This window comes from Triticum urartu, chromosome 2A (genome assembly GCF_056163025.1).
Source record: "Triticum urartu cultivar PI428250 chromosome 2A, HENAU_Tu73, whole genome shotgun sequence".
Classification (NCBI taxonomy): Eukaryota; Viridiplantae; Streptophyta; class Magnoliopsida; order Poales; family Poaceae; genus Triticum; species Triticum urartu.
In genome coordinates this window covers 162,657,966-162,730,054 of record NC_141874.1, presented here as the reverse complement: position 1 = coordinate 162,730,054, position 72,089 = coordinate 162,657,966, and the positions used below count along the sequence as shown (strand labels likewise).

General features: G+C 46.9%; 1 protein-coding gene and 1 pseudogene across 1 annotated transcript; one reads left to right on the top strand and one right to left on the bottom strand.

Moving 5' to 3' along the window:
* Positions 1–30,879: 30,879 nt before the first annotated feature.
* LOC147984394 (uncharacterized) lies at positions 30,880–38,535 on the bottom strand (annotated as a pseudogene).
* Positions 38,536–68,295: 29,760 nt separating this feature from the next.
* On the top strand, positions 68,296–69,724 carry LOC125541316 (homeobox-leucine zipper protein HOX14). The gene is made up of 3 exons (XM_048704760.2): positions 68,296–68,609; positions 68,740–69,101; positions 69,203–69,724. Exons 1-3 carry the CDS (start codon positions 68,549–68,551, stop codon positions 69,494–69,496), a joined length of 717 nt encoding a protein of 238 aa, XP_048560717.1. The 5' UTR covers positions 68,296–68,548; the 3' UTR covers positions 69,497–69,724.
* The last annotated feature ends 2,365 nt before the right edge of the window (positions 69,725–72,089 follow it).

Genomic DNA, 72,089 nt, shown 5'->3' with positions numbered 1-72,089 from the left:
CATAGGTCAGTAAGCGTCTCACGCACATGTGTGTCCATAATCCCTCTAAGTGCAACCGGGAGTAACAGCGTCATCATCACATGACAGTCATGAGACTTCATCCTATTGAACCTTTTTTTCTTATTATCCAAATATCTGCTTATCTTCCCACACTGGAACTATCTTTGATTCCGGCAAGGCATTTGAACAATTGATCGACCTCCTTCGGATCTAAGGTGAAGCAAGAGGGGGGGCGCAATATTGTTCTTTCTTCTTGTTTTCTTTTTTGCCCCTATCTTCCGTCTCCATCTCCATCTCGGTCTCCTCTGATGACTTTTTACCGGGCATTTGGAGACCTTTCCTAATATTCAAAAAATCCATGTCTTTTCTTGCCTTCGGCCCATCCTTGGTCCTCTCCGGCATGTTCATCAATGTTCCAAGCAAACTCTCAAGGATATTTTTTGTGATATGCATTTGATCAAGGCTATGAGGCATGTCGAGTTTGTGCCAGTATTCCAAGTCCTAGAAAACAGATCTCGTCTTCCATACCTTCAGCAGGGGCTCCGATGCCTTTTTCTTTGTCTTTCCCGACGAGGGGCACTCTTCCCAGTTCTTCAATAACTCATATATTTCTGCACCGCTACGCTTACGTGGAAGACCTCGATGCTCAGGCTTACCGTTGAATAGATCTCCACGCTTTCTCCACGGGTCATCCCTCTTGAGCCATCTTCGATGCCCCATGTACACAATTTCCGAAGACCCGCCATTTTTCGATAGCTGCTGAGAAGTTGTTTCATCCATGCACCTCGTGCATCCGTAATATCCGTAGCACACCTGGCAGGAGAGGTAGCCGTAACCGAGATAGTCCTGCACCGTCATGATCAGCACGGCTCTCATGTAGAAATACTCTCCTTTGCTTCCATCCCATGTCTTGGCCGGCGTTGTCCATAAGGTCTGTAGCTCCTCTTTCAGTAACCCGAGATACATATTTGTATCATTTCCTGGTTGTGTCGGCCCTTGAATAAGCATAGCCATGTGTATGTATTTTTCATTCATGCAGAACCAGGCGGGAGGTTGTACATCCATACAAACACAGGCTGTGTGCTATGATTGGTGTTCTGGTTGCCAAACGGATTCATGCCATCACTACTAGCGCCAAGCACGATGTTCCTTGGATCATTTGTGAAAAAAAATTCAAATTCAGCAGTTAATGCTCTCCACTGGCTAGCATCTGCGAGGTGTCTCAGCTTCGGATCATCTCCGTCATCTGGCTTCACCCTCTCCGCGTGCCAGCGCATAAGCTTTGCTTCCTTAGGATCTACGAAATACCGCCGTAGACGTGGAGTGGCCAGAAAGTACCATACAACTTTCTATGGAGCTTTCTTTCTAGCCTTTTTATATCGTGAAGCATTGCACTTTGGACAGATGGTTTTTTCCGCGTGCTCATTCTGATATATGATGCAATCATTGATGCATGTGTGATATCTCATGTGTGGCAGATCAAGAGGGCACACGATTTTCTTTGCCTCCTCGACACTAGTAGGACACAGGCTTCCCGCGGGAAGAACCTTCTTTAGATACTTCAGAAGCTCATCTAGGCTTGCATCTGTCCATTTGTTTTTTGCCTTCGTCTTTAGAAGTTCTAGTGTGAAACTCAAGCGGGTCACCTCAGGATTGCAACCATCATACAAAGGAGTCAACGAGTCTACCTCCAGTTGCGCCAGTTTGGGCTCCTCTCTAGAAGCAGCTCTGTCCCTAGTCGTCTTCTTGCGAAGCAGGTCTCAAACATGCGGGTCCCGCATGGCCAAACTTAGTAGTGACAAAGACGACGGCGTGTCCGATTCTTCTCCGCCTTGAACTACCTCTTCGCCATCGACATTTCCGAGGCCGTCTTACTCTTCGGGCACATAATTGGCCATCTCTTCATCTGGTGGCCCCATGTCGTTATTTCCTGCCCCGTCGACGTCCTCCTCCTCCTCCTCCTCCTCATCATCATCATCATCGTCTTCACTTATCCACCGAGTATGGCCATCCATGAAACCATTCATGAGCAGGTAAGCCTTGAATGTACCACCCTTAAAAGTGTCGAGCCTGACTATTCCTTTTGCATTTTTGACACGGACTAACAACATCCTTCAGTCTTTTTTCATACATGTCATCCACAGCGGATTGCTTGTATCTTTCCACCATCCTTCCATTGACCTTCATGATCACCTGCACACGAAGCAAATATTATAACCACGTATGCATGCATGGATCAAATTCATACAAAATTTCAGCATGACCTTCCCTAAACATAGGACATATTGAGTTTGCCTGAAATTCGCTGAAACGGAATTGAATCAACATTTTGGCAAAACATAGGAAACTCATGTCACCGACATTATTTCATCAAATACACAATGTAGGCAACTCAAATTATGCCACACACAATTTGGTATATTCTCATATCGCCCATATATATATAGTTTCGGTCCTATCCACACAAACACTTTTTTGCTCACCTATGTGTCGAGAGGGATATCGAGCACCTTTCTTCTCAATTACCTAGTAGCTCTAGATATATAGCTATAACTAGCTAGCTAGCTAGAGAGGGAGAGAGAGAGCTAGGGAGAGAGTGGGAGGGGAGGTAGAGGAGAGGGAAGGCTTTAATGGAAGGGGTGGAGGAGGGCAAAGAAGAGAGGGTGGTGGAGGGCAAAGAAGAGGGGGAGGGAGGGCTCTAATGAAGGGGTGGTGGAGGGGGAGCATTGAAAGGAACAAGCAAGGTGCAAGGAAAGGGGGAGAAAGGAAGGGGAGGAAGAAGGGGAAAGGTGGTAGGTGGCTGGCGGCCACAGCAGTAGCGCGGGTCACCTATGCATGCTACTGCTATGGGTGCCTGCAAAATATCTAAGGCTAGTGTTGCACTACCAGTAGTGCGGGTCACCTATACACGCTACTGGTAAAATGTTATACATAGAAGAAATAGCAGTAGCATGTTTCTCTGAACAGGCGCTATGGATCCTAAACTAGCAGTAGCGCCGGTTGGACAACCAGCGCTACTAACATTTATTGATCAGGGGGTGTGGTGTGTTACACTTAGCAGTAGCGTGGGGCTAGAGAACAAGCGCTGCTGCTAACTGATACCAGTAGCGCTCTTTCTAGACAACACTACTAATAACTACTCGTAGCGTGGGATCATAAACAAATGCTACTGGTAAACTTCTATCTGTAAGCATTTTCCTAGTAGTGATGGTTAACAGAACGCACACGATTTGAATTATACAAACGTTTGGGATATTAAAGTGGCAGCTATTTTTCCAAAATGCCTTTGTTGGCTGTTATCCGAGTGCGCCTTCTCTCAAAATGGACACGAAAAATACCACAGCATGTCGGGTGCCAATCCATGATAGCATGCCAAATTTCATGAATTTCAGACGAGTTTTGGATTTACTAGAATTTAAAAATAAAGTATCTCAACGTTTTTTCCGACAATCAACAGTGCCCTCGTGATTGAAATTCATTCCCATTTCTTGCATGGGACCGAAGCATGCACCCAAGGACACAGATTTGTTTTTTCAACCAATTTATATGCACTGAAGCATGTGCATGTAGTTCAAATTTGAATTATGCACATAAAAGCATTAAAACTCACTTAATGTATAAAAATTTCAAAACGAACCCCGAAAAATTCCAAAATTTAACACAACACTCCTGTTGTTCTATGTTGACACTAAAGAAAAAATTTAAATCAAGAAGAGGCAACAAATATCGTTCCGTCCCCAAAGGTGAAACGTTCCTACCGAAAACATCAGGCTTGTTGTGAGAAGCTCTGGTTTGTGAGAAGCTTATTCCCAAACCTTCCCCAAATGAGACAAAATTATTACCACGGCATGTTGATGTCGCTCCATGATAGCATGCTAAGTTCATGAATTTCAGACGAGCTTTGGATTTACTAGAATTTAAAAACCAGGTATCTTAATGTTTGCAGCCGAGTGACAGTGGCAGGGTGTTTGAAATTCATTCCCATTTCTTGCATGGGACCTATGCATGCACCCAAGGACACATATTTCATTTTTCAACCAATTTATATGCACTAGAGCATGTGCATGTAGTTAAAATTTGAATTATGCACATAAAAGCAGTGAAAACTCAATTAATGTATAAAAATGTCGAAACGAAGCCCGAAAAATTCCAAAATTTAACACAACACTCCTGTTATTCTATGTTGACACTAGAGAAAAAATTAAATCAAGTAGAGGCAATAGATATCGTTTCGTCCCCAAAGGTGAAACATTCCCTACCAAAAACATTAGGCTTGTTGTGAGAAACTCTGGTTAGTGAGAAGCTTATGCCCAAACCTGCCCCAAATTGGACAAAAATTTTACCACAACATGTTGATGCCGCTCCATGATAGCCTGCCAAGTTTCATGAATTTCTGACAAGTTTTGAATTTAGTAGATTTTAAAAATCAGGTATCTCAATGTTTTCGGCAGAGTGACGGTGGCAGGGTGTTTGAAATTCATTCCCATTTCTTGCATGGGACCTAAGTATGCACCCAGGGACACAAATTTGATTTTTCAACCAATTTATATGCACTGGAGCATGTGCATGTAGTTCAAATTTGAAATATGCCCATAAAAGCGTTGAAAACTCAATTAATGTAAAAAATGTCCACACGAACCCTGAAAATTCCAAAATTTAACACAACACTCATGTTGTTCTATGTTGACACTAGAGAAGAAATTGAAAACAAGAAGAGGCAACGGATATCATTTCATCCCCAAAGGTGAAACGTTCCTACCGAAAACATCAGGCTTGTTGTGAGAAGCTCCGGTTTATGAGAAGCTTATGCCCAAACCTGGCCCAAATGGGAATTTTTTACCACGGCATGTTGATGCCGCTCCATGATAGCATGCCAAGTTTCATGAATTTCAGATGAGTTTTGGATTTACTAGAATTTAAAAACTAGGTATCTCAATGTTTGCGGCCGAGTGACGGTGGCAGGGTGTTTGAAATTCATTCCCATTTCTTGCATGGGACCTAAGCATGCACCCAAGGACACATATTTGATTTTTCTACCAATATATATGCACGGGAGCATGTGCATGTAGTTAAAATTTGAATTATGCACATAAAATGCCTAGAAACCCCAGTTAATGTATAAAATGTCCAAATGAACCCCAAAAAATTCCAAAATTTAACACAACACTCCTGTTTGTTCTATGTTGACACTAGAATTTTTTGAAAGCAATAAGAGGCAACGGATATCGTTTCGTCCCCAAAGGTGGCACGTTCCCTACCGAAACCATCAGGCATGTTGTGAGAAGCTCTGGTTTGTGAGAAGCTTATACCCAAACCTGCCCCAAATGGGACAAAAAAATTACCACGGCATTTTGATGCCGCTCCATGATAGCATGCCAAGTTTCATTAATTTCAGACGAGTTTTGGATTTACTAGAATTACAAATGCAAGTACCTCAACATTTGCCGGAGAGCCACGGTGTCATGGTGTTGAAAATTCATCCCCATTTCTTGCATGGGACATAAGCATAAACCAATGGACACATATACGATTTTACAACCCGTGTTGGTGCACCGGAGCATGTGCATGTAGTTTAATTTTGAATTGTGCACCTGAAATGGCTAGAAAACCAATTTAATGTATAAAATGTCCAAACAAACCCTGAATAATTCTAATTTTTTTATAACACACATGTAGTTGCATGTTCACTGCAGATAAAAGTTCTAGCAATTCAAACACTGTACAGTGCCGCTATGACCCCATTATGTAATTCAAATCAAGAGAAAAAATCAAGTAGATCCCACACAGTTTATTATCACCAACCGTGTGAGATGCAATACAAAACATCCTAGAGCACCATCGGTGTATAGTATGCCTATGGCTTACGCGAGAAGGTGCGTCGGCTACAGTCCACAGTCGGCATGTCAAGCACACTAGCTCGATCCCCAAATATCATTTCACTGTTCAATCGTCGCCGGTGAAATATGGGGACGTGGACCCGCGTTGTGAGGGCAATTTTGGCGGCCCACTCCGGCAAGAGCATGGCCGCAACTGCCATGCGCGTGCTAACAAAGTGCATGAGCGTGGCTGCAGTCTGCGACCGGGCGGACAGGGCTGCCCAAACGGCCGCTATTGCTGCTCAAGTGGCGGCATAAACATCTGCCTCGGGGATAGCAACTGGCTAGAGGGGCACAGCAGATGTCCGTTCGGCAGCGGTGGCCTTAGCCCTGATGGAGGCTGCCCACGCCCAGCTTGTGGCAGTCACCGCACAAATTGAACGAAGCTTCTCCGACAACAGTCGGCAACCCACGTCCGAAGAGTTGGCAATCGCCGAGAGCGTTCGAGCAACCGCCCGTTCCTCCGCCGCATACCTTGCCACGACGGAGCCCGTCCAAACCCAGATCACGGCCGCCCATGCCCAGCTCATGGCGGCCTTCTCCAAAGAGATGGCGGACGCGAATGGCGAGATGCTTGCTGAGTATGGAGCGATGGATGCAATGGAGCCCCTTTCCCAGGAGACCGCCGGGCGCGAGCTGGAAATGGAAGCGACGGTAGAGATCGACGAGCACCAACCATAGTAGTAACGTTTGTTTTGTTTAATTAAGAGCGTCGGTCTTTAATTTTTTAGAGTAATATTTAGGTCAGATAGCTCTATCTAAATGCTAAACTTGCTTGATTTAGAAGTGTGGGTGTGCTGCAGTCTCCTTTGTGTACCCAAATTATGCAATGACGTGGATGACCACTGTAATCAGGGAAATTCAAACTCATCACACACTGTTTAAGCTATCTGAATTGTTTTTGATGTTCACATATCGTACATAGTTCTGAATAAGGGACCGCATCTGATGACACTTTGCGCGCTAGTTTTTTCGCTGAAGCGATTCAAAAATTTTGGCTTCCGCGGAAATATCTGCCTCCCTGCCCCCTCCCCCTTGCCAAAAGCCACATTTCCCCTATTTTTGCCTTCCTTTCCAAGTTGAAACCTTCACTCCTTGCTTGCAGCGCCGCTTCCTCGCCGGCGACCCTCCTTCCCGCTGCTCGGCCTCGTCTATCCAGGCAGGTAATCCACACCCGACCCCATCCTCCTCCTCCTTCCACATCCCGCACACCCCGACCATCGGCATGACTCCTTCCACCCAAATCACTGACCCCTCCACCAAATAAGCGTCGCCCTAAGAAATGGTGCACGCAGTATAGCCAGGAGCTCAAGGAGCATTTGGCAGCGAAGAAGCAAATTTCGGTTGCACGTGCGGTTGAGGTCGCGTTGGCTGCCATTTGTGCCGACCCCCAGATCTTGGAGGAGCACCTTGCCATTTTCTAGCTATGCTGGTTAAGCATGCTCGGTTTACCCGTTGTGTGTGCTGCTCCTGCCTTTCCTTAAAAAATTCTAGTGAATTGTGCTATCTAATTTTACCATGCAATCTATTGCTCTAGTGTATATGTTCTATATGTCATGCATTGTTCTATTAGGAGTATGTTATATTGTGCAATGTGGTGCTCAGTTAACATTGGGTTCATTTGTTATGGTGTTTAGTTAGTTGCTTGGTTGAATTCTACAATGCAATGTTCAATTGTTGTGGGTGCATTCTGTTATTGTATACCATGTGAGGAATAAATTGAATTTGCTTGAACTAAATACATGAGAAACAAATACAATTGCTATATTTCCAAGTTGTTAAGCATGCTTGGTTTGGTTAACTATCTGATCTTCTATTAGGAGTATGTTATATTATGCAATGTGATGCTCAGTTAATGTTTGGTTCATTTGTTGTGGTGTTTAGTTAACTGGTTGGTTCAATTGTGCAATGCGATGTCCAATTGTCGTGGGTATAATTTTGTATTGTTGTGCATGTGAGGAATAAATCGAATTTGGTTGCACTTAATACATGAGAAACATACACAAGTGCTATATTTCCTAGTTCTTAATCATGATTGGTTTGGATAAATGGATTTTCCATGTGGCTTGAATTAATATGATGAATCTGCAATGTGCTTATTTTTCATCAACATATTCTACTGAAAGCATGCAGACCCTTACTTAACCTGATGACTAACCACCTTATATGTGTTGCAGGGAAACAATGGGAAGCACTGAGGTTTACAATCGAGGTTAGCACGTGCATGGTCCGTTGTCTAATAGCATATTATTGTGCAATTGCTGGAACCATTCTAATATTCAGGTTTTTAACAATTTGGTCTTACACATGTAGGTCCTGCTGTCAGAGGTTTTGACCCACTGTTTGACCCTTTTTGCATATGGGGAAATGAGTTGTCCATGAATATCAATCAAGTCAAGAAACTCAGAAAGATTGTTAGGATAAAGAAATTAGCGACAAAAAACAACAAGATCTTTGTCTACACAATGAAGAAGACATTAGTTAACTACAAGATGGTACTAACTATTATACCTTGCCTGTTTTATCCTTTGCCCCATTTCCAATATAGAGAAGATATTTATCTACATCCTTGTTTTCAGGCCTCTCCAAAGCAGTTCACTGATGATTACCTCTCAAACCACCTCTATGGTCAGGAGGCGAGGAAGGTTTTCATACAACACCCACGGTTTAATATTGAAGTGTTCCTGAAGAGGATGAAGGATGGATGGTCAATCATCCACAGGCACTGGCCTAAAGTTGCAAAGACCTTCAACATCAATGAAGGCTCAATATTCGCCTTCCGCTTCAGTAGTTTTCCAGACGAGATGTATCTGTCTATGTACCGTCTATGATGCTAATTTTGAAAGGTTCTAGATGTTGCATGTCAAACTTGGTGCTGGTGCAGTTGTGTAATGGGGTAGCTGAGTGCTGAAGCTATATCGTGTTGTACTCTGATGTATTTCAATTATGAAATCTTGCTTCCTTAATATGGAAAAGAAATATATTATGTGCTTAATATGAAAGTCAATTATATTAATAAATGGATTATTAATAATAGGGCAATTAGCCCGGTAATTGGGTTTCTCTGTTGCAAACGGTTATTGAGAAAACACCATGGGCGATGACCTCAGGCAACGCACACAATTTCTAGGAATAAACCATGTTGGATCAATGAACAATCACACATGACATTCTCTTGAAAACTGTTTGCGTTAGGCCACCTTGCGCAAATGTTTACCACATAAAACTGTGGGTTATGGACAACCTTTGCTACACAGTTTCTTCTATGCACCATGTGTGATGCATTCAATAACGCAAATGATAAAATTGTTAATATCGTGTGCAATGGCAACGCTATCACAAACGATTTAACGGGGAAAATTGTGTGTGATGTACTTGTGAACGGAAACGTTTTCCTTGGAGCGACTGTGTGGGATGTATATACGAACAGAAACGTTTAGCGGGGACTGACTGTGTGGGATGTACTTACGACCAAAAATGATTTTGCCTGTATAATTGTATTTTTAGCACTACTGTACGTATAACCATATTTGATCGCTCGCTGGTCGCATATGGCCACATTTTGCCGAGCGTGTGTGCCAGGAGGGCATATCCCCGACGGTTTCTGGGTCGCGTGGGAAGGACCCCCTATCACCAACACTCACTTGGTGACGGTTCCAAATGCCATCGCAGAAAAGGGTTAAAAACCGTTTGTATAGCACCTCAATGTACTAGTGTATTGAACTAGAACTAAAGAGATGCGCGGACGTAGCTAGTACTACTTAATTACCTTGGGTTGCACCCATGCCAGCTCGTGTTTCCATGGGCCTTGAACCTGTTTGATGAACTTTTGCCAAGCCCTGCCCACCGGCAAAGAAAATGAATAAAGGAGTTATTAATTAGTTGATATCAGGAAATGAACTAAAGAGGCCGACATAGTGCGATAATGATTGAAATTACATGTCGAGCATCCCCTTCACGATTGAGTATTATTTAGTTTCTTTAAGTAGTGAGTCCAGTACTTTAAATTTTCCTTCGTCAACTTCAATGATTAGCAGGATCCAGTGGGAAACTGCATGCACACACGTTTGTATAATTAAGCAGGCATGTGCATAACTCATCGACTACACTTATTAACATCTAGTGAGCAAAATAGAATTTGTAGTTCAAGACAGTAACACTCACCCGAAGTTGTAAGGAAGTAGTATTTCTGGTTGGGTATTTAGTCGCTTCAAAAAATCTAGCAAGCTTCTCTCTGTGTCTTTTTTCCCACGTGACCATGTCTCTCTTCATTAACGGTATTTAGGTCAATGAAAATGCCATAGTGCCCTTCTCTTTTCATTTCATACATCTTCATTCTGCATAATACCATAGAAAATAATATAGTGAGGATAATTACAGGTAATGAACGATCACAACTAGAGACTTAAATTATAGAAAGAAATCACTTACAGACAATAGCAACCGACAAGAGATTTGTCGAGTGAGTCTTGATTCAATAACTAAAACATTTCTTCAAACTCAACCCACAAATCTTTTTCATGGAAGTAATGTTGTGGCTTGACTTTCACCACGAGGGCCTCTCGCCCGTTCTTTATTTCTCTCAGGTACCACTCATGCAAACTGTGCATTCTCGTTGATAGAAGCGGGATCTCCTCAGGCTTGACAAGAGTTTGGCCGGGGACATATTTCCATGCTACTTCATCATCTTGAATCCTGGGATAGGATCGATCTCTATGAGTTAATAAACAGTGACACCCGCCTCCTCAGCCATCCTTCTATGATCGTCGGTTATTAGCAGCTGATCGGCGGTACTCACACGTGGTTGTACAATGAGCGATGGGATCGATTGCACTGCATGTTCTCCCAGCTGGGGAACAGTTTTCTTGCATGTTTACCTGCTTGGCTCGAGCTCGAGCTCGACTCCTTCTCTTTTTGTGAACAATATAACTTCTTAATAGAGCGCTCATAGTCTGAGTCCCTTCCCTTCACAGTCGGTTGAGCATTATCAATAAAGTGTTGTACGACTTCCTCAGGTATTTTCTCCTTTGGTGGCGGGGGCGGTTTCAGTGCAAAAAAGGCCTTCACTTGGGCAGACACTTCGGCGTTGTTTTCCTCGATGGTCATGTCATAAGCCAACTTCTTCTTGGCAGGAGGAGAGGGTTTCTTGCTTGGTGCTCTCTTTCGCTTTGGAGAAGACTGATGCGCCCGAGATTGATATGGCGGACTTACGCTAATGGGCTCCGTCTCGAGGTGGAGCAGTGCAGTCAGTTGACGTGGTGGCGGACTAGCGCCGCGCTCCGTCTCGGGGTTGGGCAGTGGAGTCGGCTGGCGCGGTGGCGAACTTGGAGGAGGAGTAGGTTGACGTGGTGGCGGACTTGGAGGAGCAGGAATCAGTTGACGCAGTGGTGGACTTGGAAAAGGAGCCGACTGACGCAACGGACTTGGAGGAGGAGTCGGTGGCCTTGAAAGATGATGCAATCCTTTCTCCATAGAATGATATGACGTATGGCCTCTCCCAGTGTGCGCTCCTCGTCACCTCCATGAATGTCGAGCTCTAGCTCAATATATCCCAGCATCACTTCATCCACCCCGACATGAGCATACCAGCTGGAATCGAATTGCAATGGAAGGTTGCTTCAGGGGGGGTTTGTTAAAGCATAGCCGTCCGCCACCTTCATTGATATGTTCTTCACCTTAATGTGTAGCTCACAAGTTGTCGCATGTTTGATATCATCCACAGGGTATCTAGCCAGCAGTGCATCATCGGCCGAGGTGGAACCCACACTGCTTCTCGGCATAGATGGGATAGTGCTATCAATGCTCGATCTTCTTGCCGCTGCCACTTGTCGGGACCCCGATTCTAAGTCACACCGATCTAGCATGTAACACCTCATATCACTTTGCGGCCTCATGCACAGTATCCCCACGGGTGTCGCCTTACCATGGCTGGGACCGTTTGCGTCTTTTGGCTCACGTATATGATAGTGTCGCTAGCATCCATATGACAGAGAACCTGGGCCGACATGGCTAGTCGTGAACCCAAAGAAGCACTAACCTATGGGAACAGGCATACATGATTCACATCGAGCGTGTCGGTCAGCAGCGTGTGAATCCGGGCTGTAGCACTGGGCTAACAGGACTCCGGGGAACCCGAGCTGTAGCAGGCTAGGCAGGACTCCGGTTGTCACCGCGTGACATTTCCCCGAAGGGACAGACACAGGAACGAAGTGAAACACATGCCGGCCAGTCAAGTGTCCTGAGCAGTAGTGCTGGGCTAGCAGGACTCCGGTGAATCGGGCTGTAGCGGACTACTATGGCTCAAGGAAGCACTAGACTACATTTCCCCATAAGAGAGACTGCCAAGGATAAACAACTAGATTGTCGAATCCCACACATAGCAATACACGTCACACGTACGCATAACATGCAAGTATGTGTTGTACAACATGGCATCACAACATAACGCAAACTCATATAGATAAAGGCTCAGAAGAGACACATAGCATAAATACAAACAGGGGTCACATCACCCATCATTCAGAGCATACAAGCAACGGAAGCATTACATGTCTGAGTACAGACAACTACAAAAGAAAAGGGCTGAGAAGCCTGACTATCTACAAGTCCCTCCCAAGGGACCAAGATCATAGCTGAGGTAACAAGCTACTCATCAAAGTCCAAGCGGTACTACTAGTGAAACAGATGTCTCACCTGCAAAACATAAATAAAGCAAACGTGAGTACAAAGGTACTCAGCAAGACTTACATCAGATCCTATCATATATGCATTTGTATCAAGAAGGTAAGGTGGGGTTTAGTTGCAGCAAGCCAGCTTTGACTCAGTGGCTATCATGTTCTATGACAACGAGAAACTTCTTTGAGATGAGGCAGCGCACACGAGTCCACTAACCACCACATTAATACACCACTATGGATTCATCCTCGTCTCCCTACGGGAAGGCCATCCATAGCACTCACACTTATCTTGAGCATTTTAGAGTATCCACTTTAAGTTGTCTATGTACCACGTAAGCATCCAAGAAGTCCATAACCGAGGACACAACTATTCGAATAGATCATGATAACCCTGCAGGGGTGTACTTCATCACACACGCTCTCACCACTTATCACCATATACCCGTCATGTATCTCGGCAACCTTCAAGCGGAAGCCTGGCGAGGGTGTCGGCCACGACCTAACTAACCACGCAAGACTCTAGTCCAGGTTTATCACCTATTTGGGTTCCATCCGGAAGGAGATCCGGCCGGGGTGTCGCTCACGGCCCCAAACGATGTGAGCAGGGTTCTCAAGCCCACCATCCGGGTGCCACTTGGTACATCGTGCCACCTGTGCCTAGTCTGTCCCGAGCCCACCCTGCCAGGTGCCACTCGGTAGAAAAATAGCACTACCTAGAAACACCAGAAACTATTTGCAACTCCTGGACAGAGATCAAGGCGGTTAATAAGCCGAGAGAGCTTGGAGTGCCCGGAGCCCAATGTGTGGTAGTAGCTAGTCATTGGACAACTTACACAGAACTCAGTTCTTAAGGACGGTCCCAATGAGACAACCCACCATGTACTCCTACATGGCCTCTCACCGCTACCTTTACCAAAACGTGTTCAGACGCTTAACTCTCATTACCAGAACATATCATAACATTCCAATTCATTCCCGATGAATCAGACCTGACACAACTCTAAGCAATAGCAGGCATGGCATGGCAAGAACACAACATGGCTCAATCAACTCCTACACATGCTAGTAGGTTTTAACTATTTACTATGGCAATGACAGGTCATGCAGAGGAATGGGTTCAACTACCGCAGCATAAAGTAGCAGTTGAATCGTTGTTGTCCTAATGCAATAACTGAGAGCAGGAGCGAGAGAGTAGGATTGTATCGGAATGAACAAAGGGGGGGTGTTGCTTGCCGGGTAGATCAACAAGTAAAGCACTGCTCCTCAGACAGGTACTCTGGAACGGTCTCCGAAGCAGTACCTATCGAGCAGGAACGGTGTCGACAATCAATACCCAGGCATATGCAACAATATGATGCATGAACATTCATGCAGATGTGATGTTGTTTGAGCTAATGCAACTAGCATTCATTTGGTTAAAGTCCATTTGAACTAAAGATTCAAATGCAACTCCAAAATAAGCTCTTAAATATGCCATAAGTGTGTTTTCACATATACAGCATGTATAGGTTGGTTTGTCATGCATGAAAATGGTATAGATGGACAGATTGAATTTTTTTGATAATTTTTCATATATAAATTATTTCAATCTGAGCTACGGTTGAATTGATATGAATTTTTGAAGTTTTGAATATTTTCTAGAATTTCCTGTTTAAAAATAATTCCAGAAAATGAATAATTGCGTCAGCATGACGTCGGCACTGCGTCAGCGGTCAACGGCGCTGACCAGGTCAAACTTGACGTGTGGGGTCCACACGTTAGTGACATAGTGTTAAGCAGGGGGGGTTATTTCTAATCTAATTCAGGTTAGTGGCGCTGGGCCCATTGTCAGTGTCACAGAGTGGGGTAATTAACGCCTAACTGCAAGCCACGTCAGCCCGCCGGAGTTTGGCCGGCGGCGACCAATACCGCGGCGGCAACTCGCCGGACTTGCGCTACGAGCGGCGGATGGACGCGCGGAGACCATCGGGGCGTAGCCCGTCGTCGTCCGCATCCAGTAGAGCTGGTGGGAGGCTACGGGGGCGCCGGAGCTCGCCGGAGCGGAGCTCACGGCGGCGGCCGGAGCTCGGGCTCAAGCGGCTGCGGGCTACAGAGCACGGGGAGGCAGGGGAGAAGGGGGAATCGATGCAGGGGCTCACGGCGAACTCGATGGCGTCGACGACGAGCTCGGGGATAGCCGGACGGCGACGTGCGGGCGGTGGAGATCTGCAGCGGCCGGCGATGAAGAAGACGACAGTGGCGACGATGGAGGCCGTCCGGAGGTGCGTGGCTCGACGAGGAGGGAGAGGGGATCACGGAGGAGCTGTGGAGCACGTCGGGAGGCGAGGCCGTGGCTGTGGGCGCGGCGGAAGTGGCCGGTGGCGGCGGTGGCGCTCGGCCGTGAGAGAGAGAGCGAGGGAGAGGAGAGGAGAGGACTGGGGAAAGTGAGAGGGTTACGGGGCGGCGCGTGGCGATGTCCGGGCGTTCCAGGGCGACGAGGAGGACGCCAGGCAGGCAGCTGCATGCCGGCGCGCACGGCGTCGGCCACAGCTTCCCCTCTGCCTACTGGCAAGAGGAGGAAGACGGCCATGCCCCTGGTGGGCTTGGCCAGAACAGAGATGGGCCGGCTAGAGGCGCCAGGTAAGAAGCCCAGGTAAGGTTTTTTTCTATTTTTGTTCTGTTTTCTATTTATCTCACATTTGTTCTGATTTAGTAATAATACTAAATCAATTTATTTTCTTATGAAAATTAATGTAGGAACTTAATTGGATTATTCCAAAGCCCCACAGTAAAAATCAGAATTATTGGACAATATTTCATATATAATAAAATATTTCCCCAACGCAAATAATTACTGGATTAACTCAAATGGCCAAAAATAAATACTTCTGAGCTCCCAAAAATAGTGGTTGGGATTTTACCTCTGGCCAATATTTTTAGAGAAAATCAGGAACATTTTCTTGGCCCAAATTGAAACAATTTTTATCTGGGTCATTTCCAGAAATGATTTCTGAGGGTTTCACAAATCCCCATTTAAAATTTAAATGGAATTTAAACATGATGCACAACTGACTAGCTGGTCTAGGTCATACCAGAACTAGGGATGTGACAACTCGCCCCCACTCGAAGAAATCTCGTCCCGAGATTCAGGGGTTGGCGGAAAGAAAGCGGGGTACTCCAGTTGAAGACGATCTTCACGCTCCCAAGTAGCTTCTCTCTCGGAGTGATGAGACCACTGAACCTTGAGGAACTTGATGTTATGACGTCGGGTGACACGCTCTGCTTGATCAAGGATGCGAACAGGGTACTCTCGATATGTGAGGTTATCTTGGAGATCAAGCGTTTCGTGGTCCACTCCGCGGATGGGATCCGAGAAGCAACGCCTGAGTTGAGAGACGTGGAAGACATCATGAACTCGAGAAAGATGTGGTGGTAGTTCCAACTGGTAGGCAACCTCTCCTCGTTTAGCGAGAATGAGAAAGGGACCAATGTAACGAGGAGCCAACTTGCCCTTGATACCGAATCGATGGGTACCCCTCAAAGGGGTAACCCGAAGGTAAGCTTTGTCGCCAATTTCATAAGCCACTTCCTTATGACTACGGTCATACTGGCTCTTTTGACGGTATTGGGCTGTTTTCAAATTCTCACGAATGATGCGAACTTGCTCTTCTGCCTCCTAGATCATATCCGGTCCAAAGAATTGTCTTTCACCGGTTTCTGACCAGTTCAAAGGTGTTCGACATCTTCGTCCATACAGAACCTCAAAAGGAGATTTCTTGAGGCTGGATTGATAGCTATTGTTATAAGCAAACTCGGCGAAGGGAAGACACTTCTCCCAATCCATACCGAATGAGATAACACAAGCTCTAAGCATGTCTTCAAGAATTTGGTTGACCCTTTCCACCTGACCACTTGATTGAGGGTGGAAAGCGGTACTGAAAGAAAGATGGGTGCCCATGGCAGTTTGGAAACTCTCCCAGAAATGAGAAGTGAAAAGACTACCACGGTCCGAATTGATCTCTAGTGGAACACCATGAAGTGACACTATTCGAGAGATATATAAGTCAGCGAGCTGACTAGCAGTGATATTCTCTCAAACAGGTAGGAAGTGAGCCACTTTGGAAAGACGATCAATGACTACGAAGATAGCGTTATTCCCTTTCTTGGTCCTGGGAAAACCGGTGATGAAGTCCATACCAACTTTATCCCATTTCCACTCAGGAATAGCTAAAGGTTGAAGGGTGCCAGCAGGTCTCTGATGCTCTGCCTTCACGCGACGACAAACATCACAGTTAGCAATAAACTGAGCGATTTCTTTGTTCATCCTAGTCCACCAGAACCTCTTGCGTAGGTCCTGATACATCTTAGTACTACCGGGATGAATCGTGAGAGGAGATTCATGCGCCTCCTTAAGGATTAATTGTCGAAGATGTTGATTCTTGGGAACCACCAAGCGACTCTCAAATAAAATAACACCACGATCATCTATAGAGAAACTACCACCAACTCCCTTGTTAATGTTTCTCTTGATCCGGGAAATTCCTGTATCCTGCTTCTGAGCAGAGATGATCTGATCCACAAAGTAGGTTTCGCCACCAAGGTAGAAAGGAATCCGTGAGGAGCAATGTGAAGGTTAAGCTTCCAGAATTCCTCATGAAGAAGTGGTTGGCCCTGCTGCAACATGAGATTGTTGCAATAGGACTTACGACTTAGCGCATCAGCCATGACATTCCCCTTGCCTGGGGTGTAGGTAATCCCTAAGTCGTAATCTGAGATCAACTCCAGCCAGCGTCTTTGCCTAAGATTCAAATCTGGTTGGGTGAAGATATATTTGAGACTCTGGTGATCGGTGTAAATCTCGCAACGTTTACCAAGAAGGTAATGTCTCCATGTCTTAAGTGCATAGACTACGGCTGCAAGCTCTAGATCATGTGTAGGATAATTCTCCTCATGTGGATGCAACTGTCGAGATGCATAGGCAATCACATGGCGATCTTGCATAAGAATGCAACCTAGTCCCTGTCGTGAGGCATCACAATAGATAACAAAGTCCTTAGTGAAATCCGGTGGCACAAGTATGGGAGCAGAAGTCAGGCGTCTTTTCAATTCCTGAAAACTGTGCTCACACTGTGGGGACCACTCAAACTTTTTATCTTTCTTGAGAAGTTCTGTGAGAGGTTTGGCCACTTTGGAGAAGTTCTCAACGAAGCGGCGACAATAACTGGCTAGACCAAGGAAACTCCTAACTTGCTTAACTGTTTCAGGCGGAGTCCAATCAAGAACGGCCTGATCTCTTTCGGGATTGACAGCAATGCCCTTAAAGAGATTACGTGGCCGAGATAGGTCACTTCTGGCAACCAAAATTCGCACTTGGAGAACTTGGCATAAAGGCGGTGCTCTCTGAGTTTTTCTAGCACAAGTCAAAGATGTTCGGCATGATCTTCCTCGTTCTTCGAGTAAATAAGGATATCATCGAGATAAACCACAACGAACTTATCTAAGTACTCCATGAAGATCGAGTTCATCAAGCAGGAGAAAGTAGCTGGAGCGTTGGTTAGACCAAAGGACATGACGGTGTACTCGTACTGACCATAACGAGTGACAAAAGCCGTCTTAGGAATGTCCCCATTTCTGATCTTGATTTGGTGGTAGCCTAACCTCAAATCCATCTTGGAAAAGACTGAGGATCCAGTGAGCTGATCATACATGTCGTTGATCCTGGGGAGCGGATACTTGTTCTTTATCGTGACCAAATTAACGAGACGATAATCTACAACCATTCGGTCCGTACCATCCTTCTTCTTGACGAAGAGAACGGGGCAAGCCCAGGGAGAAGAACTAGGACGGATGAAACCCTTTTGCAAGGATTCATCGAGTTGTTTCTTAAGCTCAGCTAGTTCTAAGGGTGCCATCTTGTAAGGTCTCCTAGAGATTGGAGCGGTTCCTGGGATAAGATCTATGACAAATTCTACATCTCTGTCAGGTGGAATACCTGGCAGTTCCTCTGGAAAGACATCCGGAAAGTCACGGACTACCGGGATATCTTCAAGGTCAGGAAGAGGGTTGGCATTAAGAGAATAGAGCTGACGCTTTGCAACTCTGGTGGAGACAGTGACTATCTTGCCAGATGGGTGTGTAAGTTGAACAGACCTAGTGTAACAATCAATCTTGGCATAATGAGCTTTCATCCAGTCCATACCCAAGATGACATTAATATCCGTAGAATTGAGGGCTATAAGTGACGCAAGGAATACAAGTCTGTCAACAAGGATTTCATTACCATGGCTTACACTAGAAGTTTGCCATTTGGATCCAGGGGTTTGAATTACTAGTGGAGAGGGCATATCACAGAAGGATATGTTGGGCAAGCTGGCATAACTTTCGGAAATGAAGGAATGAGATGCTCTGGTATCAAACAGAACCGAAGCTGGATGACAGTTGACAAGGAGTGTACCAAGAACGACATCCGGATCATCATGAGTGTCTTTAGCTGAGACATGATGCACACATCCATGTTCAGTGGGAGCTGACTTGACACTAATCATATTGCGTGATGGCTTACCACGGCAAACAGACTTCTCAGGCTGGGGTGGAGCATAGCTGGTTTGAGAGCAGTCACGTGCATAGTGTCCTGGCTCTCCGCATGTGAAACAAGTCCCTGAAGTAGGACGTGGACCCGCATTGACAAGCGGTCTACCAATAGGCCTGGGTGGAGCATACTGCTGAACTGGGTGAGGTGCCACACAAGATGGCCTCGGTGAATATCCGGGTGGAAGAGCGGAGTTCGGAACCCAAATCCGGCGCTTCTGTGAAGTAGAACCGGAAGAAGAACCCAGATCTCTGGTGTGCTTACGAGACTCCTCGTAAGTGAGTTGAGTTGTTTCTGCGTTAATGGCCTTGTTCACAAGAGCCTGGAATGTATTGCAATGATGCAAGTGGAGATCACGACGCAACTTGGGGTTGAGACCCTTCCTGAACCTAGCCTGCTTCTTGGCGTCCGTGGACACTTCTTCGGTAGCATAGCGGGCAAGGTTCTCAAACTCTCTACTGTAAGCATCAACAGCCATCTTACTCTGGGTGAAACTACAAAACTCTTCTCTCTTGCGATCAATGAGAGCCTGAGGAATGTGATGCTCATGAAAAGCCTCAGTGAAATCTCTCCAGGTGGTTTTCTGGCCAGCTGGAAGCATAGCCTCATAGTTCTGCCACCAAATACTAGTAGGACCTTCCAGGTGATATGCGGCATAGGTGACCTTGTCACTTTCAGCTACGTTCGCAGAATGCAGCTTGTGTGTGATACTACGGAGCCAGTCATCTGCATCGAGTGGTTCAATGGAATGATGGAAGGTAGGTGGTTCCAGACCAATGAAATCATAGATGGACGCTGACTCTTTGTGCTGACGGGAGGTGTTCTCCTCAATACGTGCTAACAAGCGGTTAGACTCTCGCTTGTTCTTCTCAACCTCTAACATGAACTCTGCCAACGAAGACTGGTCGGGAGGATCCTTATCCCTACCATCTCCGTGGTTCCGGATACGAGCAACAGAACTTCGGTTAACCGGCAACATCCTGAAGAACCAACCAAGGGAACAAGGATGGATTCAGCATCATGATAAGAATGTAGATTATAGTATGAGAAAAATACTATCTCTTGAACTCCTAGGACAATTCCGGCAGCATAACGGCAGTAAAATGCTCGAAATGAGACATTCTGCAAAAGACGGGGTAGCACCATACTCAACATTATTACTCAAGGTTCTGAGATATTGCTAAATAGGTTACACCGGAGGTACTCAAACTGGGATATGACTCAGATCAACCAAACCTTAGAGACTACGGAGTAGTAACACGTGATCCTGATAGACGGAAGAGAAAGCCTAGTTCCTTAACCCTGTAGGAAAGATAGGATGACTCAGATCAGAAGGCATGAGGCATAAGGAGTAAAAAGAGCCTTACATTCCCTTCCACAATCATTCCCCTACATAACTAAAAGAATTTCTAGACTCAACTTCGACCAGGTTGGCTTGGAGATCCTACAGGCAGTCAGGCTCTGATACCAAAGCTATCGGGACCCCAATTCTAAGTCACACCGATCTAGCATGTAACACGTCATATCACTTTGCGGCCTCACGCACGGTATCCCCACGGGTGTCGCCTTACCATGGCTGGGACCGATTGCGTCTTTTGGCTCACGTATATGATAGTGTCGCTAGCATCCATATGACAGAGAACCCGGGCCGACATGGCTAGTCGTGAACCCAAAGCAGCACTAACCTATGGGAACAAGCATACATGATTCACATCGAGCGTGTCGGTCAGCAGCGTGTGAATCCGGGCTGTAGCACTGGGCTAACAGGACTCCGGGGAACCCGGGCTGTAGCAGGCTAGGCAGGACTCCGGTTGTCACCACGTGACATTTCCCCGAAGGAACAGACACATGAACGAAGTGAAACACATGCCGGCCAGTCAAGTGTCCTGAGCAGTAGTGCTGGGCTAGCAGGACTCCGGTGAACCGGGCTGTAGCGGACTACTATGGCTCAAGGAAGCACTAGACTACATTTCCCCATAAGAGAGACTGCCAAGGATAAACAACTAGATTGTCGGATCCCACACATAGCAATACACGTCACACGTACGCATAACATGCAAGTATGTGTTGTACAACATGGCATCACAACATAACACAAACTCATATAGATAAAGGCTAAGAAGAGCCACATAGCATAAAAACAAACAGGGGTCACATGACCCATCATTCAGAGCATACAAGCAACGGAAGCATTACATGTCTGAGTACAGACAACTACAAAAGAAAAGGGCTAAGAAGCCTGACTATCTACAAGTCCCTCCCAAGGGACCAAGATCGTAGCTGAGGTAACAAGCTACTCGTCGAAGTCCAAGCGGTACTACTAGTGAAATAGATGTCTCACCTGCAAAACATAAATAAAGCAAATGTGAGTACAAAGGTACTCAGCAAGACTTACATCAGATCCTATCATATATGCATTTGTATCAAGAAGGTAAGGTGGGGTTTAGTTGTAGCAAGCCAGCTTTGACTCAGTGGCTATCCTGTTCTACGACAACAAGAAACTTCTTTGAGATGAGGCAGCGCACACGAGTCCACTAATCACCACATCAATACACCACTATTGATTCATCCTCGTCTCCCTACGGGAAGGCCATCCATAGCACTCACACTTATCTTGAGCATTTTAGAGTATCCACTTTAAGTTGTCTATGTACCACGTAAGCATCCAAGAAGTCCATAACCGAGGACATGGCTATTCGAATAGATCATGATAACCCTGCAGGGGTGTACTTCATCACACACGCTCTCACCACTTATCACCATATACCCGTCATGTATCTCGGCAACCTTCAAGCGGAAGCCTGGCGAGGGTGTCGGCCACGACCTAACTAACCACGCAAGACTCTAGTCCAGGTTTATCACCTATTTGGGTTCCATCCGCAAGGAGATCCGGCCGGGGTGTCGCTCACGGCCCCAAACGATGTGAGCAGGGTTCCCAAGCCCACCATCCGGGTGCCACTTGGTACACCGTGCCACCTGTGCCTAGTCTGTCCCGAGCCCACCCTGCCGGGTGCCACTCGATAGAAAAATAGCACCTACCTACAAACACCAGAAACTATTTGCAACTCCTGGACAGAGATCAAGGCGGTTAATAAGCCGAGAGAGCTTGGAGTGCCCGGAGCCCAATGTGTGGTAGTAGCTAGTCATTGGACAACTTACACAAAACTCAGTTCTTAAGGACGGTCCCAATGAGACAACCCACCATGTACTCCTACATGGCCTCTCACCGCTACCTTTACCAAAATGTGTTCAGACGCTTAACTCTCATTACCAGAACATATCATAACATTCCAATTCATTCCCGATGAATCAGACCTGACACAACTCTAAGCAATAGCAGGCATGGCATGGCAAGAACACAACATGGCTCAATCAACTCCTACACATGCTAGTAGGTTTTAACTATTTACTGTGGCAATGACAGGTCATGCAGAGGAATGGGTTCAACTACCGCAGCATAAAGTAGCAGTTGAATCGTTGTTGTCCTAATGCAATAACTGAGAGCAGGAGCGAGAGAGTAGGATTGTATCGGAATGAACAAAGGGGGGGTTTCTTGCCTGTTAGATCAACAAGGAAAGCACTGCTCCTCAGACAGGTACTCTGGAACGGTCTCCGAAGCAGTACCTATCGAGCAGGAACGGTGTCGACAATCAATACCCAGGCATATGCAACAATATGATGCATGAACATTCATGAAGATGTGATGTTGTTTGAGCTAATGCAACTAGCATTCATTTGGTTAAAGTCCATTTGAACTAAAGATTAAATGCAACTCCAAAATAAGCTCTTAAATATGCCATAAGTGTGTTTTCACATATACAGCATGTATAGGTTGGTTTGTCATGCATGAAAATGGTACAGATGGATAGATTGAATTTTTCTGATAATTTTTCATATATAAATTATTTCAAGTTTTGATATGAATTTGAGCTACGGTTGAATTGATATGAATTTTTGAAGTTTTGAATATTTTCTGGAATTTCCTGTTTAAAAATAATTCCAGAAAATGAATAATTGCGTCAGCATGACGTCGGCACTGCGTCAGCGGTCAACGGCGCTGACCAGGTCAAACTTGACGTGTGGGGTCCACACGTCAGTGACATAGTGTTAAGCAGGGGGGGTTATTTCTAATCTAATTCAGGTTAGTGGCGCTGGGCCCATTGTCAGTGTCACAGAGGGGGTAATTAACGCCTAACTGCAAGCCACGTCAGCCCGCCGGAGTTTGGCCGGCGGTGACCAATACCGCGGTGGCAACTCGCCGGACTTGCGCTACGAGCGGCGGATGGACGCGCGGAGACCACCGGGGCGTAGCCCGTCGTCGTCCGCATCCAGCAGAGCTGGTGGGAGGCTACGGGGGCGCCGGAGCTCACCGGAGCGGAGCTCACGGCGGCGGCCGGAGCTCGGGCTCAAGCGGCTGCGAGCTACAAAGCACGGGGAGGCAGGGGAGAAGGGGGAATCGATGCAGGGGCTCACGGCGGACTTGATGGCGTCGACAGCGAGCTCGGGGACAGCCGGACGACGACGTGCGGGTGGTGGAGATCTGCTGCGGCCGGCGATGAAGAAGACGACGATGGCGACGATGGAGGCCGTCCGAAGGTGCGTGGCTCGACGAGGAGGGAGAGGGGATCGCGGAGGAGCTGTGGAGCGCGTCGGGAGGCGAGGCCGTGGCTGTGGGCGCGGCAGAAGTGGCCGGTGGCGGCGGTGGCGCTCGGCCGTGAGAGAGAGAGCGAGGGAGAGGAGAGGAGAGGACTGGGGAGAGTGAGAGGGGTACGGGGCGGCGCGTGGCGATGTCCGGGCGTTCCAGGGCGACGAGGAGGACGCCAGGCAGGCAGCTGCGTGCCGGCGCGCACGGCGTCGGGCACAGCTTCCCCTCTGCCTACTGGCAAGAGGAGGAAGACGGCCATGCCCCTGGTGGGCTGGGCCAGAACAGAGATGGGCCGGCCAGAGGCACCAGGTAAGAAGCCCAGGTAAGGTTTTTTTTTCTATTTTTGTTCTGTTTTCTATTTATCTCACATTTGTTCTGATTTAGTAATAATACTAAATCAATTTATTTTCTTCTGAAAATTAATGTAGGAACTTAATTGGATTATTCCAAAGCCCCACAGTAAAAATCAGAATTATTGGACAATATTTCATATATAATAAAATATTTCCCCAACGCAAATAATTACTGGATTAACTCAAATGGCCAAAAATAAATACTTCTGAGCTCCCAAAAATATTGGTTGGGATTTTACCTCTGGCCAATATTTTTAGAGAAAATCAGGAACATTTTCTTGGCCCAAATTGAAACAATTTTTATCTGGGTCATTTCCAGAAATGATTTCTGAGGGTTTCACAAATCCCCATTTCAAATTTAAATGGAATTTAAACATGATGCACAACTGACTAGCTGGTCTAGGTCGTACCAGAACTAGGGATGTGACACCGCTGCTGAGACTCCCTTTCCTGGCTAAGTGAGTCGATCTACTCCTGCTACGGCATGAAAGCGCGTTCCAGCTCCGCATGCTTTGATTCTAGGCCTTGAAGGTGGACTGCTTCCTCCTTCCTCTGCTCCTCCTCCAGCTTCCCCTTATTCTCCTCCGCTGCTTCTTTCTTGCAAGACTTCTGTAAGTGGCATTCCAATCCGCAAACCCCTCAAACCACGGAACAACGCCTTTGCCTCATGTTCCTCTGGGGTGTTTAGGATTCTTTAAGGCGCGCATAAGCTCGTCATTCTATCTGTTGTGCATGAACGCCCCCGTTCGAGCCTCTTCTATGGCAATAAGTAAAGCGTCGGAGGCTTCTTTAAGACTTTCCCGCTCCATAACTAGCCCTGTGTTTGGGTCCAACTCCCCCCCATGCGCATAAAACCAAGTCCTGCACTTGTTGGGCCAACTCAATATAACTGGAGTGACCCCTGCAGCAATCATCTGGTCCTCAGCTTGATCCCACTTAGGCTGGGTGACCTAGTAGCCACCTGGTCCCATAGTATGGTGCCACTACTTTTTCGCAACATTAATCTTATTTATTCTGGACTGTTCCTGAGCTACTTATGATTCCTAGAACTTTGCAAAAGAGTCCCAGTGATCTATTATCTTCTCCGGTGCTCCCTTGAATGCTGGAGTCTTCTTTCCGTCTGCTTCGTACTTGTTCCATATTCTTTTCTTGTGGTTGCAGAATGCAATCGCCATCTTCTTAAGAGCACTCTTCCTGACTATCTCCCGTTTTGCATATGTCAAATGATCTGGTAGGGTGAAATGTGACATGAGCGATTCCCAAAGCAGATCTTTTGCCCTTTCAGAGACAAAACTAGCTCCTTCATCTCCCTTAGCTGGCTTATTCCATTCTTGAACGAAGATTGGGATTTGGTCCCTGGCAATTACTCCACATTGACGAGTAAACTTGTCCGCATTCTTCTTAGGTTCAAGTGGTTCGCCATTTGGTTTGATGGCATCGATGTTGTACTTTATGCCAGCCTGCAACCTTTTGGCCGGGCCTTGTACTGCCCTACTTGTAGAAGATTTGCTCGATCCGGAGGGCTAAAAGAGGAAAGATCGATTCGTTAATATTATATATATATACAAATCAATTAATACATGTAATGATCACTAGATGCCTTATATAAATATACCTCACCGATCTTTGTTATTTGAAGAATATCTCCTTTGTTATCATTGTTGTTCCCTTCATCTATTCATTCGTCTTCATCAAATATAATACCCTCATCGGAATTATTCAGATATTGCGAGCCGTCATCTTCAGGTCCATTGTCTGGGCTCGGGGAGCGTATGATGTCGAACATGGTCTCTTCTCCGTCTCTGCCGGTATCGTCCATATCTTAACTAATCTAGAAGAAATATAACACAATTTAGTATTCAAATTAGAATGCAATCAATAAGGAAAAACTGAATCATAGTATATAATATGCATCTCTAATAATATCAGTAATATATACATCTCAAATAATCCAGATAATATGCATCATCGAATATAATCTCGAATACATCGTCTAGAATATTATTGAATAATATAATCTCGAATACATCATCTCGACTATTCGAATATAATCTCGAGTACATCTCGAGTATTATCATATATATAACATCACTAGCTAATACATATCGAATATTATCAAATAATATAGTTCACTCGCGGTTCCTGAGGCGCGGGCGTTGGACACCCAAAGAGAATGAACCATCACAGGATTATAGCTCGGGTGAGATCCCTCAAGAACCTGCCAGGTATTGGAGAACTTGTCGTCCAACGCAACCATGTAGTGACAGACGTGCTCGTCCTCCTCCCTGACACGGCGACGTACCACCTCCGGTGGGGCCAACCGCTTCCGCATCGAAAGTGGCCCATGCGAACGCCACCAAAGAAGCTTCGGGTCGACGACGGGAGCCCGGTTCCTCACCAAGTTGCTTGCCACGTAAGGTAGCACCTCCCAGTGCCAGCCCGGCGGAGCTCTGTCCCATACATGACACCTCTCAAGCAGGTCGTTCGCCACTGAGATGACGAAGTGGATGTGGACCGGGCATCATCGACGCCAGAAATGTTTCTACGCAAATATTAACATTAAAATATTGTTAATAGATGGTCAACTTTTTTCTATGCTTGGTCAAAATTCGTCAACTTTTTTCTATGCAATTTTTTTCTACACTATATATACATATGGTCAACTTTTTCCTATGCTAATTTTTATTATACTACACATGATACAACATTAAAAGTATAAAAAATTAAAAAACAGAAGAAAAAAACTAGCTAGTGAAAAAGACACAATCTATGCAAATTCCACCATTCATCTACAAACACATATGTACATACATTATATACATACATATAAAGAATTTTTTTTAAATGTATTTACTTATCTTACTCATATATATATATACACACCAAGATTTATGCAATCAATTCCACAAAGTTAACTTTGTAAACATTCAAATTACAGAAAGCAAATGCCATAACTTATTAAGCATATCACAAACATCTAGTGAAAAAATAGCCGGAGATCGAGGGGTCGGGCGACGATCTCACAGCAGGCGAGCTCGAGGTAGGCGACGGCGAGGTCAAGGCCGACGATGGCGGGGTCGAGGCCGGCGTGGGCAGTGTCAGGGAGGAGGCGCGGGCGGCGGGCGTGGAGGAGGCGCGCGGGCGGCCAACATGGAGGAGGCGCGTGCGGCCGGTGTCCGGGGCGGCGATTGATAACCCACAAGTATAGGGGATCGCAATAGTTTTTGAGGGTAGAGTATTCAACCCAAATTTATTTATTCGACACAAGGGGAGCCAAAGAATATTCTCAAGTATTAGCAGTTGAGTTGTCAATTCAACCACACCTGAAAGACTTAATATTTGCAGCAAAGTATTTAGTAGCAAAGTAGTATGGAAGTAACGGTGACGGTGGCAAAAGTAGCAGTGGCAACGGAAAAGTAACTAAGAAAAGATCAATATGTGAAAAGCTCGTAAGCAATGGATCAATGATGGATAATTATGTTGGATGTGATTCCTCATGCAACAGTTATAACATAGGTTGACACAGAACTAGCTCCAGTTCATCAATGTAATGTAGGCATGTATTGCAAATATAGTCATACGTGCTTATGGAAAAGAACTTGCATGACATCTTTTGTCCTACCCTCCCGTGGCAGCAGGGTCCTATTGCAAACTAGGGGATATTAAGGCCTCCTTTTAATAGAGTACTGGACCAAAGCATTAACACTTAGTGAATACATGACCTCCTCAAAGTACGGCCATCACAGGGAGTGGTCCCGATTTTTGTCACTTCGGGGTTGCCGGATCATAACACATAGTAGGTGACTATTGACTTGCAAGATAGGATCAAGAACTCACATATATTCATGAAAACATAATAGGTTCAGATCTGAAATCATGGCACTCGGGCCCTAGTGACAAGCACTAAGCATAGCAAAGTCCTAGCAACATCAATCTTAGAACATAATGGATACTAGGGATCAAACCCTAACAAAACTAACTCGATTACATGGTAAATCTCATCAAACCCATCACCGTCCAGCAAGCCTATGATGAGATTACTCACGCATGGCGGTGAGCATCATGAAATTGGTGATGGAGGATGGTTGATGATGATGATGGCGACGGATTCCCCTCTCCGGAGCCCCGAACGGACTCCAGATCAGCCCTCCCGAGGAAGATTAGGGCTTGGTGGCAGCTCCGTATCATAAAATGCGATGAATCCTTCTCCCTGAGTTTTTTCTCCCCAAAAGTGAATATATGAAGTTGGGGTTGAGGTCGGTGGAGTCCCAGGGGGCCCACGAGGCAGGGGGGGCATGCCCCAGGGGGGCGCCCTGCACCCTCGTGGACAGGGTGTGGGCCCCATGATGTTGATTCTTTCGCCAGTATTTTTCATTAATTCCAAAACGTGTCTCCGTGGATTTTCAAGTCATTCCAAGAACTTTTATTTATGCACAAAAATAACACCATGGCAGTTCTGCTGAAAACAGCGTCAGTCCGGGTTAGTTCCATTCAAATCATGCAAGTTAGACTCCAAAACCAGGGCAAAAGTGTTTGGAAAAGTAGATACGTTGGAGACGTATCAGCGATGGCGGGGCCGAGGCTGGTGCGGGCGGCATCAACGGGGGCTCGGCCGGGGAGGCGCGGGAGCATGACATCGTGGGGAGGAGGCGCGGGCGACGGCGGCAGTCTGACGGCGTCCTGTGGTTCGGCGTTGATGGGAATGGAGAGAGTGGGATCGAAACTTTGCAAGTGCGCGCTTATATACAAAACCCTTTAGTCCCAGTTGGTGGCTCCAACCGGGACTAAAGCCCCCCCTTTAGTCGTGATTGGAGCCACCAATCTGGACTAAAGGTGAATTTCACCGGGCCAAGCGGCGGGAAGACCGGGCATTTAGTCCCGATTGGTGGCTCCAACCGCGACTAAAGGGGGGCCTTTAGTCCCGGTTGGAGCCACCAACCGGGACTAAAGGTCTCGGGCTCGCTCAGGCGCGGTGGAGGGCAAGTTTAGTCCCACCTCGCTCGGCAAGAGGCGCCCGGACCTGTTTATAAGCCCCTCCGCGGCTGCTCCTTCGAGATCCTCTCTAAAGTAGGCACGTGGACCTACGAACGTCTCTCGCCCCTGTTGGGCCTATTGGGCCCTACGGGCCTGCATCATGGCCCATCTGGAAGTTGGGTTTCTAGTATTATGCAGGCCGTGGCGGCCTAGTAGGCGAGCATTTTTTTGAATTTATTTATTTTCTAGTCTTTTTGTATTTTGCTTTATTTATTTTCTTTTGTTTTTGAGTTTTTTTTGCTTTATTTAGAGTTTTTGAGTGAATCATTTTGCTTTAGGTCACAAAAATTATAAACTTTCTATTAATGCTAGTACTTTTCAAATATGAATAGTTTAAATTTGAATTATTTGTAATTTGTGTGAATCACTAGTTTGTGAATAACTTTACTTTAAAAATAGATTTTGAGTGATTCTTTTTTCTACTGTTTAATATTAGTGTGTTTTATCATTATATTCAATTATGTAATTCTTAGGTATTTTAAATGGGTATTTTAATCAAAAACTGATTCTGTTTAGCTAAAAAAAATCAGTAAATGCATGAAAAATAGCGAATGAAGTCAGAAAGGGTTGAAAATTGATGATGTGGCTTTGAATGGTGCATGTTAAACACACGAAAAGTCTGGAGTTGAAATAAGTTAAAAAAATGAAATGCCTTTGTAACAGATGAGTTTTCGTCCGAAACCATGATACTTCAAAAGAGATTGTCCATTTTGTACACGAAATGCATCCAGTTTTTGTCGTAACCCTCTCAACTTTTTTGCACATGCTATGTGGGTGAAATGATGGTACCATGTCAACTTTCAACTTTTTTAGAGTTCATTTGTAGTGCTTTTCAATTTCAGGGTCATTTTGCTCAAAAAATTCAGTAAATGCATGAAAAATAGCGAATGAAGTCAAAAAGGGTAGCAAATTGATGACGTGGCCTTGAATGGTGCATGTTGAATGCACAAAAATTCTATAGTTGAAATAAGTTTTAAAAAATGAAATGCCTTTGTAAGAGATGAGTTTTCGTACGAAACCTTGATACTTCAAAAGAGATTGTCTATTTTGTACACGAAGTGCATCTAGTTTTTTCCGTAACCCTCTCAACTTTTTAGCACATGTATGTGTGTGAAATGATGATACCATGCCAACTTTCAACCTTTTCAGAGTTCATTTGTAGTGCTTTTCAATTTCAGGGTCATTTAGCTAAAAAAACTCCAGTAAATGCATGGAAAATAGCAAATGAAGTCAGAAAGGGTTGAAAATTGATGACATGACTTTGAATGGTGCATACTGCACAAAAAGTCTGGCATTGAAATAAGTTAAAAAATGAAATGCCTTTGTAAGAGATGAGCTTTTGTTCGAAATCCCGATACTTCGAAAGAGGTTGTCCATTTTGTACACGAAGTGCATCCAGTTTTTGCCGTAACCCTCTCCACTTTTTAGCACATGCTTTGTGGGTGAAATGATGAAACCATGCCAACTTTCAACCTTTTCTGAGTTCATTTGTAGTGCTTTTCAATTTCAGGGTCATTTAGCTAAAAAATAGTAAATGCATGAAAAATAGCAAATGAAGTCCTACATAATGCATGAAATATTTTGTTTGGACATAATATTTCTTCGCATTTCAAATGCCAAAACACACACTATTACAAATATTCCCTTCGGTTTGTCCGATGTTGGACTTTCTAGATATATAAGTCCGCAAACTCACTAGAGAAGAAAGTGATGACGGTGAAGCCGGTCACATCCTAGAGTGGGATCTTGGGGTATAAAACTTTTTATTCACGTGTGTCCCTTTACGCCGTAACCATGGATAATCTTCATCATTTAACAGGATGCTCGGGTCAATATTCATTGTGAAGGGAGCAATTTCGTGAAACTTTTCATAATCTTCTGACATGTCTGTCTTTTCCTCCACTCCCACGATGTTTATTTTCCCTAAAAGAACTATGTGGCACTTTGGATCATCGTATGATGTATTAACTTCCTTATCTTTTCTTTTTCTTGGCTTGGTAGACATGTCCTTCACATAGAAAACCTGTGCCACATCATTGGCTAAGACGAATGGTTCGTCTGCGTATGCAAGATTGTTCAGATCCACTGTTGTCATTCCGTACTGCAGGTCTTCCTTTACCCCGCCTCCTGTCAGATTGACCCATTTGCACCAAAACAAAGGGACCTTCAAACCACGTCCATAGTCAAGTTCCCATGTCTCCTCTATGTACCCATAATATGTGTCCTTTGGCCTATTGGTGTTTGCTGCATCAAAGCGAACACCATTATTTTGGTTGGTGCTATTTTTATCTTGGGCGATCATGTAAAATGTATTCCCATTTATCTCGTACCCTTTGAAAGTCAATATAGTCGAAGATGGTAACTGGGACAGCAAGTACAGCTCATCTGCAACAGTGTCGTCATGCATGAGACGTGTCTGCAACCAACCGGCGGAAGTCCCCATTTGTTCACATGTAATCCATCCATCAGACTGCTCCGGGTGTTTGGAGCGTAGAATATTCTTGTGTTCCTTAATATATTGAGCCACCAAGGAGGAATTTTGTAGAACTGTGTAGTGTGCTTGCGCCCAAGAATGCTCGTCCTTACATATTACTTGGTCCTTTCCTAGCGTGCCTTTTCCACCTAGTCTGCCCTCATGCGGTGATTTAGGAACACCAATCGGCTTAAGGTTAGGAATAAAGTCAACAAAAAACTCAATGACCTCCTCTGTTTCGTGGCCCTTGGAGATGCTTCCTTCTGGCCTAGCACGGTTATGAACATATTTCTTTAAGACTCCCATGAACCTCTCAAAGGGCAACATATTGTGTAGAAATACAGGACCCGAAATGACAATCTCGTCGACTAGGTGAACTAGGACGTGCATCATGATATTGAAGAAGGATGGTGGGAACACCAACTCAAAACTAAAAAGACATGGCACCAAATCATTCTTTAAACTTGGTCTGATCTCTAGATCGATTACCTTCTGAGAGATTGCATTGAGGAATGCACATAGCTTCATAATGGCTAATCGAAGGTTTTCCGGTAGAAGCCCCCTCAATGCAACCGGAAGTAGTTTCATCATAATCACGTGGCAGTCATGAGACTTCAGGTTCTGGAAATTTTTCTCTGCCATATTTATTATTACATTTATATCCGACGAGAAGCCATATGGGACCTCCATACTGAGCAGGCATTCAAATAAGATTTCCTTCTCTTCTTTGCTAAGAGCATAGCAGGCATGACCATGATACTACTTTGGATGCATGCCGACTTTCCGTGCATATGTTGCTAGTCTTTCCATGCCTCTGGTGTATCTTTTGTCTTCCCATACACGCCCAAGAAGCCTAGCAGGTTCACACAAAGATTCTTCGGCACGTGCATCATGTCGATTGCAAAGCGGACCTCTAGGTCTTTCCAATAGGGTAGGTCCCAAAATATAGATTTCTTCTTCCACATGGGTGCGCGTCCGTCAGCGTCATTCAGAACAGATTGTCCGCTAGGACCCTTTCCAAAGATTACTTTTAAATCCTCGACTATATCAAGTATATCATCACCAGTACGGCGGCGAAGCTTCTTTCGGTGATCTGCCTCACCTTTGAAATGCTTGCCTTTCTTTCTTACGGTATGCTTGACCAGAATAAATCGATGATGTACCAGGTACATAGTGCTCTTACATTTATCCAAATATATATTGTCGGTATCATCTAAACAATGCGTGCATGCGTGGTATCTCCTGTTTGTCTGTCCTGTAAGGTTACTGAGAGCATGCCAATCATTGATCGTTACAAATAGCAATGCATGTAGGTCAAATTCCTCATGTTTGTGCTCATCCCACACATGTACACCTTTTCCATTCCACAACTGTAAAAGTTCTTCAACTAATGGCCTTAGGTACACATCAATGTCGTTGTCGGGTTGCTTAGGGCGTTGGATGAGCACTGGCATCATAAGGAACTTCCGCTTCATGCACAACTAAGGCGGAAGGTTATAGATACATAGAGTCACAGGCCAGGTGCTATGATTGCTGCTCTGCTCCCCAAAAGGATTAATGCCATCTACACTTAAACCAAACCATACGTTCCTTGCGTCATCTGCAAAGTTCTCTCACTTTCTTTTGATTTTTCTCCACTACGACTCGTCATCGGGTACTCTCAACTTCCTTTCTTTCTTACGGTCTTCTTTGTGCCATCGCATCAACTTGGCATGCTCTTTATTTTAGAACAAATGTTTCAACCGTAGTATTATAGGAGCATACCACATCACCTTGGCAGGAATCTTCTTCCTGGGGCGCTCGCCCTCAACATCTCCAGGGTCATCGCAGCTGATCTTATAGCGCAATGCACTGCATATCGGGCATGCATTAAAATCGCCATACTCACTGCGGTAGAGGATGCAGTAATTAGGGCATGCATGTATCTTCTGCACCTCTAATCCTAGAGGGCATATAGCCTTCTTTGTTTCGTACGTACTGTCGAGCAATTCATTGTCCTTCGGAAGCATCTTCTTTAACATTATCAGCAACTTTTGAAATCCCTTGTCATATACACCATTCTCTTTCTTCCAGTGCAGCAATTTCAGTGTGGTACCCAACTTTTTCTTGTCATCTTTTAGCTTCTCCTTTTGACTTTGCTGTTTCTCTTTGCATCGGCAATGGCCCGACCAAGATCATCAGCGGGCTCATCTGATGCCTCTTCTTCAGCTTCTTCCCCCATTGTAGTACCATCGTATTCAGGGAACCCATGGCCAGGATAGCTGTCATCATCCTCTTCTAGGTGAACCCCTCTTTCTTCGTGCTTGGTCCAACAGTTATAGCCGGACATGAACCAGATGTAAACAGGTGAACGTGAATGGTTCTTTAGTTAGAGTAATTTTGACCATTCTTATAGACAACACATAAAACCATTCGGCCGCTTGTTTGCCTCAGCCGCAAGCAGAAAAGTATGCATGCCATTAATGAACTAGGGATAGCATCGGTCATCGTACATCCATTGCCGGCTCATCTTCATTACACAACACTCAAATGATCAAATTAATACAAGTTCATACACACTTGTTCTCATAAAACAACATACAAACTCTCTAGCTAAAGCATTTAAATGCAACAACAAATGTGATCAAGATCGCAACTAAGGTAACAATTGATCCAACAGCATAATGATAGCAAGCCTCATTATCAATGGCATATTTTCTAAATCTTCAAGCGCATTGCATCCATCTTGATCTTGTGATCATCGATGACATCGGCAACATACAACTCAAGTTTCATCTTCTCTTCTTCAATTCTATTAAATTTTTCTTTCAAATAATTGTTTTTTCAACTAAATTTAACTTCTTGACAAGAGGGTCGGTTGCAATTTCGGGTTCGCATACCTCCTAGATAAAAATATCTATGTCAACTTGATGGGCATAATTGTCATAAACATGAAATGCAACAAATAGTTATAAAAGAGAATATACCACATCCGAATCATAAACCGGACAAGGGCGACGGGGACGGATTTGCCACTATGTATAACAACAATGTACGGGTGAGAAAATTATACAAGTAACTATCTAAATCACACAAACATTATTTTTTTTATAAAAAGGATAAGAACAAGAGGCTCACAAAGGTGGTGTCGGCGACGGGACAGTGCGGGCGATCGACGGTGGTTAGGACGGGGACGGGAAGGCACTAAGTAAATCACACCTATATATGCAAACTAAGAAGTTAATTTGAGCTCAAATTGCATATAAATCAAATAAACTACCACATATAATTACTCTCAAACTAAAACCCACAAATCACTATACTTATAGAGCATTACAAGAGCTAATCTAGCAATGAGAGATGAAAGGACAAAGTTGCTAACCTTTGTGAACACTTGGATGGATGGGGTGCCTTCAAATCTTGACAAATTTTGGCAAAAATGGAGGTGAGCTCGAGAAAGAGGGGAAGAAAATAGAGAGGAGGGGAAAAACAGAGAGCTTCGCCTTGGGCTGGATGAAGCACTATATATAGTGATCTCTTTAGCCCCGGTTGGTTATACAAACCGGGACTAAAGGTGCACCTCTAGAGCCAGTTTGTGACAGGAACCAGGACTAAATGTGCTCATGGGGGCCCAAGCCTAACACAAGCTTGCCACCACCCCTTTAGTCCCAGTTCGTGGCACGAACCGAGACTAGAGGCACGCCACGAACTGGGACTAATGATGCATGCCCCCTAGCCATTGGAACTTGGACTAATGATCACATTAGTACGGAGCCGTTATCAAACCGAGATTAATGGGGCTCACATAAAGTCATTTTTCTACTAGTGCTAGGAGGTGCAAATTGTGACGCCCCCGATTTGACCGTACACTAATCATACACGCAAATGTGTACGACCAAGATCAAGGACTCACGGGAAGATATCACAACACAACTCTAGACACAAATAAAATAATACAAGCTCTATATTACAAGCCAGAGGCCTCGAAGGCTCGAATACAAATGCTTGAAGACACAAGAGTCAGCGAAAGCAACAATATCTGAGTACAGACATAAGTTAAACAAGTTTGCCTTAAGAAGGCTAGCACAAAAGTAGAAATGATCGAAAAGGCAAGGCCTCCTGCCTGGGACCTCCTAACTACTCCTTGAAGTCGAACTCCACGTAGAATCAACCTCGGGCTCCTCTGGCTCCTGGGCTCCATCACCTGGTCGTAACAACCGGGTACAGAAAGGGGAAAAGGAGGGAGCAAAGCAAACGTGAGTACTCATCCAAAGTACTCGCAAGCAAGGAGCTACACTACATATGTATTGGTATCAAATGAAAGGGGTAGTATATGTGGACTGAACTGCAGAATGCCAGAATAAGAGGGGGATTACTAGTCCTATCGAAGACTACGCTTCCGGCAGTCTTCATCTTGAAGCAGGAGAAGAGAGTAGATGGTAAGTTCACCAAGTAGAAACGTATAGCATAAACCTACCCGGTGATCCTCCCCTCGTCGCCCTGTGAGAGAGTGATCGCCGGTTGTATCTGGCACTTGGAAGGGTGTGTTTTATTAAGTATCCGGTTCTAGTTGTCATAAGGTCAAGGTACAACTCCGGGTCGTCCTTTTACCGAGGGACACGGCTATTCGAATAGATCAACTTCCCTGCAGGGGTGCACCACATTTCCCAACATGCTCGATCCCCTTTGTCCAGACACACTTTTCTGGGTCATGCCCGGCCTCGGAAGATCAACACATCGAAGCCTACCTAGGCACAACAGAGAGGTCAGCACGCCGGTCTAAATCCTATGGCACAGGGGTCTGGGACCATCACCCATTGCACACCTGCATGTTGCGTACGCGGCCGCTGAGCAGACCTAGCCTCCCTTATACAAGAGCAGGCGTTCCAGTCCAACCCGGCGCGCGCCCCTCAGTCACTGACGTCACGAAGGCTTCAGCTGATACCACGATGCCGAGTGCCCATAAATGTTCCCGCGTAGTTGGTTAGTGCGTATAGGCCAGTGGCCAGACTCAGATCAAATACCAAGACCTCGTTAAACATGTTATTTTGAAGTAACCGCGAACGCCGACCAGGGCAAGGCCCACCTCTCTCTTGGGTGGTCTCAACCTGCCCTGTTGCTCCGCCACAAAGATCCACCCAGAGGGCTGACGGGACAAAGGTCCTTTCAGCCCCCAATCCGTGAATCACTCGCTGGTACTCTACGAGCCGACCCGACTTTAGTCATCACAGGTATCATACAATATGTATATAAGTATATACCCGTGATCACCTCCCGAGTGATCATGGCCCGATAGTATAGCATGACAGACGGATAAGAATGTAGGGCAAGTGACAATAAACTAGCATCCTATACTAACCATTAGGATTGCAGGTGAAGGTAACAACAGTAGTAGCAAGGACAGGCTATGCCTCAGGATAGGATTAACGGGAAGCAGTAACATGCTACACTACTCTAATGCAAGAAGTAGAGAGAAGAGTAGGCGAAATCTGGTGATCAAAGGGGGGGGCTTGCCTGGTTGCTCTAGCAAGTAGGGGTCGTCAACAACGTAGTCGAACGGGGCACCAGCAGCAGCGTCAGTCTCGTAGTCTATCGGAGAGAAGAGGGGGAAGAAACAATGAATATAATGCAAACAGATGCATAGCGATGCATGACATGACAAGTAGCGGTGCTAGGGGTGCCCTAACGCGGTATGAGGTGATACCGGTGAAGGGGGAAAACATCTGGGAAAATATCCCCGGTGTTTCCAGTTTTGCAGACAGATGAATCAGAGGGGAAAAGTTGCGTGTTTTCTATGCTAGGAATGCGTGGCGGTCGAACGGGCTGCGTATCCGGATTCGTCTCGTCGTTCTGAGCAACTTTCATATATAAATTATTTGCATCCGAGCTACGGTTTAAAAGATATGATTTTCTAAAGTTTTATTAATTTCCTGAATTTATTTATTTAAATCCAACATTATCCAGAACAGTGGACGATGACGCAAGCATGACATCAGCGTGACGTCAGCAAGTTAACTAGTCGGTTGACCAGTCAAACCAGGCAAGTGGGTCCACTTGGACCCACATGTCAGTGATAGTGCTAACTAACAGTTATTTTGACCTAACTAACCTAATTAGTGAGAGGGGCCCAGTAGTCAGTGAGAGATTAGGGTTTTAATTAAATAAACTATTTAATTAACTAATTATTCTTTTATTTATTTTGTTAATTGAGGTGGGGCCCATAGGTCAGTGGGACAGGGGTGTCCCAGTCAGCATTTGACTTAGTCAACTGGTCAACAGGGGGGTCGGGCCCACTGGCCAGTGACCCAGCGGGGTGGCCCCAGGTGGCCACGTCGGCATGGCACCGGAGAGAGCTCCGGCGAGCCTCTTCCGCGGCGGATCTACCCCGGAGCCGGGCGGGATTCGTCGCCCCCAGCGTCCATTTGATGCGCGGAAGGGCGCGTTCGAAAGGGGTGACAAGCCGCGTCTAGGGATGGCCACGGCAGCAGCTGGAGAGGCGGGGAAGAGCGCCGGTGACTAGCTGCAGCGGTGGCACCTTCGATCGTTCGACGGGGTCGACGTCGCAGCGCGTGGCAAGACACTTAAGGGCATGGGCCGCTTCGCCGCAAGGCCCTGAGCGCGACGCGGGGCTCCGTTGAGCTCGACGGTGTCAGTAGCGATGACGAGGAGCTCTGCGGCGGGGCCAAGCTTCGGCAGCAGCGGTGAGCGAGCTACGGGGCGGGAGCATTGCCGGAGAGGGAAGGGAAGGCGCGGGGCTCAACTAGCAGGCGCATGGAGGCCCGTCGATGGCTTAGAAGCTGCAGAACAGCGGTGGACCGGGCAGAGCTCACGGCGGCCAACGGAGACGGAGACGAAGGGGTCGTCATGGTTGTAGCTCCCCGACTCCAATCCAGTGGCGAGGTAGAAGAAGGCATGGCTGGTGGAGCTCATGGGCTAGCTCCTAGACGGCGGGGGCGATGGTGAGCGCGAGGGCGAGGGCGGCCATGGCGAGGACGGCATCAGGCACGAGTTGTGGAGAAAGGGGGCGATGCGAGGGAGGAAAGAGAGGCACTAGGGTTTCGTCCGCGGGGCAAGGAGGTCATGGCCGCCCTTGTAGACGCCGGTGAGAGGCGGATGGCCGACGCGTGCGGCACCCCGCGCCATGGACGACGCACCGGCGTCCAGCGCATTGGGGAACAGGAGGGGGAAGACGACGAGTGGGGGAGGCAGGCTGGGCCGGCCTGTTGGGTCGGTTGGCCCAGGGGGGTGGGGTTTCCTTTTCACTTTTTTTGTTAGTTTTGTTTTCTGTTTTTGTTCTTTTCCTTTTTATTTATTTTCTTTTATGTTTTAATTTAAGTTCCTCTATTATTTTAGTTTTATAAACTATAAAAGTAGTCCCTACTTTAGTGTTAATATAGGCTACTGCCACATAAGTTTGGGCAACTAAATAAAATAGTTTAATATTTTATTTAATGTAAAAGGCATTCAACTAATTGTTTTTGCTACTCTTTAAAACATTCTAGAGTATTTAACACTTTTATAAAAGTGTGGTTTCCCCACCAAATTTACCTATGCAATATTTGGTTCACTCCGAACATTTTAGTTTTAATTATTTGAAAACTTTTATTGTTTGCTTTTATTTTAAATTTGAAGTTTGAACTAGGTTTCGAACTGATGCGAGTTTATCCACAATAACTGAGGTGACGTGGCATCATTAGCGGGGGATCACTGTAGCTTAATTATCCGGGCGTCACAATTCTCCTCCACTACAAGAAATCTCGTCCCAAGATTCAAGAGGGGGACTAATGGGGAAAAGATTTGGTTACGAAATTCTAACGAGTCTTCTCGGCCTAGGTTGCTCTTCTCGAAGAGGTCGATCCATAGCATTGATGTCTTCATTCCTATGCATCAATGCATCATGATGAAATTGCCGTCCCGCCTTCAGAATCTTCACCAAACTTACGAAAGGATAAGAGGGGGGAAACTCTATAAGGACAGGTTCTAACAAGATTTAGCATCGGACGGATAACTCATGGCAAGAAGCATAAGTACCTCTCGAATTGAAACTTAAGAGGATATCGAGAGCAAAGTTAGAAGGTACCATGAGAAGTTCCAAACGGATAGGCAATCGTTCGATGTCTGAAACAGGGTGTGAAAGGGGTTCAGCGCATTAAGAATAAGTATTGCATCTGATACCAGAATAGATCACTAGGAATGTGGCTCGTGAATTGCATGCAAAGCCATGCGCGAGGAATAACTTTGGGAACAGGGGGTGTACAGGAGAGTCAGGTTTCGATCCTATGGAACTGTGGGTTATGGGCCCACCATGTGGGTTAAAAGTAGGAAGGGTGGTGACATCTTGCGTGATCATGTAAGCAAGGCATGTCAGAGGATTGCCTGTCATTTATGTCGGCAACAACATCGGTACCAAGGGCGAGGGACGAAGAGAACCATTTTCCTGCTTGTCGAAACGAGGCGGACCAATATGCAAAGTTCTCGTCCATCGGTGGTTACCGGAATATCATCAACAATAGTAATAGGGTCTTACTGACCGAGTTTTACACCATGGTGTTTACATAAGCAGGAGAATATTACTGCTTAGATCATATAGATCACCTATAAGGTTAAACAAAACAATGAAAAGGAAAAGGTGATCACCAGATTTAAACAGAACAATGGAAAGGAAAATGTGTTTAAACACATATTTCAGGGATATATCCTTCCCAAGGACAAGCAGAGCATGATATCCATGACAGGATATAATGTAGAAAACTCTTTAGGTATGGGGAGAGAAATTCCCTGACATTACCCATACAACGGTGTTTGGATAATTGAGCAGGAAACATTTAGCATTGGCCTTCAAATGTTCTAGTTGAAAATTGGAGTACCATAGACATGCTTCGAGATAGCATTGGCATGGTCTTCAGGTGAAGATCAGACTTTAGAAACACAAAGGATCCATCAGGAACGGCTTGTAGAATAAGTCTTACAATTTCCTCATGGAAGAAAGGATAGCCTTGCTAAAAAGGAAACGGTAGCAATAGGTCCTCCGGCCATGTGTGTTAGGCACGATATCACCTTACCGGGTCATATAAAGATGTTATAACTCCTGTAAGTATGTTCCAACCATCATATGTGACCGAGATTCAGATCTGATTGGTGTCAAGATACCTCGGACTCAAGAAGCATGATAAGAAAAGGTGCAACACAAATTGACGAGATGCCATTGTAAGATCCTCGGGAAATGAAGTATGAAAGCGAGTTCTAAAACAAGAGTTCATCATTAAATCAAGGAGAGGGTGAGGAGGTGGATGATGGCTCAGCGACCATTCCTCCAGATTTCCAAAAAGATGGGTTTCCACAATCATGTGAACAAGGAGATAACATTTGTCAGATCAAATGATATAATGGGGTGCTCGAGGAAAGCATACACAATTGAACATTGATTGAAAGGTGCACCTGAAATATGGGCTGGGTCGCATGATCAATGTTAGAATGGTGACTAAATGAACAAAAGAAGTAGAATGAATCTTTCTATAATTCACTCCCAAGCAATAGAGTTGCTAGAAGTTTTGAATTTACACCTCAAAGTTTGATAGCTGGTATTCCAATTAGAAACCAAACGGGGACCAAGAAATGAACGGAGATGGCGAGAAGTAATACTATAACAAGAATTCTTAAGAGGTGGAGCATTTCTCACAACATCCTTGATATAAAAGATGAAAATAATCCAAGGTGGAACATAACATAAGCTGGATAGCAAGGAGCTCCATAACAAGATCAAGTTTGTGTCGGAGGGAAGGCAATAATGTCGTCGATGATAATACAAGTCATCGAGGGACAAGGATGGTATTTCTCAGCAAGAATTCAATTGATATCCTGGAAGACCTCAGAATGTTAATGATGATCAAGACACATTTGTCGAGAGGTTTCAAGAAGATGTAACCGATCGGCGATGACATCAAGCCAATAGAATGATGAAGCGAAAAGTTATTGAAACCATAGATAGGACACAAACTTGAAATCAAGCTTATTGTTCAAGGACAATTGACATGACGAGGAAGATCGACGTAAGATTAGCTCACCGTCGAAATTTCTACTCCGGGAAGAAGGACCAGGTAGCACAGTTAAAATCGGCATGACAAGGATATAGCCAAAAAGGCTAGGAATGGCATGATCGGGTACAAACTCATACTTAAAGAAGATTACTAAGAGTTGTTGAACTGTAGTGCAGACTAGGTTCAGTTATCGGTGTCTTTGAGTGTTTAATAACTCAGAGCCCATGAAAAATTGTAATCAGGGAGAATGTAGTACTCGATGAAGAACTAATAAGAAGTTATGCGGTTCCATGATAATATCGAGATACCAGGGGGTAATACTCGACGACAGATCAAAGTAGAGGTTGGACTAGGGTAAAGCTCTGCAGCAGACAAGTGTCCAAACTTGCACGAGAAATGGAATCAAGGAGAAACATGGTCGGAACCACGTCCATAGATACAAGATGAACTTATAACAATGGGATAATTATTTTAAGAGAAGCTTCCATGATAAGGTATACATCGGGTCCATGGGCATGAACACAGGGTTCAAGGTTGACTCCCACTTGTTCAACACATAACCTTTCATTCACCTCTCGTATTTCGAAAATGACATTAGTTGTTGAAATTTTTACCTGGTGCAATACAACATAAGTATGACCCATCAAATCTTTTGGGTTCACACGGATTAGGAAAGGCGTAGGTTCAACCCATCGGGGCATTTGAGGAACATATACCACAAACTTCAGAGTAAATCATACAAGCTCAAAAGTAGAGCATGGTTCACAAAGCAGAGGATACAATTTACCAAAGGCATTATATACCCATGGAAAGGCTCACAAGGTTATTCAATATGAAGGACACGGTCGGATAAAATCCGACAAAGGGTCTGGTGGTCCACAAGGGATCTGATGTGAGCATCGGTACTCAACTAGAGGAAGAAAGAGTGCAAGGAGGTCAGATTATAGAAACAACTGACTAACTCAAAGCTCAAATACAGAGGAATTATGAATTCCCAAGACAAGGGATCAGAAGCAATGCTCTGATTAGGGATGGATAAGTTGAATAGCCTTAGGGGTACAATCGATGGCAATTTGGTTGGTCGAGATCCAGCTCAAGTTTAAAATGACGTCTGAGCCGGAAGGATAATCCTAGGATTCGACTGATGATTGTCAACATTTGCAACTTATTGAATCAATGGACTGAAAAAGGGTAGTGACCAAGGATGCCACTAGTAGTTGTATACTTATGGGATTAACCATAATGCAAGCAAGCAAGAATTTCAGGAACAACTGGCGGTTGAGGATTTTTGAAAGATCAATTAGTATTTCGAAGACTTTGGTGAAACACATGAACAACTGGGGAGAAACAAATCCTTGGTGTGTGTGAGGATTAATTTGTAGGTGTATTCAGGTGACAAGTAACTTTCAGGCAGTAGGCACAAGGATTTTCAGAACAACAACGAGTATTTTAAGGTATCTCGTAATAACAAGAGCAACTGGGGACTAAGGTAAGAATGGCAAGTGCATGTAGTTATCTATAGGGGTTGACAGTGGAAGGGAATTGCAAACGTAATGATCACAAGTTCTCGGGATAACTCAGAGAGTATCTTCTGAATCCCCTAGTGCAGTAGGCGATCATCTGTAATAAGGGGCTCTCCGAAAGGAAGTAATTACGAGAACCTAGAGCTAGAGTTAGCAAAATCTTTTAAAACGAATAGAAGAGAGATCAGAGTCCCAGAGTATAGATGAGGAATAAAAGATCCTAATACCACCCAATGGTGACGTGGGCCCGTAAGCCGTACATCCATGTTAGTTAAAAGTTTTGCAATGACTAGACTCAACTTCGGCCAAGGAGTTTGGAAGGGGGATTCGTACAGGCAGTCGGCTCTGATACCAACTTGTGACGCCCCCGATTTGACCGTACACTAATCATACACGCAAATGTGTATGACCAAGATCAGGGACTCACGGGTAGATATCACACAAAACTCTAGACACAAATAAAACAATACAAGCTTTACATTACAAGCCAGAGGCCTCGAAGGCTCGAATACAAATGCTCGAAGACACAAGAGTCAGCAGAAGCAACAATATCTGAGTACAGACATAAGTTAAACAAGTTTGCATTAAGAAGGCTAGCACAAAAGTAGCAACGATCGAAAAGGCAAGGCCTCCTGCCTGGGACCTCCTAACTACTCCTCGAAGTCGAACTCCACGTAGAATCAACCTCGGGCTCCTCTGGCTCCTGGACTCCATCACCTAGTCGCAACAACTGGTTACAGAAAGGGGAAAAGGAGGGAGCAAAGCAACCGTGAGTACTCATCCAAATTACTCGCAAGCAAGGAGCTACACTACATATGCACTGGTATCAATTGAAAGGGGTAGTATATGTGGACTGAACTGCAGAATGCCAGAATAAGAGGGGGATAACTAGTCCTATCGAAGACTACGCTTCCGGCAGTCTTCACCTTGAAGCAGGAGAAGAGAGTAGATGGTAAGTTCACCAAGTAGCAACATATAGCATAAACCTACCCGGTGATCCTCCCCTCGTCGCCCTGTGAGAGAGCGATCGCCCGTTGTATCTGGCACTTGGAAGGGTGTGTTTTATTAAGTATCTGGTTCTAGTTGTCATAAGGTCAAGGTACAACTCTTGGTCGTCCTTTTACCGAGGGACACGGCTATTCGAATAGATCAACTTCCCTGCAGGGGTGCACCACATTTCCCAACACGCTCGATCCCCTTTGTCCGGACACACTTTTCTGGGTCATGCCCGGCCTTGGAAGATCAACACATCGCAGCCCTACCTAGGCACAACAAAGAGGTCAGCACGCCGGTCTAAATCCTATGGCGCAGGTGTAACGCCCTCGATGCGGCTATATCTCCCACGTGTCGAAGCACGACTTAGAGGCATAACCGCATTGAAAGCAATGTCGCAAGTGAGGTAATCTTCACACAACCCATGTAATACATAAGGAAAAGGGATACATAGTTGGCTTACAATCGCCACTTCACACAATTACATGAATAAAACATTACAACAACCAAATACAATCAGGGCCCGACTACGGAGCCAAAATAAAAGAAGAACCCCAAATGCGACAAGGTCCCCGATCGACCCCAACTGGGCTCCACTACTGATCAACTAGAACGAAACGACACAAAGGACAAGATCTTCATCGAGCTCCTCCTGGGCTTGGTTGCGTCATCTGCACGGACTCATCGGCACCTACAAGCTGGTTTTGGAAATATCTGTGAGTCACGGGGACTCAGCAATCTCACACCCTCGCGATCAAGACTATTTAAGCTTATAGGTAAGGCAAAGGTATGATGTGGAGCTACAGCAAGCGGCTAGCATATATGGTGGCTAACATACGCAAATGAGAGCGAGAAGAGAAGGCAAAGCACGGTCGATAAAAGTATGATCAAGAAATGATCCTAGAACAACCTACGTCAAGCATTACTCTAACACCGTGTTCACTTCCCGGACTCCGCCGGAAAGAGACCATCACGGTTACACATGCGGTTGATGCATTTTAATTAAGGTCAACTTCAGGTTTTCTACAACCGGACGTTAACAAATTCCCATCTGCCCATAACCGCGGGCACGGCTTTCGAAAGTTCAAAACCCTGCAGGGGTGTCCCAACTTAGCCCATGACAAGCTCTCACGGTCAACGAAGGAATAGACCTCCTCCCGAGACATTCCGATCAGACTCGGTATCCCGGTTCTTCAAGACACTTCGACAAGTTAAAACAAATCCAGCAACACCGCCCGAATGTGCCGACAAATCCCGATAGGAGCTGCACATATCTCTTTCTCAGGGCACACCGGATTGTCTAAACTTCCGGTAGGCCAGCCTAGAGTTGCCCCTGGTGGCCACCGGCGGCTGACAATTTGGACCAACACTCAGAGGAGCACTGGCCCAGGGGTTTAAAATAATGATGACCCTTGGGCGCGCGACCCCCAAGGGAAAATAAAAGGCTAGGTGGCGAATGGTAAAACCAATGTTGGGCATTGCTGGAAGAGTTTTACTCAAGGCGAACTGTCAAGGGGTTCCCATTATTACCCAACCGCGTAAGGAACGCAAAATCCGGGAACATAACACCGATATGACGGAAACTAGGGCGGCAAGAGTGGAACAAAATACCAGGCATAAGGCCGAGCCTTCCACCCTTTACCAAGTATATAGATGCATTAATTAAATAAGATATATTGTGATATCCCAAACAAGTAAACATGTTCCAACAAGGAACAACATCTCCATGTTCCAACAAGGAACAAACTTCAATCTTCACCTGCAACTAACAACACTATAAGAGGGGCTGAGCAAAGCGGTAACATAACCAAACAACGGTTTGCTAGGACAAGGTGGGTTAGAGGCTTGGTTCAACAATATGGGAGGCATGATAAGCAAGTGGTAGGTATTGCAGCATAGGCATAGCAAAAGAGCGAGCAACTAAGCAAGCAAAGATAGAAGTAATTTCGAGGGTATGGTCATCTTGCCTGAAATCCCGCAAGGAAGAAGAACGAGTCCATGAAGAAGACAAACGAACGTAGGCGAACGGGTCCTCACAAACGCGACGTTACCGGAACCAGCCCGAAGAAGCAAACACCGGAAAGAAGCACACAACATAGTAAACAACCAACACACGAACATGGTATGATGCACAATCAAGTATGATGCATGTCTGGTTTAAATATGCATGGCATGGCAAAGTGCACAAACAATCCTACAAATTAAGTGGAGATCAATATGCAACGAGTTGCATATTGACGAAACACCACATGACTTATTTAGTTCTCTCTCGGTTATGTACCCAACAATATTAAATGTTGTTAAACATGGCAAGAGGTGAGGCATAACAAAACTACACCATCTAAACAATTTAAATGGGGCCGGATATAACAAATAACGAATCCGGTAAATCCCCATATGCATTTAGCAATTTGGTGCAACAACAATTTTTAAACATTTAAATGTTATTATCATGATGCGAATGACATGTGCAAGTTTTATGCAATTTTATTAAAAGTTGACAAGAGCATTAAGAAGCATTTGTCACCGTGGCGGAAACAAAAGGGGTGCCACAACAACTATACTGGTAACTCGATTGAGATATCGATACAAAGGAGAAGTAAGCGGATGCGTGCAAAAGATGGTGGGGCGCTCCCGGATTCCGGGTGTCCCACGAGTTGACGATGGTGACAAGGCAAAAGAGGGCCAACATGCACCGACAATTCGAGCATGGATCAAGCACGAGCATCTCATACATCACACATGCATTCGTTCACGGGCAGTCATCTCGGGGTTATACCTTCGAAGTGTGCAAACGGGACAGTTCTCGATCGGTGCCAAGTAGAGGAAGTAGACGTTCTCGCGATCACGGCGACGGTAGTGGTATGTGTCATCGGTAGCTGAACTTGGCGATCCAGAGAGGGTACTTGCCGGTCTCACAACACTGTAACCGTTCATGGCAAAGAACTCAATGTTCACGGGTCTTCCAAAACGGTGTGGTACTTGGCGAAGTGCACGCCCACGGTAGTCGAACTTGACGGTTTTTGTTCATGGGTCTTCGGAGTCGGAAGTTGTTCACATTCGTTCGGAGAGGTACTTGATGACCCCAACGTCTTTGGGGTGACGGTAGTGGTACACGCGACATCGGGGTACTTGTCGGTCCGGTCTTGGTGGCGTAGATGTACACGTTGTCACGGTACTTGTCACATCATCGGGTGTAGTTGTACATGAGGGTCTTGACGAATCCGAAGGGGTACTTGACGAGTCCGGCCTTGGCGATTCAAGTTTCGTAGTGTCCTGGTGGCCGGCATCGCCGGATCTCATGGATAGGAAGCTGGCGACGAAGCAACAGCGGCGGGCGTCAGGCCATGGGCGTCTCTGCCGAAGCCAAAACCATGACAGAGCAACCGGGGATGAGGCAGAGGAGCAATCAAGCGAAGGGGCGCCGGCTGGCGTTGGACTCGGCGGCCTGCAGGTCCCTGGCGCCCAGACCTTCGGTGCTCAACATGGCGGCGAGGAGGAGTCTCTCCGGCGAGTTGTGGGCGGCCAATGCTCCAGGAGAGGCCACAGGTGGCTGGATTCGGCCGGAGGCGACGCCCTACAGCGCAGGGGCGAGGTGGTGGCGGCGGGAGCTTCGAGCTCGACTGGCTGTGGCCATGGAGGACGGCGGCGCTGAGGCGAGGCGACGCGCGCGTAGAGGCAGGCGCGAACCCTGGGGATCGGGCGCGCGGGACTCTCAAGGCGAGGAGGAGGCCATGGATCGGGCGAGAGGAGGTCGAGTAGGGAGCAAGAGAGGAGGAGGCAGAGGAGATCGGGCGCTCTCCCTGGCGTCGATGTGTGGTGGCGGCACAGGAACGAGGGGGGAGAGATGGGGATCGGGAGAGAGCGTGGTGAGCGGCTAGGGTTATAGGCGCGGCTGGGCCTTGGGCCAAATGGACTGCGGGGAAGCAGGCCGGCCTGGCTGCTGAGCTCTCTTCTCTCACTCACTCTAAAGAAAGAAAAAAACAGAGGAAAGAAAGAAAAAAAAGAGGGTTAGGGGAAGAAGTTGGACACGCGGATAAATTTCCCGGACTAACAAAAATGTGCTTGTTCCGAGAAAATAGAAAAGGCCAAGATTGAAAGATTTAAATTCAAACTCATTTGATTTAAATTCAAATGACTTGAATAAGAAGTGAGGGTTGGGAAGGTCCAAAAATGTTCGGATTTTTGGTGGAGCTCCGGAATATGATGAAAGAATATATGGCAAGGTTGGAGACCAAGAATTAAGATAAGAAAAGCATTGGGATAATTTGCAAGTGTGTTACGGTGATTCCAAAGTTAATGGAATATTTTTATATAGCTCCCTAATAATAGTAGGAGACTTTGGACATGTTTTAAAGAGAAATCACCATGTGCATTTCCCTCGGTTTAAATGGACCGAAGATCCATGCAATTTATTTAGTTGAGTAAGAAAAGAAATGACATCATGGCATGATGACATGATGCAATGCACATGATGCAATGATGCATGCAATGAACCAAACAAATCACACGACGAAACCCAGAAATCATGGAAGGCACCTGAAGCTCCAGACTTGGGGCGTCACAGCAGGGGTCTGGGCCCATCGTCCATTGCACAACTGCACATTGCGTACGCGGCCAGTGAGCAAACCTAGCCTTCCTTATACAAGAGCAGGCGTTCCAGTCCAACCCGGCGTGCGCCGCTTAGTCGCTGACGTCACGAAGGCTTCGGCTGATACCGCGACGTTGAGTGCCCATAACTGTTCCCGCATAGTTGGTTAGTGCATATAGGCCAGTGGCCAGACTCAGATCAAATACCAAGATCGCGTTCAATGTGTTATTTTGAAGTAACCGCAAACGCCGACCAGGGCCAGGCCCACCTCTCTCCTGGGAGGTCTCAACCTGCCCTGTTGCTCCGCCACAAAGATCCACCCAGAGGGCCGTCGGGACAAAGGTCCTTTCAGCCACCAATCCGTGAATCACTCGCGGGTACTCTACGACCCGACCCGACTTTAGTCATAACAGGTATCATACAATATGTATATAAGTATATACCCGTGATCACCTCCCGAGTGATCACGGCCCGATAGTATAGCATGGCAGACGGACAAGAATGTAGGGCCACTGACGATAAACTAGCATCCTATACTAAGCATTAGGATTGCAGGTGAAGGTAATAACAGTAGTAGCAAGGACAGGCTATGCATCAGGATAGGATTAACGGAAAGTAGTAACATGCTACACTACTCTAATGTAAGAAGTAGAGAGAAGATTAGGCGATATCTGGTGATCAAAGGGGGGGTGAGGGAGTCCTGGATTAGGGGGTGTTCAGGTAGCCGGACTATACCTTCAGCCGGACTCTAGGACTATGAAGATACAAGATTGAAGACTTCGTCCCGTGTCCGGATGGGACTTTCCTTGGCGTGGAAGGCAAGCTTGGCGATGCGGATATTCAAGATCTCCTACCATTGTAACCGACTATGTGTAACCCTAACCCTATCCGGTGTCTATTTAAACCGGAGGGTTGTAGTCCGTAGGCAATAAACTCCATATACATCAATCGTACCATAGGCTAGCTTCTAGGGTTTAGCCTCCTTGATCTCGTGGTAGATCTACTCTTGTACTACCCATATCATCAATATTAATCAAGCAGGACGTAGGGTTTTACCTCCATCAAGAGGGCCCGAACCTGGGTAAAACATCGTGTTCCCTGCCTCCTGTTATCATCCGGCCTAGACGCACAGTTCGGGACCCACTACCCAAGATCTGCCGGTTTTGACACCGACATTGGTGCTTTCATTTAGGGTTCCTCTGTGCCGTCACAATCAGGAAGGATGCCTCCTCCTGTCTTTAAAGACGGCGCCGTTGCTAAGGGAGCCTTGGCTGTCGGCCAAACCCTCCGGCTAGGTGGTTTCCTCATGACCGCCTGTTCGGCTATTGCGCCGACGGTGACCTCTCGGGTCATCAAAAGCAACCTACACGTCAGCTCAGAGCTCGTCGAGCAGCTAGATCCAATGGAGCTCTCTTCCGTAAACGAGCTCTTGGATCGCATCACCGCCCTGGGGGTCGCTACGGATTACGACCAGGTTGGACTTAAACCCGATCTAAGAGAAATTAACTCTCCCCAAGTCACCCACCACGTTGCCGTGGTAGAGGCGCAGTGCGGCGACCCTTCATCTATTTTAAGGACTAGCTACGTTCGAATTCCGGACTCCTCCAAGCCGGATACCCGCGGAGAGGAGGATGTAACTCAAGACCTGAGCTTAGGATTAGGCGACGGGCTAGATTCGTTGGACAACATCCAAGAATCCGAACTTCAGAGTTCGGAAACTCTTCGGCCTCCGAATCTTGGATTGGGTGAGGTTTCAGATTCAACGACACCCGCCCACCCGAACATAAGCGATCTCTCCCAAATCAGACAGAGGCCCGAGGAAACAGTACATCATTACTGGGCCAGATTCCTCCTGGTTATGAACAGGATAAAGGATTGCCGCGAGGGAGACACAATCTCAATTTTCTCAAGTAATTGCACGGACGAGGGAATCCTTAACGCCGTAAGTCGTCGTGATATTACACGCTCCGCTGACTTGGCATCCATAGTACAAAAATACTGTGCGATGGAAAGCGCCTGGAAAACCGAAATAAAATTTTGGGATAATCCGGCCTTGAATAGTAATCCCGTCCGAACTAAGAGGGTGCATCATCATAGGACACCCGGGATGAACACCAAAAAGCCAAAACCCTCTACAGGGCATGGAACCGTACTGGAAAGGTGGCTTGATGGACCCTGTAGAATTCACAATACAGAGGACGCCACACCAACTCACAGCCTTAGAGCATGTTGGATACTCCAGCAGGTGGCCAAAATTGGCGAGGACCTCTTAATTCTGGAGGCCGCAGAAAGCCAGCCCGAGGACACCAGTACCGTTCTCACAGTCTTCGAGACTTTCGCATCAAACAAAATGCGAAAAAGAACACTCTACAGCCTCGCCGAAGTCTATCAAGTTGCAACAATAAATCCATGGAGCGACACTGCTATTACCTTCAACGCAAGTGATGAACCTAGATTCCGAACAGCCCGAGCACCAGCCGCATTGGTCCTCAGTCCCATAGTGGACGGCTTTCGCCTCACCAAGGTGCTCATGGATGGAGGCAGCGGACTGAACCTCATTTATGAGGAAACCCTTCAAAAAATGGAAATAGACTGGAACCGCATCGAGCGAAGCAGCACAACCTTTAGAGGAATAATCCCCAGTCGGGAAGCGCGCTGCACAGGAAAAATCACACTAGATGTGGTGTTCGGCACGCCGGATAATTACAGGTCCGAAGAAGTCACGTTTCAGGTGGCCCCGTTTAAGAGCAGATATCACACTTTACTAGGGCGGGAAGCATTCACAATCTTCCAAGCAATACCCCATTACGGGTACATGAAGCTTAAGATGCCTGGGACGAATTGAATTATCACTCTAGCTAGTGATCCGGACATAGCACTCTGCGCCGAAAACAAGACGGCCGCATTAGCCCTTGAGGCGCTATCCGAAGCCTTAGTGGCCGAGGAACTGACTGCGCTGCGCTCCATGGTTAACAGGGATGATGTGATACTCGATAAGAGATCCAAATCCACATCCTTCAAGCCAGCCGACGAAATAGTCAAATTCCAGGTCCATCCAACGGACCCCAATAAAACAGCTTCAATCGGGGCACGACTGAACCCTGATGCAGACGCCGCACTACGAGAGTTCCTATGAGAGAACTGGGACATCTTCGCCTGGCACCCTTCAGACATTCCATGGATCCCACGCAGGCTGGCCGAACACAGCTTAAATATCCTAAAAGGATTTAAACCTGTCAAACAAGCCCTTCGGCATTTTTCCGAACCCAAGAGACAGGCTATGGGAGAGGAGCTAGCCAAGCTATTGGAGGCCGGATTCATCAGAGACATAAAACATCTGGACTGGCTAGCAAACCTGGTGATGGTACCAAAGAAGGACAAATCCTGGCGCCTGTGTGTCGACTTTAAAGACCTTAACAAGGCTTTCCCAAAGGATCCCTTCCCCCTCCCCCGCATCGATCAAATTATTGATGCCACCGCAGGACACGATTTGTTGTGTTTCCTCGACGCATACTCTGGTTACCATCAAATCAAGATGGCAGAATCAGACCAAGCTGCAACAACATTCATCACACCATATGGCCCATTCTGCTTCAACACAATGCCCTTCGGGCTAAAAAACGCTGGTGCAACATATCAGCGCATGATCCAGACATGTCTGGCAAACTAGATCGGCAAAACAGTGGAGGCGTATGTGGATGATGTGGTTGTCAAATCAAGACATGTCGAATACCTAGTAAACGACTTGAGGCTTACATTCGATAAACTCCGACAATATGACATCAAGCTCAACCCAGAAAAATGCGTCTTCGGTGTTCCAGCTGGAAAGCTCTTGGGCTTCATTGTATCCGGTAGAGGAATTGAAGCAAACCCAGCCAAGATCCGAGCTTTGTCACAATTGGATGTCCCAAAGGACCTTAAACAAATACAAAAATTAACTGGGTGCGTGGCGGCTTTAAGCCGCTTCATCTCCCGCTTGGGAGAAAAGGCACTACCCCTTTATCGCCTCCTTCGGCGCACCGAACACTTTGAGTGGACGGATGCCGCCACGGCCGGACTTGACAAAATAAAAGCCATATTGGCAACAAACCCAGTCCTGGCCGCGCCAATCACCGGCGAACCAATGTTATTGTACATTGCAGCAACACACCAAGTTGTCAGCGCAGTGCTCGTTGTCGAGCGGGAAACGGACGGACACAAATTCCCCCTTCAAAGGCCGGTCTACTACGTGTCCACTGTCCTCACTCCATGCAAATCACATTACCCGCATTATCAAAAGATTGCATACGCGGTATTCATGGCATCCCGGAAGCTACGACACTACTTTCAAGAGTGTTCCATAACAGTAGCCTCGGAAGTGCCACTAAACGATATTATCAACAACTGCGATGCAACGGGCCAGATTGCAAAATGGGCCATCGAGATTCACCCGTTCGATATAACCTATAAGCCACGGCGAGCTATTAAATCACAAGTTTTGGCCGACTTCGTCGCAGAATGGATGGAGGCCGAGCTCCCTAAAGAGTACGGCACATATTCAAACTAGATTATGCATTTTGACGGCTCCAAAATGTTGGCCGGACTGGGGCTGGCGTCGTCCTGACGTCCCCCACAGGAGACACAGTCCAATATGTGCTCCAGATCATGTACACGGATTCCAACAATGCAGCCGAATATGAGGCCCTCCTACATGGTCTCCGGATAGCAGTATCCATGGGTATCCAGCGCCTAGAGGTACGCGGGGATTCAAACCTCGCGATGTCCCAAATAAATGGAGATTTCGATGCCAAGGACCCAAAAATGGCAGCTTACCGCAACGCCGTCCTAAAAATGTCAGCTTGGTTCGAAGGGCTGGAGTTTCACCATATAGCCCGAGAAAACAATCAAGCAGCGGACGTCCTGGCACGCATCGGAGCAAAACGCGATGCATTCCCCCCAAACATCTTTTTGGAAAGATTGTTCAAGCCATCCGTAGAATGGGAGGGGGAACCCGCAAATAACAGCCCAGACCCAGCCGCACCACTCGACGCCGAACAATCTGACACAATTGGAGGCTCTGCAATGAAATTACACCTTCAGCCCACGTAATAATGGCGGTTATCGCCCCGTGGACAGAACCATTCCTAGCCTACCTTACTAGGAAGGAACTCCCTGAGGACCAAAACGAGGCCCGTTGCATAGTGCGGCGATCTAAAGCCTATAGAGTCCATGAGGGAGAGCTTTATAAGAAAAGCACTATCGGAGTCCTTCAAAGGTGCATCTCCGAAGAGGAAGGAAGGAACCTTCTGGCTGAAATTCATGCTGGACTCGGTGGTCACCACGCCGCTGCTCGGTCCCTTGTTAGCAAGGCTTTCCGTACAGGCTTTTATTGGCCGACGGCCCGGGCAGACGCTCAGGACCTAGTCCAACGATGCGCTGGTTGCCAACTTTTTGCCAACCAAAGCCATATGCCACCCACCGCACTCCAAACTATACCCATCACCTAGCCTTTTGCGGTCTGGGGGCTTGACATGGTCGGACCCCTTAAAGGTGGGACCGATAGGAAAAAATACTTACTAGTCATGGTGGATAAGTTCACCAAATGGATAGAAGCTAAGCCTGTTAAAACGGCCGAATCCGGACCTGTGATAGACTTCATATCCGGGGTTGTACACCATTATGGCGTCCCCCACAGCATCATAACCGATAACGGTACAAATTTACCGCCTACGAGGTAAAACTCTGGTGCAAAAACATGGGCATCAAGCTCGATTATGCTTCCGTCTATCACCCACAAACCAACGGCCAGGTCGAACGCGCAAATGGTCTTATCATGAGCGGCATTAAACCCAGACTGGTGCAGTCCCTCAAGGAATCTAACACGCACTAGGTAGAGGAGCTCGACTCCATGCTATGGGGGCTGCGGACCACGCCAAATCGCACCACCGGATACACACCATTTTTTATGGTGTACGCCGCAGAGGCAGTTCTACCCTGCGACATAATTCATGATTCACGTAGAGTACGCATGTACGAAGAAAGAGAAGCCGAGCTCGATCGGCAGGAAAACTTGGACGCCTTGGAGGAGGAGCGTGACGTGGCAAAAGCTCGTTCCGCATTTTATCAATAGCAGGCCCGAAGATATCAAAGCAGAGAAGTACGGGCCAAAAATTACAATGTTGGCGAACTAGTTATATGCCTGCCGGATAAGAAAATGGACACTCAAGCCCAAGTGGGAAGGTCCATTCATAATCAACCAAGTCCTGACTGGTGGGGCGTACCGCCTGCGAGATGCGTCGGATAACCGACTCGAGCCGAACCCGTGGAACGCCACCCGTCTCCGAAGATTCTATGCCTAGCGCCGGACTTTGTGTTCGTCTCCTTCCTCTGTCCATTTTTTGCATTTTTTTTACATTTCTCTCCTTCCCCTCTTTTCTTTTATAGCCCTTAAAGGCTCATCTAGTGACGCGCCACTCGCGCTCATTAAACCTGGGGGCTTCTTTAACAGAAGCTTATTTATACGGGCTTCACGCCCAACACATGCGTCAAACTTCCGCATGTACCTTTTTCTTCACCATTATATGCATCGATATGACTTAAGTTTTGGCCAAGCTGGGTTGCCTAGCTCCTGTGCTTACCCCTACGTTCCCGATTGTTCGTCTACGCGGTAAAGGGAGCACCTCTGCGATTGTTACTGCCGGGTCAGCCGGATGTGTACCTCAGACTGGGTGAAGCCGAAAGCTAGCGTTCTTAAGAGAATATTCGGTCGGTGAAATAAAAGATGATCTTTTTACTCATTTTATGCGCCCCCAGATGCTTTTTCTGCGTCTTTTCACGCAGTCCAGACATGCACTTTAGGGCATGCCTCCCAGCGAAAGGAACCCTTAACGGAACTATTCTCTCTGGAAGATGTTTCTTACTAACCATGTAATATAACATAACTAGCTGGGCACTTGTCTGATAAAGCACTAATGACCCCTACGCCTGGTCTCCACACATACCCCGGTTCTTATATAACCGCTATGGTATTCGGACACACTCCGGACCGTCAGGTCCCGAGGTTGAAGCGAAAAGGTCGGCAACGACAAACGATCTACAATCCGGCTAGAAGGCATTACACATGTCAATTCAAAATTACATAGTCATTCTGACTGATTGTATTCCTCTTCTATACCATCTAACAGGCTGTCTAATTTACAGTCCTGCTAGGAATACTTCGCGGCTAACTCTACTTGGCTGTATACTAAGCTTACAGGGATCTCCTTCCCGTCAGGCCCCACTGGTCCGACCTCGGCCATGTGGTTTGGGTCAGACTTCGTAAAACGGGTCTTCACCATGGCCCAGGCCTCCCTAGCGCCTTGTCGGCAGGCCGATATCTTCCACAACCGGAAGCGCCGCCGAGCTCCCTTCAGCTTCTCCGCAAGCTCTCCAAGGCCCTCGGGCATGGAGTGGGCAGGCCATAAGGCTTGGGCAACGCCTCGCATCGCCTGCCGAATTCGCTCATGCAGTTGTGTGAGTTCGGGAAGAAGGTCACCCGTAGAATCGGGCATCTCCTCTGCAGGACGACCTGTGAGCATACCTACAGACATTACTCTGTTAGTCGACTTCCTCACCCAACTCTTTTTTCAAAGTTCGTTCAAGCACTTACTAAATATGTCGCGTCGAAGCCGCTGATTCTCCTTCGTGGAGTCTGACAGCTGGCCACGAACATCTTTAAGTTCGACGTCCAGCCGGGTGTTGGCATCCTGAAGATCATTCTTCTCTCGCCTCACCTTTGTCAACGTACTCTCACCGGCCTTTAGCCGGCGTAAGAGTTGTTGCTTTTCCGAATCGAGATCGGCGCCATCTGCAACATGATTTGTCAGATTTGCACCCACACCGCACAATACTAATCTTTCGAAGTGTATCTTACCTGAGGGGGTCTCTTTGGGCTCCCCTGCTGCGGCTAGTGCGGTCTCTAGTTGGGCCTTGCACTTTTCCAGCTCCTGGAACAGTACAATATTCTTCTCTATAAGAACCTGCATATTAAATGATCCTTAAATCAGTTGCTCTAACTATTTCAAGTCTTGGGGGCTACTGGTATATATATATTTGACCAAAATTTTCTTACCTGTATGTCTTTTACATACTGCTCCGTGGCTCTGGCTAAACCAATTTGAGCGGCACGGAGGTACGCATCTCCCGAATTAAAGACATCTAAAGCCTCTTGGGAGAAACAAGCGTCGCGTAGAACTGTCCGGCGAAGCATGTGGTTCATGGCACTCTCCACTTTAGAATTTGTGGCAGACAGCCTGTCCGCATCCTCTGTCGGAGGAGCGTCCGGTGCGCGCCTTGTGCTCGCCTCCGCTTCCTGGCCAGACGTTGGAGCCTGGCTGGTGGAGGCGCGATTGGCAACCTCTCCGGATGTAGTCCGGCGAGGTCTCTTCGTTCTGAAGATAGCACGAATGTTAATATGCCCTGACAGAATAACACCAGGGAAACAGTGGGTGCACTATACCTTTGCACCGGCATCTCAGTCCAGACTACATTCCTTTTTGCCCCACGGGCCCCTGCGGCCCCTCGTTGGCTATCCGCCGCAGGATCGGCCTCCTGCCTCGGAAATCTCCCCTGCAAAACACGGTTGTCGTCAGAAACACCGGAATATGTGAGAGTGGAATCTCTCTCAAGGGAATGAGACTCCAGTTTCTGTCACCTGGGAGGCCGGGATTAACCTTGGGTAATCAGCCATGATGGCTACCAAGGTATTGTCCTTGCTTAGCTAATGGAACACCCCGTCGATAAGCTCCACCGATATGTCCGGATCCTCTTCGGAGTCCGGATCGAGGGACCGTTCTGGGTCCTCGGGCTGTGGGGGGCGGCTGTTTATATCCTTTACCACCTGTCGCAGTTCCTGCATTGAAGTCGTTAGACTACATATCTAACCGTGGGAGTATAAAACAAACGGGCAAGCGCAGTTGTTCACTTACCCAACTTGGAGGATCGTACATAGTAAATCCGGCATGTGGGTTGACGCGGAGGAATTCCTCCTTTTCTCCCTTATACAAAGAGGATAAGATCTTTACTAGAGCGGCAGCTAAGGCCGGCCCCTTACGACCGTAACGGGTGGCGTCATCCTCCCAGTTGAAATCCCACATGGGGTGGCCTCTATATTGAAGTGGCTGCACCCCCCGCATAATTCATGCGGCCATGACTCCAATCATGGTTAGTCCGGAATGAGCCAACAGTCTTATCCAGCCCATCAGGTAAAGGACGTCTCTCTCGCTTTCTCTCTGAGAGCTTCGCGGACGCCAGCTCAAGCGTTTCTTCAATGGAGCACTGTTGAACTCAGGGAGACCGACCCGGATAGGGTCCGGTAGCGGGACGTCATCTATGTAAAACCATTCCAAAGGCCAGTCCTCGGACGCCTTCTTTGGGGTTCCGGATAGGTATCCGGTTCCGGTGATGCGCCATACTTCGGCTCCGCCCACTTGTTATATAGACCCCTCTCAAGAACGGGGCACCAGGCAGAATAACCTCTTCCACAGCGCGAAATGAGCCTCAACGCCTAAAAATAGCTCACAAAGGGCGACGAAACCCGCAATATGTAATACAGAGGCGGGCGTGAGATTGTGCAGCTGGAGGCCGTAGAACTCCAGAAGCCCGCGGAGAAATGGATGAATTGGAAACCCCAGTCCCCTTATTAGATAGGGGACGAGGCACACCCGCTCTCCTTTAGAAGGATTGGGGGTGCTCTCCGCTTGTTTTCCGCCATTGTAGGTGGCGAGACCGGCTCGGACCGGGACCATGTATGCCTGAGGGAGAAATCCCTTGGCCTGAAGCGACACTAACTCGCTATGCGGGATGGTGCAACTCTCCCAGTCCCGGGGTTTGGGACCGAAGGGGCGAGGGGAGGAGCTGCGACGGCTGGTCATGTTGGAATGGACCTTTGCTAGAAGCGCTCTGATGATAACTCGCGGAGAGGAGAAGATGTTTTTTGGACCTAAATCCCCATCCCGTTAAACAGGCGTCTTGTTTATACGGCTAGGGGTGTGGATGTAAAAACGCCCTGGCTTTTCGCATTCGTTTGACATGTGGAAGACGGCCATTATTGGGCGTGGGAGCCGAGGAGCGCTACATTACAAAAATTGGACATTATTCCTATAGGTACACAGGATTTGGAGAAGAACCCGCCTTGCAATGCCGAACAATCTGCGCGCCAGACTCGTCATCATTGAAGCCTGGTTCGGGGGCTACTGAGGGAGTCCTGGATTATGGGGTGTTCGGGTTGCCGGACTATACCTTCAGCCGGACTCCAGGACTATGAAGATACAAGATTGAAGACTTCGTCCCGTGTCCGGATGGGACTTTCCTTGGCGTGGAAGGCAAGCTTGGCGATGCGGATATTCAAGATCTCCTACCATTGTAACCGACTATGTGTAACCCTAACCCTATCCGGTGTCTATATAAACCGGAGGGTTGTAGTCCGCAGGCAATAAACTCCATATACAACAATCATACCATAGGCTAGCTGCTAGGGTTTAGCCTCCTTGATCTCGTGGTAGATCTACTCTTGTACTACCCATATCATTAATATTAATCAAGCAGGACGTAGGGTTTTACCTCCATCAAGAGGGCCCGAACCTGGGTAAAACATCGTGTTCCCTGCCTCCTGTTACCATCCGGCCTAGACGCACAGTTCAGGACCCACTACCCGAGATCCGCCGATTTTGACACCGACAGGGGGGCTTGCCTGGTTGCTCTGGAAGGTAGGGGTCGTCAACAACGTAGTCGGACGGGGCACCAATAGCGGCATCAGTCTCGTAGTCTATCGGAGAGAAGAGGGGGAACAAACAATGAATATAATGCAAACAGATGCATAGCGATGCATGACATGACAAGTAGCGGTGCTAGGGGTGCCCTAATGCAGTATGAGGTGATACCGGTGAAGGGGGAAAACATCCGGGAAAATATCCCCGGTGTTTTGCGTTTTTCGGACAGATGAATCGAAGGGGAAAAGTTGCGTGTTCGCTATGCTAGGGATGTGTGGCGGACAAACAAGCTGCGTATCTGGATTTGTCTCGTCGTTCTGAGCAACTTTCATATATAAATTATTTGCATCCGAGCTACGGTTTAAAGATATGATTTTCTAAAGTTTTATTAATTTCCTGAATTTATTTATTTAAATCCAACATTATCCAGAACAGTGGACGATGACGCAAGCATGACATCAGCGTGATGTCAGCAGGTCAACTGGTCGGTTGACTAGTCAGACCAGACAAGTGGGTCCACTGTGACCCACATGTTAGTGATAGTGCTAACTAACAGAGTTATTTTAACCTAACTAACCTAATTAGTGAGAGGGTCCCAATAGTCAGTGAGAGATTAGGGTTTTAATTAACTAAACTATTTAATTAACTAATTATTCTTTTATTTATTTTGTTTATTGAGGTGGGGCCCATAGGTCAGTGGGACAGGGGTGTCCCAGTCAGCAGTTGACTTACTCAACTAGTCAACAGGGGGCCGGGCCCACTGGTCAGTGACCCAGCGGGGTTGCCCCAGGTGGCCACGTCGGCGTGGCGCCGGAGAGAGCTCCGGTGAGCCTCTTCCGCGGCGGATCTACGTCGAAGCCGGGCGGGATTCGTCCCCCCCCCAGCGTCCATCTGACGCACGGAAGGGCACGTTCGAAAGGGGGCGATGAACCATGTCTAGGGATGGCCGCGGCAGCTGGAGAGGCGGGGAAGGGCACCGACGACTAGCTGCAGCGGCGGCGCCTTCGGCCGTTCGACGGGGTCGACGTCGCAGCGCATGGCAAGACATTAAAGGGCGCGGGCGGCTTCACCGTGAGGCCCTAAGCGCGACGCGGGGCTCGGTTGAGCTCGACGGTGTCGGTAGCGATGACGAGGAGCTCCGAGGCGGGGTCAAGCTTCGGCGGCAGTGGCGAGCGAGCTGCGGGGCAGGAGCGTTGCCGGAGAGGGAAGGGAAGGCGCGGGGCTCACCTAGCAGGCGCACGAAGGCCCGTCGATGGCTTAGAAGCTGCAGAACCGCGGCGGACCGGCCGCCGCTCGTCGTGGTTGTAGCTCCCCGACTCTGATCCAGTGGCGAGGTAGAGGAAGGCGTGGCTGGCGAAGCTCCTGGGCTAGCTCCTAGACAGTGGGGGCGATGGTGAGCGCGAGGGCGACGGCGACCATGGCGAGGACGGCATCGGGCGCGAGTTGTGGAGAAAGGTGCGATGCGAGGGAGGAAAGAGAGGCACTAGGGTTTCATCCGCGGGGCAAGGAGGTCGTGGCCGCCCTTGTAGACGTCGGGGAGCGGCGGCTGGCCAACGCGTGCGGCACCCCGCTCCATGGACGACGCACCGGCGTCCAGTGCATCGGGGAACAGGAGGGGGGAAGACGACGAGTGGGGGAGGCAGGCTGGGCTGGCCCGTTGGGTCCGTTGGCCCAGGGGGGTGGGCTTTCCTTTTCACTTTTTTGTTAGCTTTGTTTTCCGTTTTTGTTCTTTTCATTTTTCTTTATTTTTTTGTTTTAATTTAAGTTCCTCTTTTATTTTAGTTTTATAAACTATAAAAGTAGTCCCTACTTTAGTGTTAATAAATAGGCTACTGCCACATAAGTTTGGGAACTAAATAAAATAGTTTAATATTTTATTTAATGTAAAGGGCATTCAACTAATTGTTTTTGCTACTCTTTAAAACATTCTAGAGTATTTTACACTTTTATAAAAGTGTGGTTTCTCCACCAAATTTACCTATGCAATATTTGGTTCACTCCGAACATTTTAGTTTTATTATTTGAAAACTTTTATTGTTTGCTTTTGTTTCAAATTTGAAGTTTAACTGGGTTTCAAACTGATGCGAGTTTAACCACAGTAACTGAGGTGATGTGGCATCATTAGCGGGGGATCACTGTAGCTTAATTATCCGGGCGTCACACAAACCCTCCAAAAGTAGTAAGATTGAGGTTACCTGGTGATGAATCCCTTGCTCTTGTGCTTCAAAATATTTCTCCTCGAAACTCAACTCTATGAAGATTTGGCATCTGGATTGGAGAAGTGGAAGTGGAAAGTGAAGATGTGATTAGATCTCAAAGACTTGGCTTGTTTGTTGGAGTTGAAAGCTCTTCGAAATCAACACAAGAAGGTGGATTTCTCTCACAAAATATGATATGAGTGGAGTTTTCTTTGAGTGCACTGGTGGGATAGGTGGGGTATTTATAGGCTGGACCAAAAATATTACTGTTACACACACTTTAACACAACTTGGACGCTCTGAAGGGATTAGCTCTGGGGCACCAAACAAAGCTAAAGGTGGCAAATTTTGAATGACTTGGATGGTCTGATCAACTAGCATTCAGAGGCTCTGGCCTAGTGGACTGCCGCAACCGTGGGACACTCTCTACAACCACTTCAGACATTCTGAGCGGAGGCCTTTGAGAACTCCTATAGGGTAATAGAAGGTTTGCCAGTCACATTGGTGTTTCGAGTGGAGGACTTAACTGCTCTTAAGTGCTAGGGTTTGAAACGGCTATATCTGGATGAACTGCTCAGCGGTTCTGACTGATCTTGGATCACTAAAATGAAAATGAAAAATCCTTAGCTTGGCCAACACTTGTATTCATGATAATTTGTGGGGGTCACCATCCATTTCCTTTGTTGCAACCTAAGGAAATTTCCTAAAATAAGAAAGTTAAATATTTAGTCCCTTGAGATATATTGAGACCAATTGTTTTTAAAAAAAATCCACCAAGCGGATTAGATGGACTTTCTGCGCTGTCGGGCAAAGTCCACATGGCACTGGCAGTGACAGGCTTTTCTTCTCCCTCCGTGAGGCGTGTTATGATGCGGGGTAGAGCAACTGAGCTGAGACGTGCGAGGACTTGGTGTGGTGGCCTAGGGTCGGCGTGATGCCTGACTAGGGGACAAGGGCTGGTAGGCGCGTGTGCACAAGCGGCTATGGGTGCTCTTGAATTTCTGTCCATGGAGTGCGTGCAATGGGGCACGATGGCGGCTTCCTGAGACATGGCGGGAGCTCCCGACACAAGGGTCGAGTGCACTAGAGATGTAGCCGTGACAGGCGTGCATGAGTTAGTAGCACGATGAGATGGGCCTGGTCTGGACCTTATAGTCAGCAACTTGGGGGTGACGAAGGTGGCTGTGGTGAGTGATGTCATTGATTCTAGGGGTAGGAATGTCCCCGTGCCAGAGGATCAAGTCTGGGGTGTCTATGGCTATGTAGTGCCATGGCTCAGGCGATGTCGGCATTTCCCATGTCCCGGTGCTCCTCTGGACAATACGTGCATCTCGAGCTTTGAGGGTGCCTCTGTCCCATGGCTTGGCTATCGGAGGGTCGAGGTTGAGCTTTGCCTTGCGACGGTTGCGGCTGTAGAGAGGGGTGTGTGAGATCACCATGGATTTGAGAAGCTATGACGAGCGGATGGGCTATCTGTATGGATTTCTTTGGGCCGAGGATCAATGGTGAAGCCGACGGAAGGCCCATCTTCGACCATGGTCGGAGCCAAGACAACGGAGTCCATGGATGCCATGAACTTTAAGGCGTCGTTGGACTACTTGGGTTCTCTTTGCCGGAGACACATTTGTGGAAACCCTAAACCCGATGAGGTCAGATGATGGCGGCGTCTCGATGTTGTTCCCCTCTCATGGGCATCATTTTCGGAGCTTCATCCAGCTAGCGGGACAACGACAATGGCGTGTTGGCTTCTGTGGCAATGACGGTGGGGTTAGTGATGTCAGGGTCACATTATGGTTGTGGTAGTCAACTCTTCTTTGGCGTGTTCGTGGGTTTGTCTTGGGTTGTTTGTTTTTGTGAAGTTGGAGCTGTGGCGACGGGGTCTATGTGGCAGTGATGACGAGCGACAGGTGGTTTGTTTAGTAGGTAGCTTTGCATTGTTCTCCTCCGTAGCTCCATGTTAGCAGAGCTTCTGCTGCACTGCCCCGTCCTGGTGGCTGGCTACTTGGCATGAAATTTCATGTGGCTTTGCATGGCCTTTGTGGATTGGGCTGAGTCGGCGGTCATCTGCGGTGAAATCGGAGTCGCTTGCTCATGAAGAAGGGATGGCAATGACGCTGCTTGGGAAAAGTAATGATGATGACTCCAATATGCTACCTTGACGAGACTTTCTTTGCGATAGTGTGTGTGAGGTATCTTATGTGCCGCTCAGTGGGTTGTCACGGTTTTCCGTTAATTAAGCAGGTGACTCCCTTTTTCTTTATTAATGGACTAGGATTTTTTTTGCCTTTGCTTCGAAAATAATAATACATATATAGGGTACAAATTGAAATTCACTCTTAGATTCATTTCTTAAACACTACAGATGTCATATACGATTCGGTTCCCCTAAAGTGATTCCTTTTTAGAGAGATTCTTTCAAAGATTCCGCAAGTACAAAGACCTTGCGTTTCCTATTGGCGCTAGAAATGCCTGAACCAGTAAATAACTATGGGAACGATTTGTTTGCTGATGACAACCACACACAGCCGGCATCAGGAAGTACGGAGATTAGAGTAATCGGCTGCCTCCATTTCCTTATAGCTGAAGAGAAGAATATTTTATACCAAAAATGTCAACCTACTTGCCACGTTTCGCCGTGCCATCGGCACGTACTACATGGCTACTGGCTAATCACCATTTCTTAGCGCGCGTAGTATCGATCTTAGGGCCTTGAAATAGAGTTTATTTTATAGTAGTATGTGTGGGTCATGTCACATGGTTGGTGGCGTAATTCAAGGAAAGGTGAACGATTTTTTGGCTAAAGTTGATGGTGCGTGAAAATCTAGGTCCCGTACAAGTTAATCCAATATATACTACTCCATGGAAATTTCATACGAATTGTATATATTATACCCGTATATAATACCCGAAAGGTGAAGGAGTGTATATTATTGTAGTACGGGCCCCTTTGGGCTGAGGAAATTTCATACGAACTTTTAAGAATGTCAATTCATAGAACTTTTTCTATGGAGACCCCTTGAATTATTGGATTTGGTTTGGGTCACCAAGTTCCTATGGAATTCATTTCTGCACTCATTAATTTCGTAGGAATCTCAACATCAGATCAAACCTCATTTTCAAATACACTGGCACTATATTCCTTCCTACTTTCCCTCAATAATTCTCTAAAACTCATGTGTTTTTTCGGCGCGCCATAGAAAGACATCTCTTTAAAAATTCATATGTTTTAAAATCCTGTAGAAATTCATAGTAGACATGATATGTTAGTCCTATGTTTTTCTTATTGCTACGTTTTCAATTTCCTTGGGAAGAGGCCCGTACTCTATCGTTGAACATCTAGAAGAAAACTAACAACATTACTAGAATGAAATTAACCATGCAAACATTTACCAACTGTTCGCTAAGCAAATTTTCATCTTACAAAGATTTGACCTTAGGGCTTTGATTACATCTTCATTCAAGACTTTGAGCTGCAGGTTTCGGTCAGATCCAAGGAGATTAGTTGGAAGTTGGGAAGCAGGAGCGTGCCTTGTCCGGGAGTAAGGGCGCCTCCATTAGTTTAACCACCTTTTTAAGTCAGTGCAATAAGTGCATTATAATTAGAGCAAGTGGAGCACACGGAGCATGTGGGAGGAATCGAGTACATGATCTTGAGAATTTGGGTTTATCTCCTAACAGCCTGTGTTTTTTCTCTCTCCATTGGACAACTGTCCTTTGTTTGGATAGTATACTGGTACTGCAATCTTATATTGGGACGAACCAGCCTAGATGTGTGTGTAAAGAATCATGCTTATAGAACCTTTGTACAGCTAAGCTCTGCTAATAGCTGCTATTAACAACATTAATCTCCTTCACTCTCTGCAGAATCATCAACCAACCACTGTCCAGTGGCTTCTGCTCCTACATCTACATGTAAGATACCCATTCTTCAGTAGCTTTCTCCTTGAAAACCTTGGTATGTACGTACTCTCCAATACTATCTTATAGGTATAAGTGTATAATCTACTTAGCCAGTTGTACGAATCACCCTTGAATTGTTGTCGATATATATACTTCCTTTGTACAGAAGTTGAGCTTGAGTACTCTTGCTTTAATTCATGGAGAGATGCAACTGCACTCTACAGCTTACGTAGTTCTCGTGCTAACCAAAAGCAATCCATGTCCATCTTCTCGATAGAGAGAACATGCAAGAGACGTACGCTGTGTTGACAACGCATACGGATAACACGGATCCGATAAGTCTACGTGTTGATGCTTGCGGCCAAACAACCCCATGGCCGTGGACCCAGCGGGCACCTGCATTGCCAAGAACATCCATGGCGGCTAATATCTTTCTCGCAGCTTTGCGGGCCTGAGATTCGAAACTGGGAGGCGGATAGGCCTTACCGAGAATGCACAGGGCACAGGTCAACACGGGCAGTAGCGGCATCGAAAACTTGCCATTAGAAGGGAGATGAGCTGGTTGGCATATGTAATCCGCCTGCCGTCGAAAGGTTCCGGTTCCACGCGGATGAGCATGAGATGCAGGCCATGGAAAATGGCTCATCGGCAGCATGTGCATGTGCATGCATGAGGATGAGGGGATTATTGGCTGTCGTGAATGGGTTGGATTAATTGGACGGAATCGGTCCAGGATCCGGCCGAGTTGTTACACGGCGGGCTTTACAGTTCAGATAGTAGAAATGAATGCACCGTCAGTGACAGTACGGACACTGGAGAAAGCTCAGAGGGTAAAGGTGAGTATGCTGAGTAGATATGCAGCCACTCAGCTACTGTTGCTCTAGCACAAGGAATGGTCTGTCATCTTAATCCGCAGGTTCAACACTCGCAAGTTGCAAGGCGCAGAGAGAAAACTAATGGGAATTAATGGATGGCCCGAGGGAGGAGCAGTGGCCGGCTCCTTTGGAATCGCGGGGCGAGGGAGGGGAGGTAGCGGGTGACGACACGTCCAGGGGCGCGGGGGCGGGTGGTCCAGTGGTTGGGGTGTCCGGAGCCAGCCGCGGGTCGACGCGTGGGGGATCCCTCCTGTTCCTACTCGGCCCGCCACCATGTGCCTAGGCCCCTTGTCTCCCGTGCTAGCAAGCTACCCCTCCTACTCCCGCAGCCACAGTCTCGCCTGCGCCGCTCGCTGCATGACTTTGATTTGATCTTGATCTTGATCTCTTTCTCTCCTTTCCCTTCCTTCCTCGATCGCTGGCCACTAAAGATCATCCCCTGCAAATTTCCCCTACACATACACAGTATGAATGCATGCACATATCTCTCCTTGTTGAGCTTATCCTAGAGCAGTAGAGCACATGCATGCCTCCTTTAATTTGCAGCTAATTCAGGCAGGTTGTGGTTACCGCATGCGTTTGTCATGCATGGCCGAGTTGCCAATCGATCACTTGTTTCCCTTCGTGGATATTGCGTGACCGGGTAGATATCCCTTATCCGCACTGATCGATCCGATGGATCATGCAAACACAGAGCCAGCGTGCATGTGTACCTTCTCGATCGTCGTCGACAGATAGATATGAGTTGAGGTCTCACTCTCCCTCTTTGTTGCTAATTGACACGTTTAATTTCCGACCTCGATCACCATCCTCTTCCTAGCTAAAATAATTAAACGAGCTCTTGTACGTTTGCAGCGTGAATGCATGTAGCACGGCGATGTAACAAGTCAATCCACTGCTCGTTGTTGCGACGAAAGGTCGTTCGATCGCATTGGGCAGTTCAATTTAGAATCCGCCGAGTGCTGTTTACTTTTGTCGCTAGCTAGGTATTAATTTTGAAATTACTAATAGCTGCTACTACTACTAATTGGAGATCGAGCAGCTTTATAAAGCTCATGGAGAGTAAACAGTCGGCTGTATATACTAGAGTAGCTCATGGAATAGTACACCACGCATCAAATTCAAAACGAGATGCATGTATAACTATAAACTAGAGGGAGTTAAGAACCGGAGGGCCGATCTTTTCGACGAAAGCGAGAGCCCTTTCCAGGAGCTATAGCGTAGCAATGGTCACCTGTCGAGCCGCTCTCTTGTTTACGCCTGGGAGCCCGTGCATTGCCCCACTAACCCCCAAATTAAGCACTGTCAAATGCCATCCCGACTCCGGACCCCTACTTCAACAAAGTAAGAGAAAGAGCCAGGAGGGGGACGGATAGCAACAACAACTTTTGGACGGGTGATAACGACAATCAAAACCGGATAAAGTGACGGATAATCTGTTCGATTTTCGGTCGCTCCAAGTAAACTGATGCGTGCATATGCTTTCCTTACTGTGTTGCAATTAACTGAACTTGCTTTCTTTTTTCGGGTGACAAAACTGTACTTGCTGAAACATTTTATCAGGAGCAGATATGTACTCGGAAGAAATGCAGAACTCAGTAAATTAATCTCCAAAATTACGTGGTATATATAGACTATAGAGATCGTCAGCAAACACCCGAAAAAAAACACAGAGAGTTCGTCAGCAACGAGAGCAGATAAGGGCGCGGGCGAGCGAGGAAGTGAGTGAGTGCAACAGTATTAAGTACGTAGTAGGTACTAGTACCCCGGAAAAAAAAGTACGTAGTGGTAGTACTTGGCTGCACCATACGTTTGCATCTCCCCCGCCGGGCGGCCTGGCTCGGAAAGCAACTAGCCGGCTAGCCGGAGCCCCACCGGCGCTTGCCGCTGGGCACCTTTGCCACCTATATATATTACTCCGAGGTCTCTCCCTCGAGACACGCACTCCCCTTCCTTACTTAACATCAAATAGTGCCTTGCGGTGGTCCTCCTCTCGATCCAGTTCCTCACCACACCAACACAACACAACCCACCGGGCCTCCCCTCTAACCTCCCCACCACCCCCCCTTCTCTCCCCTCCTCAGCTCCCAACAGCAAGCATGGACAAGCAGCAGGTCTTTGGTTCCTCCTACGTGGACATGCCTTTCTTCGCGGCCAATGGTACGTACGACGCCGCGCGCGGCCGCTGTTTCTTTGCGCATGCGATGATGCGGCTTCTGTAGCTTCAGTTTCACCGGCCAGGAGCCCAGGACACGCATGTGATGCCCTTTTTTCGGTTCCGTGTGTGTAGGTGCAGCCACGGCACAGGGGGAGAGCCGGCCGAGGGCGCGGCGCAGGAGGCGGAGGGCGGCGAGGTGCGGCGGAGGGGACGGTGACGGCGGGGACATGGACGGAGGAGGGGATCCCAAGAAGCGGCGGCTGACCGACGAGCAGGTGCACGGTCTGGAGCTGAGCTTCCGGGAGGAGCGCAAGCTGGAGACCGGCCGAAAGGTTCATCTCGCTGCCGAGCTCGGGCTCGATCCCAAGCAAGTCGCCGTGTGGTTCCAGAACCGACGGGCGCGACACAAGAGCAAGCTTATGGAGGAGGAGTTCTCCAAGCTCAAGCACGCCCACGACGCGGCCATCCTCCACAAATGCCATCTCGAGAACGAGGTATGCTTGCTCGCACACACCCACACTGGCATACATATGGCGCCGTACATCATAAATTCCTCTCCGTTCTTGCACAAGCTGACTGACGCACATATGGCCAGTTGCTGAGGCTGAAGGAGAGGCTGGGAGCGACCGAGGAGGAGGTGCGGCGCCTCAGGTCGGCAGCTGGGAGCCACGGAGCATCCGGCAACGGCGGAGACGCCGCTGACGCCGTTGGCGCGTGCGACGGGAGCCCGAGCTCGTCCTTCTCGACGGGAACCTGCCAGCAGCATCCGGGTTTCAGCGGCGCAGGCCAGCTGGGGCCGGACGATGAGCTGATGATGTGCGTCCCCGAGTATGGTGGCTACGCCGATAGCAGCGTGGTCGAGTGGTTTAGCCTCTATGGGCTAATTTGAAATTGAGACGAGCTGGGTATCAACTGGATGCAGATCGATTACTATTCTAGTTAGCCATAGTGTTAATTAAGCTGGGGTGATCTCTAGGGCGTGCCTGTTTAATTATGTAGATAGTGTTGATTAATGGCAAAGCTTGCAAGCTAGCAAGTGTAGTACTACTGGTAGCTCTCTTGAAGTTCAGAGATGATGTGTGTTATCATTTGATATATATTTTACTTCAGCAGTAAATAGTCTTCTCGCGGGGAGGCACTGTGTATGTGCTAGTTGGCAATCATCTTAAGTAGGAGTTTGCTGCTGCATAGCTCTAAATATTGATGATGTTGATGTTGGTGGTGACTGCTGAGTACAGTATACAATTTCGATCTGTCCAGTAATAACAAATTAAAATGATGATTAATCGCTGGTTTTGGTAAAAATGAATGTAAATTTCGAAAGGATGACACTTTTCATGGCCACTGCGCTCTTATTACAAACTTTTGTATGTTAGCCCTTGTGCCCTAATATAACTTTGTAAAGCATGAACTTTGTTTATATCAGTTCATTTCTTCATGGCTACATATGGCCATTTCGCTCCTGTGTACTTATATATATACTGCTCCAACTTCATCTTTGGTAAAGTTATGAAGTCCGAACTACAGAGCACATGGAGTAACTTCAACAAATTTAATTGTAAGAACTGGTCGCAAAATATGTGAAAGTCACATTGTTAGGACTTTAGACCTAGACGGAGAATATTATGCAGCAGCTGTCATAAAATACTCCTCTAACCTATGATTAAATGAATAATTTTGCATCATAAATAGCTCTCATATATAATACTCCCCCATCCAAAATAAGTATCATGGTTTCAGTTCAAATTTTGGATCAGAGGGAGTACAAGAATAGAACGTACTCTCAGACATGTGGCACCAAAATAGAATGTAATTAAGTTGCATCTTGCTGAATTTGAAAATTTTGTGCATCAAATTCTTAGTAATAAATGATGCGATCGAATTTCAATATTAATTTGATAAGAGTTTATGGTGATGCAGGACTTGATGCACATTTTAGGGGAAAATCGGGCCAAAGGCTTGAATGGTCCACTTTCATCATGGTTTCGACTATGATCCTCCACTTGTGCTAATTTACCACTCCCTCCGTCCCTTAATGGTTGTAATACCATCTTATATTACGGAACTGAGGGAGTACTTCAAGAAAGCTTCTTGCTGATGGGCGCCTCAAACTCTCCATTGGCAGGTGCGGCACTAGTCAGTACGTAACATATTATCCGTGCTGTGTTCAATAGAAATCATGTAGCCCTAACGGGCAGGCCATGGCTACCTGTCAGTGGCAAGCCTCACAAGTGACGAGCACCTAGTGCAAGCTCGTCACCGAATGGTTAGCTATAAGTGTTGAGATTTTATTTCTTTAGAGATGAATGCATTGCGCAACCTATAGGTCATTTTCGACCACACAACATTTCATTCAGAATAGTTGCATTACACAAATGAACATTGCAACATATTTAGTTGATTAGTACTCTCTGCGTTCACTATTATAAAATGATTTGAATATTTCAATATGAACTACATACGGACTGAAATGTTTGAACAAACACACTAAAATACATCCACACTATAGGTCTCGTGGTCGTTGTTTTGAGAAAAAGAGGCAATGGCAATGTGGAGGCATCGACAAGGAGAAGAAAGTAGCAGGTGGAGTTCTACGCTACGGTGCATCGACTGTAAATTAAAATTTTCCTACGCGCAAATCAACCAGAAACATGCTATGGAAGATGGATCATGGATCGTTACCACTAGACGTGCAGTGCCGTGCAGCGGAAGAAGAGTTGGGGCAGCGCGTCCACTGGGTTCGTCTCCTCCTTGTCCGATCTCCCTCAAACAACTGGTCGTCGGATCCCATGTACTCGTTCGCCGAAGCGGCGGGCCTTTAACGGTATTCGCGCGTGTAGGAGGAACACCGTGCGGCGGACTACTAGGTCTGATCATGCAGTCGGCAGCGAGTGGAGGTGGCTATTCTCAACACATGCAAAACCTAGTAACAACGCTGAAACGATCAACCGAATGAGTGTGCCGCACCTCCACTATATATAGGCATTCATCGTGGGCTCAAAACTTAGGCCTCGCACGAGCCCTAAAGCCCAAAGTCTGTTCGGCTTGGATCCGAGTCCGAGTAGGATCTCATCTGACTCATGGAGTCGGATCCGGCCTCGCAGGTTCCTTCCCTTAAGCGGACGACCAATTAGGTTCAAGTCGGTTTGGTTGTAGGTCGGATCCCCTCCGACCTTCTCGGCTGATAGCGACCTCTAGCAAGACGTGCCAATCACCAATGAAGCCGGTTGGCGAACCTGTACAACATGTCACACTTTTATTCCCTTTGCCACATAATATATGTTGTTGGGATCAAGGCGAGTTTGTCATACTTGTGGTAGCCCGACCTCTTTTCTCGTTCCAATGATGCCGACAACAAAACGGATTATCTCATAATCGTTTTCGCATGGCCATACTTATCTTTGTCGGATCACACGAGGGTCCCAGAGTATATCTCTTCCGATGAGGGGCAAATTCCATTTTGCTCGACCATGTCTCGCGGC

Excerpts from the sequence above, each read along its gene's own strand:
- LOC125541316 (XM_048704760.2), top strand. The coding sequence starts at position 68,549 with ATGGACAAGCAGCAGGTCTTTGGTTCCTCCTACGTGGACATGCCTTTC. Across the intron at positions 68,610-68,739 it reads GCCTTTCTTCGCGGCCAATG|GTGCAGCCACGGCACAGGGG; the intron begins GTACGTACGACG and ends CCGTGTGTGTAG. Across the intron at positions 69,102-69,202 it reads AATGCCATCTCGAGAACGAG|TTGCTGAGGCTGAAGGAGAG; the intron begins GTATGCTTGCTC and ends ACATATGGCCAG.